This window comes from Phragmites australis, chromosome 12 (genome assembly GCF_958298935.1).
Source record: "Phragmites australis chromosome 12, lpPhrAust1.1, whole genome shotgun sequence".
NCBI lineage: Eukaryota > Viridiplantae > Streptophyta > Magnoliopsida > Poales > Poaceae > Phragmites > Phragmites australis.
Window position 1 is genome coordinate 2,941,621 of NC_084932.1, and position 64,615 is coordinate 3,006,235.

A 64,615-nucleotide genomic window follows, 5' to 3' on the forward strand; every position below is an offset into this window, starting at 1 on the left:
CCTTTTTCCGGAGAGAAAACTTCATTTTGATATTGGTGCTATCTTAAGACCAGTCTTTATTAACAAGGATATTAGTCTTTTTCTTCTTCGTCCAACACCATGAGGGAAGTGAAAAGCTCTGAAATGCAATCAAATTAATGGATTTGTTTTTCTGAAACTGTTGAGCGTTCCTATTTGTTATTTCTGAAGACCAGTTAGTTCTTACGTTTATGTTTCACAAACTTAGCTCACCTAATCTTTTGTCTAGGTATTGAAGGGTTGCTTTTCCATATTCATTGTGCTACGGTGATATGCAATTATCTCTTGTGGTCTAATGTTGATGAACTTCATTGCAGAGATTCTTTCCATCAGAGTTTGGTAATGATGTGGATCATGTGAACGCGGTCGAGCCTGCAAAATCAACGTTTGCTGTCAAAGCTCGTGTAAGGCGTGCCATTGAGGCTGAGGGGATCCCCTACACATATGTGTCCTCCAACTTCTTTGCTGGTCGTTTCTTGCCAAACCTTGCACAGGCCGGGGTTGCTGGCCTTCCAACTGATAAGGTTGTCATCTTAGGTGATGGAAATGTGAAAGGTAAACCTCATTACCATTAGTTGACTGTAATTTTTTTTTGGGTCTTACAGTCGAATCAATATATTCATTTAGGATTGTATAAAATGAAAGAGCAAATGTAAATTTAACTACACTTTGATTTCTATATTGAGTCGACATTAGGAATCTTTGTGGCGGAGGAGGATGTTGGCACCTACACGATTAAAGCAGTTGATGATCCAAGAACCCTGAACAAGATCCTGTATCTGAGACCACCAAGCAACATCTTGTCTCACAACGAGCTTGTCTCACTCTGGGAGAAGAAAGTCGGAAGGACATTTCAGAGGGTGTACATCCCAGAGGATGAGGTCCTGAAGAAGATTCAAGGTCAAAATAAGAGGATATACAAATTGCAGTTGCAGCCCGCATTTATCTGTATAGTTCGGTGCAATTTTTTTGTTATTTTGTACTGACTTTACTCTCCCTGATATGTTTCAGAGTCTCCAGTGCCACTAAATATAGTGCTGTCAATCAGCCATTCTGTCTGGGTGAAAGGGGATCACATGAACTTCGAGATCGAGCCTTCATTTGGAGTTGAAGCTACTGAGCTTTACCCTGATGTCAAGTACAGTACCGTCGATGAATACCTAAACAAGTTCCTTTGAACTCCTGGATTCTATCAGACTCTTCAGTTATGGAATAAATATAGGATGTTATGTATCGTATCCAAATAATACAAATATTGTTATATTTCTGAAGCAGGATGTGTATGCTGAAATGTTGGGAGTTTCCCATTTTGGATGTGTATGCTGAAATGTTTGGCTGTAAAGTTGGGAGTTTCTCGTTTAGGTATTTGGAAATTACAACGCACTATAAGAGGCTTAGAAATATTGATCGAAAATCTGTAGAGGACACTTTTGAGAGGAAACTTGGGGTATGAGAAGGTAAAAATCTTTCTAGTATGTACGAGGAACGATAAGAAGATGTAGATGCAAAGATGAAGTCAAGGAACTCTCAAGCATTTCGTGATTTTTTTTTCTTCAACTTTCAAGTCAAGGGCTCAACATGTACAACCGATCAAGGAAGGTTTCATTTATTAATATCGACTGTTTACTTTCGAGACACTACCAACAACAATCCGAGCGACATTTGCTGAACAATAGTAAAATCAGTGATATATCAACTAGCAGCTAGTAGCAGTAGGAACAGCTAGCAATGTATAGAGGGAGAAGGCAACAAGCCAACAATATTGGTACTAGTTTGGATCCTCTTCATCTACTCATTATCTCGTGCAACCATCATCACCAGAATATCCCAGATGAACCCTTTCTCTCTTTTTTTTTCTTTTTTTTTTTCAAAGGAAGGGATTATATTAGAAATGGAGCATATTGCATCCCCCAATTACAAACAGAAACCTGAAGAGTAAAGAAATTACAAGGAAAACACATCCAGATCCTTCTCTTCTTAGTCGCCTCCGGTCGTCTGCCCCGCTCCTCACGCCACGCCACCAGGGACGATCGAAGCAGCACAGGACGCCGAAGGCGGAGACCATTCCTTGAACCAGAACCGTGAAGCAACCACAGTCCTCGGAAAAGATACAAGATCCAACACTCGAGGCACAGATCCAAGGCACACTTTGAGGGCACATCGGCCGGAGTTGCCAAAACCGGTTGCGGCATAGGAAGCTCACAGAGTCCCAACCATCCCGTCGACGAGAAGCTTCAAACATAGGATCTGCCGCATCGTCCATCGCCTCTCGGTAGTCCTGCGGAGAAGAAACTGCAACCAAAGGATGCAAATCGGCCATCTTCTCACCGGCGAAGATAGGGGAAGAGAACTGGCGCCATCAGTCACTGCCATGAGCGGTGGCCCAGAGACAACATCCGACATGGGCCATCCGAAGAGGACCGATATAGAAAACACCCGCACAAAAAGAGGAATACAAAATCTTCCTCTCCATCTCCTGAAGTGAAGGCAGACGCATAACTTTGTGGAGAAAGTCACCGAAATATACAGTAATATAAGTCTGAGCGATTTTACTATTCATGAAGTTACTGTAAACACTGTTCATCGTCAGATACGATTCCCTCGAAGGCGCCCCCGCCACACGCCCTCCTCCTCCACCTGCTCCACCCAGGCGCAGCCACTTCCCGCGACGAGAACGGCGGCGGCCAGGACGTCGTGCACCCCCAACGCGGGCGCGGCGACAGAGGACAGGTCGGTGACGGCGAGCCGGCGGAACCGCACAGAGCGGAGCACCCTGGCCCAGAGCGCCGAAGCGGCGGCCTCCCCGCCGCACCGAGAGCACCGCCGACAGGCCCTGTGTCGGAATTATGCCGGAGTTAAGAACGCCGGTGAGCTCTCTCTCTCTCACGCGTGAACCGGAAGATGAGCAGTGAACACTCGGATTTTTTGGTGCTACCAGACTGGCATCGTTTTCTTGTTAGATTACGGAATATAAAGAAGCAATACATGGCCATGGTGGCCGAGATAAACGCGGCACGTTCGTGCTCACGAAGTGCCATCCCAAATCGCTGGGACGTGCCGCGAGAACAGGCGCATGGCGAGCGGCGGTGAGCGGCTGCGCTGATCATGCGCTCTAACTGAATGTCTGAAAATAGCAAAACGGAAAAACAGCTATCTACCCTGTCCATGATACGGCAACAGACTTATGCAGGCTAGCAAATCACCCCCTAAGCGCTGTTGCCGGCAGAGAGAAGTTTGGTGAGGCCGATCTTGCTTCGAAGTTCTTCATACTTCAGTCGGCCGAGAGCTTTGGTGAGAACGTCACCCAGCTGTTCCGCCGTTCTGATGAACTGAACGTCGATCAGACCTCAGTCTGTACACTCCCAGACGTAGTGGTACTTCACGTCAATATGCTTGGTCCGGTCGTGGTGCACTGGGTTCTTGATTAGAGAAATGGCAGACTTGTTGTCCACCCGTAGTGTCGGTGCGCTGGCCTCGACGTCGAGCAAGTCCGTGAGGAGGCGCGCCAACCAGACGCCCTGACAGGTCGCGGCCGCCGCCGCGATGTACTCGGCCTCACACGATGAGAGGGCCACAACCTTCTGCTTGCTTGATTGCCAAGAGATTGGCCCGTCATTGAGGAAGTAGATGACCCCGCTGGTGCTCTTGCGATCGTTGACATCGCCGGCAAGGTCGCTGTCGTTGTAGCCGTGTAGTCGCGGCAGCTCCTTCTTGTTCCCCGGCTTGAAGTGAATGCCCAGGCTCGCTGTCCCCGCCACGTAGCGCAGGATGCGCTTGACAGCAGCCTGGTGTTCCTCCATTGGCGCCTCCATGTACCGGCTCACATAGCCGACACTGAATGAAAGATCCGGACGCATATGGAGAAGATACCTGAGTCCGCCAATGATACTCCGGTAGGCGGTGGCGTCGACGCTCGGCGCAGTGCTCACGAAGTGCCATCCCAAATCGCTGGGACGTGCCGCGAGAACAGGCACATGGCGAGCGGCGGTGAGCGGTTGCGCTGATCATGCGCTCTAACTGAATGTCTGAAAATAGCAAAACAGAAAAACAGCTATCTACCCTGTCCATGATACGGCAACAGACTTATGCAGGCTAGCACCCTGCACAGCGAGGAGCGCCGCGAGCGTGAAGGCGCAGAGGTCACCGAACCGGCGCCATCGAAACGACGACGACGGCGGCAAAACCCGGGGAGAAGATCTTCAGCTCCTTGGTCCAGAGGGCGGCTACGGCGGTGAGAGCGCCGTTGAAGCCGCCGACGACGATGGAGAGGTGGCAGAGAGGAACTGCAGGACAGCAGGCTGGACGAGGCGGAGCGGGACACGGCCGACTACTCCGGCTACACAATGGGTGAGCTCCCAGCCGGCGCCGGAGAAGAACAAATCGCCACCGCGAAAGAAACAGCGAGGAACAGCAAAACCAAGTGAGAAACTCCAAACTAGACCTAAGGAAACCTAGATCTATACTACTGCTACCGTCGCTGGCCAGCCGTCCACCTTGTCCGACGTTGGGGAGGCCGTCGGAGGCGGGCCGGCTGGCCAGAACGATGCTCAGATCAGGATCTCTTTTTTCGCCGCTCTCAACTGTAGCAGATGGGAGAAGGGAAAGGCTCCCTTCGTTTCATCACCAGTAGGCAGTCAAATCACCCTAGTAGGTTGCCACCGTCATCAGCAGCAGCAGCCACGGACAGCTCTGGCGGCGGACTGTTGATAAGGAGTTAAACAATCTTCTAGGCGTCGTCCTTGCCTTTGATATCCATGTCGATGGCCAGCTTCTTGGGCCACTTGAACTTATTCTTAGGCTATCTCTAATCATATTCCCTTCATTTCGTTCCATTCTTGATTCCTTTCTCCATTCTCATTCCCTTTATTTCCTCTCATCTTCAACAGTTTTCCTTCGAGGAGAATCACGAAGGGAAAAGAGAGAGAATCGCGGCCTAGAGGGAATGACCCTGGGAATCCCTTCACAACAGGAATCGTGAAGGGAAACCGTTGGAGCGCTGAAGGGAACGAAAATTCCGTCGTGAAAAGATTTTGGCCCCTGAAGGGAAACCGTTGGACATAGTCTTACAGTTTTCATCCAAGCAGTGTGGACGATATAGCCTTGGTGGATTAACATCTTCAATCCATTTCTTGTTTCAAGCTTGATTAAGTAGGTTTGAACCGATATTTGTTAGGCATATGTCATACGTATACATCTCTCATTCATTTATCTGGTCTCTTTTCCTCGTTTACATGATCCAGGGTGTTCAGCCGTGAAAGTAGATCGGATGGCGAAGTGTTATTCAAGACATACATGATGAATTGAGGAAGATCAAGATCGTCCCTAACATTTTAAAACTCTAGAACATGATATAAGTGGAGGAAGATGATGACCTTTAATTAGTGGGTGGGTGGCGTGCATACCCTACTCTATTTAGGTTCTCTTCCAAATGCCTAGAGGAAAAAAAATCTATTTTTGTCCCTTCCCTATCATTACGGTTTAATTTTCGTTCTTCTCTACTACTTAAAATGTTTGCTAAATCCTTCCGTCATATGTGGTCTGTCGCTCTGCCTCCCGTCCCGCGCCTCCCGTGTGGGCCCTACAGCCTCCTGCGTGCTCTGCCGCGTTCATGCATCCGCGCATCCCGCGTGCTCCCGCATCCGTGCGTCCCATGGGTCCCGCGCTCTACCGTCTAACGTACAAAGCACGTCACCCACCTAGTCAACTCCAATACTAGAAATCCTTCATCCCCTAACATTTAAAGCCATCCAAAACTCGTTCCTCAACCTGTTTCAGAGTGGTTTTGCACACGTGACACTGCTGACTTGCATCCCGCATAGCCTGACCATGATGACTTAGCCTCTCCCATAGAATGACCCACCTGTCAGCATCTTCTTCTTCTCCCCTAAAGCCGCTTGGGTCTACGCCTCGGCCAAGATCGGCCGCCCACCTCCATCGCCGAATAAGAGGGCCAGAGCCCCTATTGCGCTGAGACCCTGGCCGCCAAGCTAGCCGCGCTGCCCTGCTAGTCAGAGCCCACCAAGGAGGCGACAATGGCTACCTTAACGGCTCAGTCCAACTACTTGTGCCGTATGTCCGAGCACGAAGGCATGGTCGTGTCACTACCGCCATGATCTGGTGGCACCAGCCGGTGTGACCCCTCGCCATGGTGCTGCTGCTATCGCTACCCGAGCCATCTCTACTGCCACCCGCCATAGCAGAGGGCCAGAGGCCCTTGCTACCCTGTTGATACCCATGGAGGAAGACGGAGGGGGGAGGCAGAAGACCGACTGCCGCTCAGGTCTGCACCCTGGCCAAGACTGGACTCCCGCCTTTATCGCCGAAGAAAAGGGCTAGAGCAGCAGAGCCCCTACTGCACCGAGGCCCTACCCGCCGAGCCGGCCTCGCCGCCCTGCTGGTCAGAGCCCTTGCCTTATGGCTGCGGCCTTGCTGGCCGCCCACTCTTGCCCCCGCCACTGCCTGCAGATGGGAAGAGATGGAAGAGGTGGGCAGAGCATTGCTGCTGCTGTCACCCATTGAGCTACAAGTTCGTCGGCAGATACAATTCACCGTGCTCGTGTCATTTGGCCAGCAAATGTCGTCAACGTCGTCGGTTAGTTCTTCATGCCCCCCCTCTCTCTCTCTCTCTCTCTCTCTCTCTCTCTCTCTCTCAGCCCGGATGTGCCGTCGTAGCCAGTGCTTTGGCCGTGACCTGGTGCTGTCTTTTCTTGCTCTATGTTGGGCCCGGCCTTCGTGTCGTTGCGCCGTGGAGGTTGTAGCTGTATCAGCCATTGCACCGTGATTCTATGATCTGTCATTGAGGTAGCCATTGCCGCCTCCCTGGTGGGCTCCGACCAGAAGGGTAGCGCTGTCGGCTCGACGGACAGGGCCTCGGCGCAGTAGGGGCTCTGGCCCTCTTCTTCGACGATGGAGGTGAGCGGCCGGTCTTAGCCAGAGCGCAGGCCCGAGCGGCGACGGGGGAGAAGAAGAGGAGGCTGACAGATGGGTCCTAATGTAGGAGAGGCTAAGTCAGCATAGTATGGCCACGCGAGATTTAAGTCAGCAGCGCCACGTGTGCAAAACCCCTTTGAAATAGGTCGAGGGACTAGTTCCATATGGTTTTAAATATTACGGGATGAAAGATTTCTAGTATTAGCGTTAAAGGATAAAAAATAAATAGTAGTGATAGGTGAGGGACGAAAAATTAACTTTTTCTATGCCTAGAAATGGCTCTCAGCCTCCATCAGAACATCCAAAGAAACTACTGGCATCAGAAGTAGCGGCCGACTATGGATAAGGAGATTCATGACATTCATGCCGTTGTCCTTGCCTTTGATCTGCATATCGATCAGCTTCTTTGGCCACATAAACCAAACTTAGCTTATCATCTTCCTCAAACCGGCAAGAAGTAGTGTCAAGAGAAGGATCCAAACCTTAGACTTTCTTGTCAACTGCATCCATGTATTCCACGTCCTCCTAATCTTTTCGTATGTCACATCTTCCATCATGCGTCTGTGGGGTTGTTGGGTGTGGCCTAAGTGGATTCTTATAGTATAGAACATGTCACTGCTTAAGAAATCAGTAAATGAGACATCACATTAGTAACGTCCGCTTAACATGTGTCACTAGTATCCTATTAGTGATGGGTTCAATAAGGACACATCACTAATGTGCATTCTAATCGGGACCAGATATAGACCTGTCAATAATAAGTGGTCATTAGTGACAGGTCGTAACATGACCCGTCACTGATGATAATAGTGACGGGTAAAGTTGTGACTTGTTACTAATGACTAGATTATCAGTGACGGGTCGTCCTAGCTAGTCATTAGATACGGGTCAAGTTGTAACTTGTTACTAATAATAAGGTCATCAGTGACGGGTCGTCCTAGGCTAGTCATTAGAGACAAGTCAAGTTGTGACCCGTCACTAATGATAAGGTCATCAGTAACGAATCGTTCTAAGCTAGTCATTAGTGACAGGTCAAGTTGTGACCATCACTAATGATAAGGTTATCAGTGACAGGTCGTTCTAAGCCAATCATTAATGACGGGTCAAATTATGACCCGTCACTAATGAATAGATCATCAATGACATGTCGTCCTAGGCTAGCCATCAGTGATAGTTCATCACAACTTGACCTGTCACTAATGATCCATTTATCAGTAACAAGTTATCCTATGCTAGTTATTAGTAACATATCAACTTGTAATTCGTCACTAATGACCAACTCCAGTCACTATTGATGGTATTTTTTTATTTTTTTTATTTTTCTCTTATTTTTCCTCACCTCAGCAGCACTAGAATAGCAACCATTGTATCTTTCTGCTCAAGTTTGATGTAAGGTGTAGCGGCTATGGATACAAACGCGCATTCTGAAAATAGTGTAGAAACTTCAGGGAGTGAGAACTCAATCTTCTAGGCCGAATTTGGCCTCGAAAAATTCATTGAAACCGACATGGTCAAACAGCAACGGATGTAACTTTTTCTGTAGATGTTCGTAGAGTAAAAAAAAGATCGAAATCGGAGTCTGCATGCAAAAGTTATGCCCGTTTTACCGAATGCACTTCGGATCACCTATCAAATTATAACCCTCGACAAAATTTGGCAAAAGTAGTCATTAGTGATGGATCATGGTTATGACACGTCATTAATGACCTTCGAAAAAGAAGGTTAAAATGATAAAATATCTGGTTTCTATCACAACTATATGATAGCAGAGATGGTAAGGTGGTTACATGCGCGAGGAGAAGATCGCAGATTCGATTCCCATGGAACGTAAACTTGAAAGTAGTGTGAAAAATAGCGTGGCTTGTGAGACATATGGGATGAGGCTGCATTGGGATGGATCGGGTAAATTTTTTTGATTTTTTTCGTGTCAAAAAATACAAAAAATGTTCATCGATCATCAGTGACAGGTCAAGATTACAACATGCCTCTCAAAGACCTTGCGCCTACAGGTTCACCTGCATCACGAGTGTCCACTCGTTGTAGTTTGTCCGTGTGAACATGGGGTAGACCACTGAGCCCGATGTGATGACACGCTGGACGACCACCTCGTGGCCATCGTCGTCACGGTGCCGTGGCCAACGCGGAGGAGGTGTCGGTGAGCTACGGTGGCCTCGGCGCGAGGAGTCCTCGACTGCTCACCCCCAGGAGCCCACGACGACATAGCTGCATCCAGGCTCTGATACCAAATATTAGAATCAAACCAGGACATGCGAAACACACTTGAACACAAGAGGATTTTTGTGTTGCGACACAAAACTTGCAACGTTTTCTGATTTTTATATTGCCAGAAGTAAAACACAATTACATGGGCTCTTAAGAGCTAATTACAAATAGTAATAGCCATGCAGAAATTAAGCACCTACTTTAACTCAGCCTAATGCAGAAAATAACCGACATGCACATGCAAATGAAACGGCCATGCAGTAATAAACTCTATGCACCTGCAGAAAAGAAACGGAAATGACACTAACTCTGCTCAGGATTAATCATGCAACAAAATTCAGTACTACTGCACTACTTTGAATAAACTATAGCTTGTTTCATAACTTACAGCATTTTAGTTTGACATATGTTGCTACTTGCTTTTTTTGAACTTTAGGTCAAATTTCCTTGGCACAAAGTTTGTAATATATGATAATCAGCCGCCATGCAATGCAACTAGTGCTACACATTCAGGGAAAACAAGCCAGAGGTTCTACTCCAAGAAGGGGTCGATGAAGGCTTCTGGCAACAGGTACAGCATAGCACAAGTCTCATATGAGCTGAATGTCTTGGGATCTCGAGGTCCAAGGCGGATGAACTGTGTAATGCACTCCATACCTGCCTCATGCTTTGAGGCTGGTGGCAGTGTTCCTTGCCAGCCAGATAGCATCCTTATCCACTCTCTTGGCGGATCCTTCAGCAGTGTCTCTTTCTCAAAGTCATCCACTATGGACCATTCTATGCATTTCAGCAGTGCCCGGTTCTCTGACGCCTCAACAGGAGGGGGCATAGGGATCGGAGGTCGGGCATTGAGCGATGATGAAGAATGCAAGGACAGGCCTTTGATTCTCCGCAACAAGGCTCCAAGAAGGCATGAGCAACTGCAGTGCTGGTGCCTCAACTTCCGGGGCCGGGTCACTGTTGCTTCGATCAAGAACTTCCAGCCAGTTGCTGCGACACAGCCTGCTGTGGGAGCCCCGACTCAATCGCAGCCAGCCCCACCACCTCCACCGGATCAAGACAAGGTCATCCTGCAGTTCGGGAAGGTCGCGTAGGACATGTTCACCATGGACTACCACTACCCACTGTCAGCCTTCCAGGCCTTCGCCATCTGCCTGAGCAGTTTCGACACCAAGTTGGCCTGCGAATAAATCTGCCGGTGTCGGCGCATCACCGGTTCTTGTCTGAGACTGATGGTCGGTGTGTTCATCCAAGAGGCTGGCTGTCCCCAAATTTAGCTGGGGACGCCATTCTTTTGCTGGTGCTGATGCCTTATTAACTCGGAAACAGCCCCCAAAATGGGGTTATTTCAGCAGCTTCCTTCTGATAATTTGTAGCTGCTGCTGCTGCTTTGATGTGTATTTTATTCCCACTTGTTTTGGTCAGTAGCATGCTCTGTAACAATAATTCTGTATTAGTACTGGATGCTTTTAGCACACTTCATTGGAGCGTTCATCAGGAATTCAGGATGTATCAAGGGAGATAGTTACAATTTTAATGGATTCCAGTATGGATAATTTTGGTCATATGATGAAAAAGTGTTGCTCGTATTGTGTGGTTCTTTGTTGTCCACTCCTGTCAGTATCAGAGATCAGGTTTTTGTTTGCTTCTAAGTGAGGTCTTCAGTTACGGCTTTTTTTCGCAAAGAGTAAAGCATGCAGATAACTACCACGAGGCAATAGCAAATCTTCTATGCTATGCATGTAAGCCTGCGTCAAAATCCAGAGAAAGATTCGAAAGATTCGAAAGGGACCTCGTCTTCTAGACGCAGAGCTCTCTCTTTCTAGCGTTTGGTGAGCTGAAAAGGACGGGGTACAACACTTGCTACTCTAGTTGCTTGCGGAAAAGGAGAAAAAAAAGTTATGGATAGATCCAAAATACATGTGTGAAGTATGTATCAGCTCAATGGGAGCCCCTTGTCTTTGAATCTTTTCATTTATCGCGCTGCATTTCTTGTGGTTTTAACCAGGGTTCAATAAATCTAAAGGCCATGTTTGGAACACAAGGTTTCTGTTTCTGTTTCAGTTTTAGTGTGAACTTAACTGTTTTTCTGTGAAACGCTATGCTCCAGACAGACAACATCATACTATTATTACAACAGATAAGCTTTCTGATGTGGGATTTGACTGAACCACCAATCTGATCTTGTTCTGATGCCATCTACCGCCCAGCAGCTTGTCAAGAATCCCTCGACTTTCCTGCTGCAATCTCTGTCTCTCTCATCTCATCCCAATTACTGGACTGAACCATCAATCCATCAGCTTTGCAAGAATCGATCGAATTTCCATGCAAGCTTGAAGGGTGAATGTCTTGAGTTCTTGATTCCCAAGCAAATCATCGATTCATGGTGGCCGTCAGTGTTAGGTAGAAATAGAATCAAGCTAGCTCCGGATTCACAGCTGCTGTGTCCGTTTTGCATAGCCTCAAGTCTTGCTGCTGTTGGGTCTGTGATCTGTATGCAAAGCCTGAAGTCTGAAATTTTGAACTCGACTAACAGACTTGTATTACCGGTCCAACTGAAATTTGACTGGTCAGCGCTTGTTTGGATAGAGAGTGAGTGGAGCCCATCTCATTAGTTTTTTTTTCTAGAAAAAAAAACTGATGCTAGAGAAATTAATTCATTTTCTGTTCCCATTCACCCACGTGGATTAAGGTATTATTCTCGCCGTATATATACTCCGGTACTTCCTTGTCTTAAATAGATGACGTTTAGAAATATGTACTGACAAACTTTAGAAACCTTGACTATATATATCTGCAAAAGTATTAAGATTTATGACATGAAAATAGTATTGATAGATTTGTCATGAAAAATATTTTCAAATGAGTACTTTTTCAATAATTTTAATAACAAATACTTAGAAAAAGTAACAGTCAAAGCATGTATTTAAGACTATGTCGATGTCAAAATATCCGGTAAAAAACAAACAACGAAGTTAAGGAGACAATCAACATATGCCGCCCTTTCGATGGCGACTGCTTGCCTTCCCCCACGTCACCAAAAATAGGATAAAAAATCGCTAACACGTACATTAACAGGGCACGACGTATTGCACTTCCGCTAACACGTGGAGCCACGTCAATGGATGTACAGTAACAGTACAGTAAATTAGAGGAGCCACGTTGGCTGTGAAATGTAGGATCACGGTGGCTCCTGAAATGTAGCATCACCTCCTAAATTTTCATTTGCGTGCTGACGTGGCCGCTGGTCGACCCATTGACCTGGGCCCACTTGAAGAGCACTCCAGTCCTGTTCACTAGCTCGTCTTCGACCGGGGGACGATCGATCTCTAGACTCAGTAACGAGTGATACCTCGACACGACTAGATCATCATATCGAAGCTGTCTGTCTTTCGGTTTTCTTGTCTGCTCGCATGACATGAGATCGAATATTTCTTTTCACTGTGAAAAGAAACGAAGAGCCGCGGAATTATGCCGAATTAGTCACGACTTGTTTTTTGAAACGAGGTTAGTCGTGACTTTTAGTCGAGGCCAGAGGAACAAAGATTGCGAAAAAACAAAATGCGGTACTTTATTAGTTACTCGGTCATTGCGCAGGCTGGAAGGTTGCTGGGCTGGGTCTCGGTTCTGCAAGGCGTGCGTGCCTGCCCAGCGACCGTCTCCGTCCATCTTACTACCACGGTTTCGGTTAAAATTTTGTTAAAATTTCAATAAAATTTTATAAATTTTGTTAATTCTAAAGAGGAACGAAATATCTCGTTTTAGAATTTTCTTTCACTGACACGTGAGACCTATGGAGCAAATGACGAAAAATAATTGAAATTTCGATAAAATTTTACGAATTTCAATCTCTTCACTGTAAAACGAAATCAAAATCCTGCGTGCGTGCCCCCGGGCCGGTCACCGGAGCCCGCCCGTGAAGTAAAATTCCGCGCCCGCGTGCGCGTGCGCGTCCGCGTCTGCGGCCACGCGGACCGCAGCGACGCCCGCGGCCACGCGGACCTCCCGCGGCGCCCGCGTCTCCTCCTCCTCCCGCGTCGCCCGCGGCCGGTCCGTCAGGCAGCTTCGCTTTGCTGGTGCGGTGCGGGTGCGCTCAACTCGTTTTGTTTTACTAATTACTAATCAGTCCATGTCGCCTGCTGCGGCTGCGTAGCACGAGCTGTTGTCCATTTTTGCAGATCCCGCCCCGTGGGTCCACGGATTTGGGCCTCCTTTTCTAACCTGCTGATGTGACTCATGCATGGACATGGAACACGGTCAATTTGGATAAATTCACCCATGCATCGAATAACTAACTCCTAATATACCGTCTATTATGGGATTAATATATAGAATATGAACTCACATATCATCAATAAAACGATGGTATATAAGAAATATGATAAGTTATTTAGTGATAAATTGTGAAATCTGGTTCGAGAGCAATTCAATTACAAAGCATCCAAAGGACCTGAACCAAAACAAACCAAAAAAATTCTAACGAAAAACCAGAAACATTCCACACCTAGAAGAACAAAATAAAGAAATATTCTCACGAGTAATATTATATTATATTACACCCAGCGGTCATGATTAGCTGAGACCCCTTCCTTCTTCCCTAAACCCCCAAAATCCATTAAATTACTAATCCACTCCCTAATGGCGCAACCCCCATACATATATACGCCCTCTCCTCCCCTCCCCATCGCCATTATCACCCTTCACCACCACCGCCTCTCCGGCGCAAGCAAACTCACAAAAACGTCTCCTTGATTCGGCCATGCGCCCGCTAACCTGCTAAGCCGAAGGCTCCCCTTGCATTCCTACTCCGGCGACCTCGCCGCCGACCATGCCGGCGATGGACTACCAAGGCTCCTCCTCGTCTTCCCACTCCACCCCGTTCTCCTCCTTTGGTCGCTCGATTATGTCTCTCCGCCGCGACAGCCCCGCCGCCGCGGGGTCTCCGGCCATGCCGTCCGGCGAGGAGGCCGACCTCGACGAGTTCCAGCGCCACGTGGCGGCGCACCTAGCGGAGCTGAGAGGCGGCGGCGGCGGGGAGGAGTTTCTGTCCATCGCGTGGATCCGGCGGCTGCTGGAGGCGTTCCTCGTGTGCCAGGAGGAGTTCCGGGTGGTGGTGGCGGAGGCGCGGCGCCGCGGGGCGCTCCCGCCGCCCGCGGAGAAGCTGGTGGCGGAGTTCGGCGAGCGCGCGGTGAAGGCGCTCGACGTCTGCAACACCGCGCGCGACGGGGTGGACCAGGCGCGCCGGTGGGAGCGCCTCGCGGGCATCGCGGCGTCCGTGCTGCTCGCGCCCGGGGAGATCCACGAGGGGCAGCTCCTCCGCGCGCGGAAGGCTCTCTCGGACCTGTCGGTCCTCCTCATCGACGACGCCGCGGCCGCCGCGGGGGGCGGGGGCGGCGTTGCGTCGTTCCTCGCCTCGCACCGCAACCGCTCCTTCGGCCGCGCGCGGGCGTCTCCCTCCCGCGCCGCGTCCCTCGCCTCCTCATCCTCCCAGTTCCGCTCGCTCTCGTGGAGCGTGTCCCGCACGTGGTCGGCGGCACGGCAGCTGCAGGCCATCGGCGCCGGCCTGGCCGCGCCACGCGCGCACGAGGCCTCGGGCCTCGCCGCGCCGGTCTACGCCATGGGCTGCCTGCTCCACCTCGCCGTGTGGGCGCTCGTCGCCGCCGTCCCGTGCCCGGACCGCGGTGGGGCGTTCCAGGCGCACCACCTCCCCGCAGCACCGCCGCGCGCGGCGTTCCCTTGGGCGCCGCCACTCCTCGCGCTCCAAGAACGCCTCACCGAGGAGGGGAAGCGCAAGGACCGGCGCAATTCTTGCGGCCTGCTCAAGGAAATCCACGCGCTGGAGAAGTGCGTGCAGAGGCTCGCAGAGGCAATCGACGCGGCCCCCATCCCGCTCACGGGTGAGCGGGATGCCGAGGTGCGGGAGGCTGCAGCCGAGCTGGCCGCCGTGTGCGCCGCCATGAGGGAGGGGCTCGAGCCGCTGGAGAGACAGGTCCGGGAGGTCTTCCACCGCATCGTGCGCAGCCGCATGGAAGGCCTCGACTCGCCAATGCTCAACGGTGATTGAGCCATCAAGATCTCACCTTTGCTCGCGCAATGTGGTGGTGATAGGTAGCTCTCCTGTTCTTGGTTTTTTCTTCGCTTGTGATCTAGTGATAGTAGATATTAGTAAGTATGAAATGTGTATCCTTCTGTAAAGGGTTACAGAAAGGGAAAAGGAAAGGTTCCATCTTTGTGTAAAGATGATTCCTTATTCCCATGTTTTGATACTACATTTGGTGTATATCATCGCGTTTTTGTTAGTCATGTACTTGTGTGTGGCTAATTCTTGAGTAACTTGTGTTCGGAAGATCTGTGAGGTCACTTTGGAAATGTGATGCTCATCTGAATGCTAACAGGAAAGGAGAAAACATCAGAAAGAATTTCAATTATAATTTAACTTTGTGGCGTTTTGGCTTTAGATTAGATTATTCACATTATGCTATTTCGATCTATGCCAATCCGGAGGCTCACTTAGGCCCTTGTTCTTGTTGCAGTAATGCTGTTATTTGTGGCTAGCCAGTTTTTTCAATGTTCTATATTGGTTCGTCGAATGCATAATTTGGTTGTGTCTCAATCTGGCAACATGTCTATGAGTGATATATAGTCGGTTGCTCATACGCATGATGAATTGGACTTGTGTACTATTGCTATATTTATGAGTTGCAAAGAGAATATTTGAAGGATAGGATTAGCTACATGTAGCTTTCACATCGGACAAATCTGAATGGAGTAACATATTTCAGAATAGAATGGTCAAATTTATCGGAATAGAAAACAAGTTGCAAGATATTTTGTAGGCAATAACAACGAAAAGGTCCTGATCAAGGAGATAAGGCAACATTTTCCGTACTTAATGAAATGGCAGTATTTGGGTTTAGAATCGGATAATGTCAAGCTCGTGCCATTTCTAGTCCGGCGGCAGTTCATGTGATCTTTCATCTCCTAGGTAGTGCTTCTAATTGTCAGATTCTACCAAGATCAGGCCAAAAGGAAGTGGCTATACCGAATTAGTATTTAATTTGGTTTGTCTGCTGCTTTTCTGTTAGAAAACCATTGACAGTACTTGCTGCATTCTGTAGTCTGATATCGGTTAGCTGTACTCCTGCACATTATGTCGACTTTGGTAACTGTACTTATTCCTACTACTCAACTGTTGAACCTTTTTTAAGGCTCTACTTGTCACTGACACCACAACACACGCCGAGTACAATTTGTATATACTTCGACAAATGTCACAGCTGGAAGCATTTCCTTAATCTTCTTTATGGTTTGGTTCTATGGCTTTTAAGTTAATTGGTTCTAAAAGGAGGGGGCTGAGGTTTCTACCTGCAAAATTCCACTAGTTGAAGAATCTTTCCATAGATGACTGCACCTGACAAGTGACAACAATGTGCAGAACAATGGAAACACAACGTTTGGAAAGATCTTATTATCTCATTGTTCTGTGCTGGTCTTGTCTCCTCCATAAAAACCATACCTTTTAGATGCTTCTCTCCTCTGAAAAATGCAGGAGAGTGAGCTTCCATCGCAATTTGATGCAGGAATGCAGCACTGTCATGTGTCCGTTTACCAGTAAGCATTATCATGGCTTGGTGTTGGTTCACCTGCCGCATGTCGTCGTGTGCTGCTGAGCTGCACCTCCTTTCTCGTTAGCCTGTTCACAAGATCCAATTGGAGGAGAAAAGTGATGGCTGGTTTCTGTTCTGCCTAGGCATCGTCATCATCGTTCTTCATCAGTATGTACAGGCCTTGTGAAGGAGAAAAGTGATGGCGATTGGCGGCTGTTGTGAGCTGTATCATTTGGAGGACTTTTTATGGGATTGTACTGCGGTGGCCTGATGGGAGCTGTGCTTCGTGTTGCTTCTGCTGCCTGTGGTCTCCAACTCTGCTCTCCATTGCTGAGCTTACTTTTCCAGCTGGTCCTGCTGCTGCGGAAGAAGAGGACAAGCCTCGTGATCAGTGCAGTTGAGATCGGCTGTAGGCTCACCTGCTGCTGCTGCTGCGGCGTGCGTGCGTGCGTGCGACCCATTGGTCCTGTTCCCACATTGTTGGGCGTCACCGGTGCGTCATGCTTGCGCCACTTGGCTGAGAGTTATGGGGTCCCCTCTGTCAGCCCCCTCTGGCAGTTTGGAATTTATGGATTAGTTATGGGCCGGCCAGTGCTTGGGCCAACTTGGGCCAGGACAACCTAAGCCTGTAGGGCCGATATTGGGCTCAATGAAATGGACCAGGCTAGGCCTTAGTCAGGGAGAGTACGGAATTTTTGAATAATATTATTTTATTAAAAAATTGTAAAAATAAAATTCAAAATTGAAAAATTGCACAACCTAAGCATGCCAGTTGGCACTATGATTGTCGAAAAGTGGCCATCAAAATACCGACATCCCATATGGTACAAACATGGCTGTGAAAAAGGGACCTGTTATCACTTGGAGTGCTGATATGACCTGCAAGCCAACAAGGGTGTCGACAGGTCTCGCTCTATGAGCAAACAGGTCTATGTGGCCACTTGTTGGCACTCGAAGTGTCGATGGGCAAATACATATGCAATTTTCTATTTTTGAATTTGAATTTTACAATTTTTCATTAAAATAATATTATTCAAAAAAATCGAGAGTACGTCTAGGGGTGGATACGGCTAGCTCGTTATGCTAACGAGCTAGCTTGACTCGGCTTGTTTTGGAACTGAGTTAAAAGATAGGCTCGGCTCGGTCCAGGTCGCGAGCCAGCTCATTAGGCTTGCGAGCCAGACATAGTCGCTGGCGTCGCAGCTGTCCAGCGGTCACCGGCACGGTTTTGCTTGACACAGTGAACTGCAGGGGCCCTTGGGGCGAGCTAGACTTTGATGTGTTGTGTTGCGATGTTGTGTACCGCACCAATAACATTTGTGAGCCCATCCACCTTCATCAGCTCTCTAATCTTCTTCAAAGTGGCAACTGCACCAACACCAATTGGATAGATACAAATTCAACACAGTGATCAAGAAATAAATGTGCAATTACCAACAACAATGTGACAGATGACACAATAAGATCATGAAACCTGATAATATGACAGATAGCACAATCAGATCCCACGCGACCATGTCACGTGTCAGGGGACAGGCGATGAGATGTCGAGGACTCTAGGTGGCACGACATGCCAATATCGAGGGGTCTAGGCAGTGCGTCGTTGAGGGCTAGAGGCGAGACAACTAGGAAAAAGGGCGTTGCCGATGCGTCGAGTGATTCGTGTGGAGCTATGGCGTGATCGTGTGGAGCTATGGCGTGATCATGTGGAGTAGTGCTTAGGCCTCAAGCCTTATGTGGGCTGGCTAATTGAGCTTGGCTGGCTAGGCTCGCGAGCTGACTCGAGCCAACTCATTAACAAAACGAGCTAAAATGTTAACTTAGCTCGTTACAAAATACAACAAGTCGAATTTTGATCGGTTACCGTTGATAAATTGAACCTTGGATCTCGTTCTACACCATCCCGTACAAGTACGAGCTCATACAGCAACCAAACGCATCCATAGAGAACAAACATAAGGATATCTTGATGGAATAATTCCTATTATACCACTGCAAGCTCTCCAAAACCATAATTGCCATCGCAAGACGATTTATCCCCTCTATGAATCAAAGTTGCAAAATATTTCCCTTACATGCCATTGTTGACTTGTCAACGCGTGACAGAGGCGTGAAAAGATGAAATTGCCCCTGCCTTCTTGGTCTTCCTTTCCTCGTTCCCATCTGCAGCTGCTGCCGACCCATTCGTTCGGAAGATCACCTGCTGCACGCCCGGTTCTTAACTTTTGTGATGGCATATCCAGGATTAGGAAGAATTGCAATGGCATATGAAGAATTTACCCCTTAATGGAACAATTTAGCCTGCTTATCCTCAGAAAATCATCAATCCCTTTGACGGCGTTGTACAAGATTGAGCAACCTCGAAAACGAGTAAGCACCCAATTCAACAAGGATTTAATGAGCTATTGTTTAGAAGAAAAAAAGAGCCAAGAGCCCAAGACCCAAGGTGGCAATTAAGCTAGTGTGTCACGGTCCATCAAATACAATCAGAATTTGTTTGGCAGAGCTTTTCAGAGCAGCTTCCTAGTTAAAATTAGGGGAGCTCTGTCAAACAGTAGCTTTCAGTTTTTAGCTCTCTGAAATCTGTAGAAGTAAATATCTGAAATGAACCATAAGCTAGGGAGCTGAAAAAAATAGCTTCATTCACTTTCTGCACAAAATTATTTTCTCCATATATTTTATTTTTAAAAATCACTTTCAGCCATATAATCACTTACTCTAAAGAATTACTTTTCACAAAAAATTTAAATCAGAGAGAGTACTATGAAACAGACACTCAATCTAAGCAGCATTGGTAGATGATTTTGCCTGATGTTGTGGGATATGGACTGCAACACACTGCAGTAGCGCCTACTTGTAGACAAGATACCATGACCACCGACCTACACTGGCCGGATAAACAACTTCGACGCCCTCAAGCGTAATTCCGACTCGCAAAGTCGAAGTAACAATCAAGCTTGCACAGCCCACAGGTACGGGAAAGCTTCAAGGTAGAAATGTATACTACAATCCACCAGGCAAGTTTGTTCTTGTCCTCTCGCGGCTTTAAGCCTTCAGAAAAACGCAACTTCGTGCGCGTGCCGGGACATTATCACAGCAGAAGCCTGCCACAAAAATAATAGGCTTACCTGGAACAAGCCCAACTAGAACAGACCCAGATTCCATTCACGTAACCCTCATGGGGAAAGAGCATAACACTGGAACAAATGTGTTCCATATGCTTTCAAAAACTAGAATGGTTTGAACAACACAAACACGATCACCGAATGTATGTATCCTTGCACCGAATGCTCAGTCCAAAGAAACCCACATGCTTGCAAAGCAAAATTGTTGCTTTTATTACAAGTACACGGAATCGAGGCACAGACAGTAGACAGTTTATGAGCTCAGCCGGTTTCCAAAGTGGACAAGGTTAGGGCAAATGAACAGGTCACTCGTCGAAACTGGTATCACGTCATCATTTGAGCTTCTTTAAGAGCTTTGGTGCTACCTGCAGATGCATGTTTCACACAAAAATGGTTATTCTCTAGCTCGGCAGTGCTTTTCTACAATAATCTTAATAAATATTAATCTGTAAGTTGAAAGCAAGTACTTACACATTTGTCGATGCATGACCAGTAATCAAAATATTGCCCAGTGCAGTGTTTGTGCCCAGTATCATCATTCTCAACTCTCTTGACGCATTTCTGAAAACAAACAGCCACCAGAAAGAATGAACAAATACTCATGTGTCATGTTATACATAGTAAAAGCGTTGAAATATTATCATCCTAGGGTAAAACGTAACTGTTATGAAGGCTAAAAAATTCAAATTCAGTTTACAGAATATTAGTATGGGTCTACAGCACCATAACCAAGAAATCACGATGAAAATTTATGTGACTATCAAGCTTACAGCTAAAGTTGTGCATTCGTGAAGCTAAGACTTAAGAATCCCATGGGAGTTAGGCATGTCCCTGATAATGTTATGCATGCTGAAAACAGGACCGCATAGGAAATCTATTATGGTTCAATCAACCTACAGGCTAAACATAACAATGGTTGGACAGCTAGTAAAACGTTAAGATTTGTGCAGCTCATTGCACTACTAGAAAAGGCATATCAATATCGGTTGAAAAACGGCTTCACTGCCGGTTTTTCAACCGCACTCTTTACTCAGCATTGATAGTATAAGATTTTATGCAGCTCATTGCACTACAACGAAAAGGCATATCAGTGCCGGTTGAAAAACGGCTTCACTGCCGGTTTTTCAACCGGACTCTTTACTCAGCACTGATAGTAGGATACTATCAGTACCGGTTGCTCACCCGACACTATTACTATTTCTAAAGAATTAAAAAAAAAGGAGAATTGACGGCGACGGGAGCGACATCCAAGCTGGCTTGGAATCGAGCAGGTTCGGATGCCACTCCTGCCGTCGCTCCCGCCGGGCACTGCCAGGCACACCTACAAACACGGCGGCTCGAAGGCCGCTGCCACAACACATGCAAAGAATAATGTGCTTAGATCCCGCTCGACCGCTGCTCACCCTGGATCCCTCCGCCACCTTGCTTGGATCCATCCGCCTGGATCCCTCCGCCACCACACCGTGCTACACCCTGGATCCATCCGAGGAGTGTGTGTGAGAGAGAGAGAGATAAGAGAGACAAGAGAGAGAGAGAGAGGGACTTAGTCGAGGGGGAGTTGGCCGACAGTGGGAGGGAGAAGGCCTATGGGGAGTCGCGAGGGGAGGAGGCCAGTGGGGAGGGGCGAGGGGAGTTGGCCGGCGGTGGGAGGGAGAAGGAGATGGCCGGCTATGGCGAGGATGGGAGAGGTTCATGGCCAGCTAGGGGGGGGGAGAGCGAGAGAGAGAATTGGAGAGAGAGAGAGAGAATGGAGAGAGCAAAGAGATAAGGGAGAGAGAGCCAGCGGACGCGAAATGAGCCAAAACAGCAAAGTAATGAAATTTCAGGTTCGGAAGTAGTATCATTGTCGGTTAGTATTAAAAACCGATACTGATACTACTTATCAGTGCCGGTTTTTATCTGAATGGATGAGTGGTTGCCTGGTTTTGCTACGAAGCGGTTCGGCCAGAACCGACACTGATGAACCGGCACTTATGACTAGTTTTGTAGTAGTGTTGTTTCATCACTTTTGACCTGATCAGAAAATGACTAGTTGGCATCATGGCATGACTGCAATTAAAAGATTCAGAGCACAACTCTGAATGGCATAATTGTGTTGCCAAGACAGGACAACAGGAAATATGAATATAAGAATATACATAAATATCAGACCATATACCACTTGATGGATAGTATTAGCTTCTGGTATTTGCCGCCAAGAATAAATCCAATACATGACAAATTCTTCAAAGTGCATTGTTTGTGAAGAAAGGTTTCATGACAAATTCTTCTACCCTTCAACTAACCCCAATGAGCTAATATTTGAACTTTCGTGAAGAAATAGAAATATTATCATATAGGAACCCTTGTACAAACTGAAGAATATGTTAAACAATAAATTAAAGATGTGTTAAATTTTGAGCTCCCATAGAAGAAAGAGAGTGCAGACCTCGTACTCATAAAGTGATTTTACACACTGTGGCTTGCACCGTTCCTCAAGGTACTTCTTTTGATCAACAAGTTCCTCATCCTCCCTGAGATAGAACAACATTAGAAAACCACAGAACTTGAGACAGAAAAAAGGGAGTGATTTATAGCAATCTAGTAACAGCCCAATAAATGGGCCGCTGCGGTATGAATAGCACTTCGGCCTTTGCAATGTGGGAACATAATAAGTTAGCTGATTAACATTGAGAAACCCAGGATATCCACGGAGTAATATTGTCAGCAAAGAGGACGCCTACGACACTCTCCTATAGCTTGAAAATGAAGCCACAAGCCAAACAAATCTCAGTTCTCAACTTAACATCAAGGACAGAGTTGTATTTTGGAGTCAGGTGGACAAGAAAACACTATACTGATACCCCACTTGTCCTCACAAGATCATCTATCCCTCAGGTGGCATTGTACAAGATCTGAACAACCTCCAAAGAGTAAACACCCAAGAAGAATTCAGTGTGCTGTTGTTTAGAAGAAAAAGGAGCAAGACCCCCAAGCATAAGCTCATGTGCCATAGTCCTCCAGCTAGATCAAACAGGAGCCTGAGCTCGGGGTGTGCACTGCAATGCACTACAGTAAACCCTACTTGTGGACAAGATCCCCCTTTGGCCCGATAATCAGACTTCCACGGCGCGCCCTCAAGCATAACGAAGCTAGAAATCAAGCTGCCACAGCCCACAAGCACGCCAAAACGAAGCTAGAGATCTAGCTACGCGCCATTCTACTCTAATCCACCAGGCAAGCTTGTCCTTGCGCTCTAGCAACTTGAGCCGCAACCAATCAGACCGTACCCCAGCTCGATGGATTTCTCGGCGCTCGGCGCGGAGATGCATCCGCAGCTAGCTCGATCCAGCTCCAATCGAAAGACACCGGACACGCGCACTTGGGTCGGTCGCGAGAACCAGGACGGCAAGATTTCGAAACTACTGAAGAACAGGTTGCAAAGAATCAGAAAGGCGCAGAGAAAAAAAATAAAGTTCTCACATGGCGACTGTGGGATCTGGACGAACTGATCTTGCTCCGGCAGGAGAAGAGGGGATCTGATCCGAGAGGATTAGGGCTGGGTTGGGAGTGGCAAAGGGGGAAGTGGATTGTGGTCGGTGGAACAGAGAATAGACGAGTTGACGCGACGCGATTCCACGCCGTATCTGATTGTGCTGGAGTTGGGCGGTCCATGCTTCATATTCGCGCGCAATTCGCGAACAAATCCGCAAGTGCAACAGCGCAATGCGATTACTGTCACGCTTGCAGCGCTCTGATCTAGTTGCAAAATGAGGATCTCCTCCAGAAAAAAAAATATAGTCGCGATATAAAGAATGAACGAATTCTCTGTTCGTCTACCACCACTTTCCATCACCTTAATGATGCTCGAGTCTTGTTGCAAAAGCATCATCTCTCTCACATGGGAAAGGAGGAGGAAAAAAAAGGTGCAATTGGAGGAGGACACACGACGAGTTCTCTGTCCAGCATTGTTTTCCATGACATTTTGCTCACCACGTACGGTCTGTCATTCCATTCCAACGCTTTCTCAGGATACAGACTCTGTTTTTTTTTTCCTGAATACTTCGCAGATTTTTTAAAACAAAATGGCATGTACAAATTTTCAAAATTCTTTAAAGAACATCAGATATATATAAGAGGATGATCCATGTAGAAATACTTTTGAATGTTACTAGTTAGTTTTGCACAACATGCCCTCTGCTTGCTGTGCAGTTGCAGAAAGTAAGGATCCTCACACACACACACACACACACAAAAATATAGTTGCAATAGCAGGAATGCATGATTTCTCTGTTCCTCCATCGTTCTTCCCTCACCATCATCATCCGCATCTAATAAACTACTCTGGTCAGCGATTCAGTGCCAGCCCTTTTTCAGGTTGCCAACATGCTGCCATGATTGAAACAGTTGGGAGAGGAATTAATAAAGCAATCGATCAAACGAGGAAAGAACAGCACCCACCATTTTTTAGGCCACACGGGTACACACCGTACTGAAAAGAAGAGCCCAAGATCGCATCAGATCAGAGAGATCAACTGATCATGCAGGCATGCAGTCTGGCAGTGACAGCGCGGGCAGCAGCTGTTCTTCGCTGGTGCCGTGCCCCTGCCCCTGCCCTGATGATCCTTGTCCTGGTGACCATTTGATTAGCGCACAATCGCTGCATTAATCCGTATCATCACGTACACCATTAATCGCTCAACAGATTCTGCTTTTAAAACTGATTAACATCTCAAAGGTATGGTCTCATCTGTTGTAGTACTACTAGAATATTTAGTAGTGTTTTTTTTAAGGTGCAGACGAAGGATTCTCAAGAGATTTTATTGAATACTCCCTTTTCCCTTTAATTGTAAATATATAAGGCGCAGAACATTGACATAGTCTCCAATATAAGCTGTATAGATAATGTGTTAAAATGCTGATCCAAGTTATAACTGCTGCTCTCAATGAAAAATCGCATTGAAATTGTTGCTATTGTATTGCAAGCTGGATTAAAAAAAGAAAGAATGAGAGAAAAGGACTCCGTGAGATCCACCGGTTAGAAAGGCCCATGCTCAAATCGGATCCAGCGAGGAACGGGTTGGGCTGGTGGGCGCACCACGCCACCCATAGACGGGCCCGCCATCCAGGGTTTCAAAATGCGTGGTAACCGCTTGATATTCACGGTTACCGATTAATTCGCTGCAGTTCGCATTCAGAAATCGATCGGTTTTCGGTTAAATTCAAATTCAAAATTCAAAATTCAAAAAAATTAAAAATTTGATGAAATTCAACCGATTTCTACATAATTCCATCAAATTACTATCAAAATTCGCGAATATCGAAGAAATCACCAGGGCTCGGTATTCGGTCTTGAATCAAATTTTGAAACCTTGCCGCCATCTTGAAAATTCGGACGGCTCAGTATCTCCCACGCGGTTCATCAGAAGGCCAATAGTGTACATGCATCACCAGCTCATTGAAGCCCTTGGCTTTTCCAGTTTTTTATTCTTTGGTGATTGACAATTGGTTCATGCTGCCCAGTTTCTTTTTCTCCGTTTTTTTCTCAAACTCACCGTGGACCACTAGTTGCTTTAGTTGAAGGCATGAACTGGTTGTGCAGTACGCCTATGGCATTTGTGGGTTATGAATTGTTTGTTGTTGCACACATTTGAAAAAGAAAAAAGAAATTGGTGTTGCACATTTATCGATAGGCCCTTGTGTGTGTGTTTGATATGCGAATCGGTATAGATAGAAGTAAAACTACAAGATTTCTCACAAAAGGGAGCCAAATAGTAATGTATGAATCGTTCGAGAGGAATGGTACGCTTGTAATTCACATTGAGTTCATAGCTAAATAGTACGTAAGATTGGTGGCATGAAGGATTGGCAATCCATTTGACCGAGCACCGAGAACGCGGATGGTGCTAGCGGCCTACGTATTGGACGTGGTCGGACACGAAGCAACACTTGTGGCAGCTCTCAGATCCGCTAGTCCATGTGGACTCCATGTTGGCACGTCAAATCGGCGTGGAGAGCCCTTTGAAATGATATGGGCCTGCAACGCACAACTTAAAAAGATTAAGGACTCAAAACTGCAGTTTTAAAGTTCGTGAACCTTAACGATTTATCCCGACAAGTTGAAGGATCGTCAGTGCATTTTACTCTAATTAATTCTATATTTCTCATAACTAAGCTTAGATCATAGGGGCTTCGTTGCTATTTTGCTATCTGTCTGGACTCGGGAGAAGTTTTCTTTTCTACTTCGTATTTATTTATTTTTCTCCCCAACCTGATGTGCGTATAAAACCAAGCGCAAGGCGAACCCGAATCCCTGGCTCTCCGCACTCCGCCACCACAGCCATTTCTTCACTGCTTCCCCCTCGTCTCCTCTCGTCTCCGTGGGAGGAAGGACTTGCGGCAGGCGGCGGCGGCGGCAGCAGGCTCCCCTAGATCTCCTGGTAAGAGATGAAGGAAAAGGATATAAGAAATTACCTGCGTCGTTCGTTTCGTTTCGTTTCTGCACTGCGACTTGGGGTGCTGGATTTGGTCCTTTAGTCTCCTAAGCGCCGCCGTCCATAGATCCAAGGATGCGGGCCTGTAGAATTCCGATTCCATGCCCGATTTCCCAAAGTTGTGGTTCCGATGAACTGTTGAGTTCCTTGCATTTTCGCTTATGCTGGGTTCCAGCGTGCACCAAGCGGTCAAGAACCATAGATTTATTCATTCATTGTGCACTCTATAAATTTACTTGAAAAAAGAAACCATGATTAAGTTTAGTCTGATTTATGTGTCATCATATCTCATATGGCTCATGAGCAGAGATAGAAAGAAGCGGAACAATCGGTTATGTTGTTTCAGAAAGATATACGGCCATTAGTTTATTCTTGAAGAATGGGGTTTTGTTACTTGATCATGCATACTAGATGGTTATCGAATAATAACTGCTCGAAAACGTCTAAATTGGAGATGCCGTCCTGCTTCAGTCGATCAAGCAGAATCGTACTGCGACAAATGTTCTAGATTGGTTTAAAATAAAGCAAATGTTCTAGATTCTATGGCTATTAGTGGATACATGGCTTGTTTATTCTGTTTCTATGATGAAATCTTCTCTTCTAGAAAGGGAGTTAACTAGTTAGCACCGAGCTTTTGGGTGTTTCCATATGCTCCTTTTTTTTTTCTCTCGAAACGATTACTATTTTGCAATGTTTTAACCGTTGTCTGTTCATTCTATTTTGCACTAGAATCTGTAGGAAATGGCTGACGGCGAGGACATCCAGCCCCTTGTATGTGATAATGGAACTGGAATGGTCAAGGTTTGTAGCGCTCATTCATATTACTCATAACCAGCAACCTTGTTCTTGTGATTTAATCACACACATCCCTGAAATATGTTGGCAGGCTGGTTTTGCTGGGGATGATGCTCCAAGAGCTGTTTTCCCAAGTATTGTTGGGCGCCCCCGTCACACTGGTGTGATGGTTGGCATGGGGCAGAAAGATGCATATGTTGGTGATGAGGCACAGTCCAAGAGGGGTATCCTCACCTTGAAGTACCCGATCGAGCACGGCATTGTTAGCAACTGGGATGATATGGAGAAGATCTGGCACCACACGTTCTACAATGAACTCCGTGTTGCGCCTGAAGAGCACCCTGTGCTGCTGACTGAAGCCCCGCTCAACCCCAAGGCTAACAGGGAGAAGATGACCCAAATCATGTTCGAGACCTTCAATGTTCCTGCCATGTATGTCGCCATCCAGGCTGTGCTTTCCCTGTATGCCAGTGGACGTACAACTGGTAATAATCTGCTCACATGATGGTCAAATTTGATTTAGAGTTTCACTTTTTTCCATCTTAGTTATGGAATGCTGTTCTTCTTTCAGGTATTGTATTGGACTCGGGTGATGGTGTCAGCCACACTGTGCCAATCTATGAAGGTTATGCCCTTCCACATGCCATCCTCCGTCTTGACCTTGCTGGGCGTGACCTGACTGACAGCCTGATGAAGATCCTCACCGAGAGAGGTTACTCCTTCACCACCACTGCTGAACGGGAAATTGTAAGGGACATCAAGGAAAAGCTTGCATATGTGGCTCTTGACTACGAGCAGGAGCTGGAGAATGCCAAGACCAGCTCATCTGTGGAGAAGAGCTATGAGCTGCCTGATGGGCAGGTGATCACCATCGGGGCTGAGAGATTCAGATGCCCAGAGGTCCTCTTCCAGCCTTCTTTCATTGGTATGGAAGCTCCTGGAATTCATGAGACCACCTACAACTCCATCATGAAGTGTGACGTGGATATCAGGAAGGACTTGTATGGTAACATTGTCCTCAGTGGTGGCTCAACCATGTTCCCTGGTATAGCTGACCGTATGAGCAAGGAGATCACTGCCCTTGCGCCGAGCAGCATGAAAATCAAGGTGGTGGCACCACCTGAGAGGAAATACAGTGTTTGGATAGGAGGGTCCATCCTTGCCTCTCTTAGCACCTTCCAACAGGTGAAACTTGCACTTTTGACTTTTCAGTAGCTCATGAAGCAAAAAATGGCAATCCTGCAGTACTTTCAGTATGTGTATTTCCACTTAATGCTAACATTATACTCTGATATTTATGCAACAGATGTGGATCTCAAAGGGCGAGTACGATGAGTCGGGACCAGCAATTGTTCACCGGAAGTGCTTCTAAGTCTTGGAGCTTCTTCGGCTTTATTCTCTGTATCTGTTCCTTTCTTAAAGTCCTTTTTTGTGTAAGCTACTATGTTTGAGACTGTTAGCCTTTGAGCAGGCAGTGTTGTTGGATATACTTTGTGGCTCACTACTATGCAACTCCTGAACTCTTCATATGTAACATATCCAGTGGCTGTTGCTGCGGCTGACCAGCATGCATTGCTCCAGCTCCTTTCCATGCCAAGTTGGTTGCTAGTGGTGAAACCCCCAGAAAAGGGAAAATTGGAAGTTATCAAACTACCTAGGTTCATCTATTGTTAGAGTACTTGTGTCAGTCACACTATGGGTTCTCTTTGTACATTCATCTTTGAGATCTGCAACTCGTTTGATTCCTATTTCTGTTTATGATTTCTGAGACTGGTTATAACTTTCAAGTTCATGTATGGGGTGCTTCTCTGGGCTTTACCTTACGGATAGTCCCATCGATACTGAGCCGTTAAGCGCTAGTACGGAAATTTTTTATCGGTGGATATATCTTGAGCAGATGCCTGATCACTATAACAATTCTGTTGTTGGCTGCATTGTGTTATCACTCTTTGGGGGTATTTGTTGCTATAATCAATGCCATAATTGCTGAAATTCCTGTGCTGGTTTTGGTCCCTGTGGTACTGTAAAAGGTGCCATAGTGGTGCTACTTAGTGAGTGCATGAATTCAGGAACATGGGCTGTTCCCCTGTCTTGTGCCTAACATGGGCTGCTGCTGCTGCTTTGCCAGGACCATTGCTGGTTCCAACTTTCAGTACCCACAAAGTGATTATGCTGTCCATGCCCTTTTAATTGGTACTTTGTTTAACTGTTTAGCTGTAGCTTTTTGGTTAGATGTGAGATGTGTGCGGCTCTTGCTCTTGCTGCTGCTCCCAACTGCCTTGCATATTTGTAGCATGTGGAGTGGTAAGCATATTACATGTTCAAAATTCTGGCCTGGCCTTGGGTGTGTCACAAATCATCCGCACTCGCAGAATGTAGAGGTGGTAGCTGACTGAGAGCATCGACATCTACAATGCTCAATGGTGCAATGCATTAAAGAAACTAAAAGAGGGGAAATTCGAAGAAAAGAGCGACCCTACTTTAGGTCATCAGATTTGAAATAGAGCCATGATTCATGAAAGTTACAAAGTGGTGAGAGTTAGTTGATCGAGAGCATCCAAAGGGAACACGGGCCCACTTGTCAGAGTCGGTAGATTTCGCACGGAAGGCGTATTCGTGCTTCCCACGAAGGCGTAAAGCTGAAAACTCTGTAGCATCCCATCCATCATTCCATGGTAACTTGGACGTGGTGCGGCCATCTAAACACCATTTGGGCCATGCCCAGCACACTATTGGGCCTACGATGGCAACCGACAAGCCCAGACAGTCCAACCCAGCCCAGTCGCATGGAGGGAGAGAGGTTGATGATTAGAGGTGAGCCACTGGAAAGAAATTCTATGGGAATTTTTATTGAAAGATCTGTAAGACCATTTTTAGCTATGAATTCTGACAATATTTCTAGGTCTACCTACACATACATTGGGAAATTGAGGTACTGAGTAAACTATAACCTTGTTTAGGAACTTACAGCATTTTTATTTGACATATGTTGCTACTTGCATTTTTGAACTTTAGGTCAAATTTCCTTGGCACAAAGTTTGTAATATTAGCCTCCGTACAATGCAACTAATATTACGAAGTCTGGGAAAACGAGCCAAAGATTCTACTCCAAGAAGGGGTCGACGAAGGTTTCTTGCAGCAGGTACAGCATAGCACAAGTCTCATATGAGCTGAATGTCTTGGGAACTCGAGGTCCAAGACGGATGAACTGTGTAATGCACTCCATACCTGCCTCATGCCTTGAGGCTGGTGGCAGTGTCCCTTGCCAGCCAGATAGCATCCTTGCCCACTCCCTCAACGAATCCTTCAGCAGTGGCTCCTTCTCGAAGTCATCCGTTAAGGACCATTTCATGCATTTCAGCAGTGCCCGGTTCTCCGATGTCTCAACAGGTGGTGGCCTGGGGATCGGAGGTCGGTCACTACGCGATGATGATTAGTGCAAGGACAGGCCTTTGATTCTCCGCAACAAGGCTCCAAGATGGCATGAGCAGCTACAGTGCCGGTGCCTCAACTTCCGGGGCCGGGTGACTGTCACTTGGGTCAAGAACTTCCAGCTAGTTGCTGCGACACAGCGTGCTGCGGGAGCCCCAACTCCATCGCAGCCAGCCTCACCACCTCTACCGGATCAAGATGAGGTCATACTGCAATTCGGGAAGGTCGCAAAGGACATGTTCGCCATGGATTACCGCTACCCACTATCAGCCTTCCAGGCCTTTGCCATCTGCCTGACCAGTTTCGACACCAAGTTGGCCTGCGAATAAATCTTCCAGTGTGTGAGCATCACTGGCGCTTATTTGAGACACTGACTGTCGATGTGCTCATCCAAGAAGCCGACTGTCCCCAAGTTTAGCTGGGGACGCTATTCTGTTGCAGGTGCTGATGCCTTATTAGCTCAGAAACAGCCCCCCCAAAATGGGGTTATTTCTGTAGCTTCCTTCTGATAATTTGTAGCTGCTGCTTTGGTGTTGTATTTGTACTGTATTGCCATTTGTTTTGGTCTGTAGCATGCTATGTAACAATAATCCTGTATGGCTTTTGGATGCCTTTAGTGTTCTTTATTGGATTGTTCATCGGTGATGTTCATGTATTAACAGAGACAGTTATAATTCAAATGTATTCCAGCCTGGATAATTTTGGTAATATGGTGAGAGTGTTGCTGGTGTTGGGTTTCTTTGTTGTCCGCTCCTGTCACCATCTGAGATCAGGTTTTTGTTTGCTTCTAAGTGAGGTCTTCTATGGCTTTTGCAAAGAGTAAAGTATGCAGATAACTACATCAGGCACTAGCAAATCTTCTATGCATGCATGTAAGCCTGCATCAACATCCAGAGAAAGATTCGAAAGGGACCTCGTATTCTAGACGGCCATCTCTTTCTAGCGTTTGGTGAGCTGAAAGGGACAGGGTACGTACAGCATTTGTTACTCGTGTTGCTTGCAGAAAAGGAAATAGAATGCATTGATGGAGACCCAAAATATATCTGTGAAGTATGGATCAGCTCAATGGGAACCCCTTGCGTCTGAATCAAGGTAAGTTTTTCATTATTGGGCGGCGGTGATTCTTGCGTTTCGGGGTTCATCAAGAAATATAAAAAAGCCATGTCTGGAACATGAGACATATTAAAAAAATGGCAGAAATTGAATTGTTGTTTTGTAAAATATGTGTGTCCAGAGCAGACATCAAATCGTACCATAGCAGATTTGTTTTTCTGATCGGGGAACATGACTGAACCATCAACCCGATCTTATCCCGATGCCATATACCATATCCAATTATCTATCAGCTTTTGCAAGAACCGATCGAATTTCCTGCTGCGCAAGAAACGAAGAGTGCAGGGGGCCAACGGCAACAGCCAATTTATGCCTGATCATGGCAGCCCGGCCCACTAAGCCCAATCCGACCTAGTCCGAAAGAGCGTGACTTGACCTGGCCTGATCAGTGCATAGGCCAGGCTCAGGCTTAACTTTCCAGCCCATAGATTTTTTAGGCCGAGCTTGGGCTTCAAAAATATATCTAAAATCCAAAAAAGCTCAAGTTTAGTCCGAAAAAACCCGTTGTCGGGCTAGTCTCAGGCCAAAAACCCCGCCTAGCATCGTGGTTTTCCCGCTGGACTTTTGAAAGCCCGGCCCGGCCCAACCTTTGAACAGCTATAAGCCATTTGCATCGGTGATCGCTACAAGCAACCACTCTCTCTCACCTCATCTGGATCACTCTGAGCCAGGCGCCCACTTGAAAGAGAGAATGAAGGGAGAGCAAGTCTAGTAGTAGTATTCCGTGCAAGCATGTAGTGTATGTATGCCATGAATTCTTGATTCCCAAGCAAATCACCAGTTCATGGTGGTCGCCAGTGTCAAGTAGAATCTAGCTTAGCAAGTGCTCCAGATTCACTGTTGTCGTGTCCATTTGAAGAGCCTAAAGGTTGTTTGTTGTTATGGAATAGTTATGAGGCTCTCGTGACCTGCCTGGCGACAACGCGCCCGCTGAGAAATCTCCCCCAAAACGCCAAATCAAACCACAAAATCCCACCAATGAGCATTGTTCCTCGCCTTTCCCCAACCCAGATTCCCCAATCCCAGAGCTCCCACCCCCGCTGGACGCATCAACCCAGTTTCAAGATCCAGATCTAGGTGCTTTTTCAGATCGGCGCTCAGATTAGCATCTAGAAGTAAAGAAGCAAGTCTAGTAGTAGTATTTCCGTTTGTAGCTAGTAATTTCCGCCAATAATTACTGAATACCCACAACTAATTCCAGCCTCCCAGGCCAAGTCGCCAACCATCGGTCCAACATATCTCCTGATCTAATCGGCCCAAGCCCAAGACCATGGCTCCTGATTCGGAAATTCCTGAGTGGCTGAGTCCCAAGCCCAACGCCGTCTTAGCTCCTGACTCGTGACTCATGAGTCCTGCGGCTCCTGCCCTCATCCTCATCCAAACTCCAACGTCGCCGTGTTTTTCTCCGGGTTCCTGGCGCGCAGCCGTTGCGTGTCCCTCCGGGCTCCTACACCGCTGGCACATCAGTGGGCACCAGATCTGCCTGGTTGCTCAATGCCACGAGCCGACGACACGACGTGTCGACGCCACACCAGAGCGAGGCAGCGACACAATGAGCTGACGACGCGACGCACTGACGCCACACCACAGCGAGCCAACGATGCCACACCACACCGCAGCGAGTCCACATCCATGCCATGATACCACGCCACGACCTGATGACGCCACGCAGCAGTGAGCCAGCGACACCACCATCCACTGACGCCGCCTCCATGCAACAATGCCGCCTGTAGGAGAAGCACAAGCACCTGCATCGTCCCGACGCAAGCTCATGGAACCGCCAACCCAGCATCGTGAGGCCACCCCTCAGAGCTCACCGACTGCAACCAGTCCACCATGTCATGGTAGGCATGCCACATTGCCACTTGTTTATTTAGCACTTGGACAATTTGGTAGTTAGTAATCTACTACTCTTCTTGCAAATGTAGTAAACAATGAACATCAGACCTTAGTTAGACTAGGAGTAGGATACATGGTAATCGAAGTCATAAGCAATTGGTGAACAGAAGACTGAACATTAGCATTTCTTGAATGACTAAACTAGACTAGTAAGCTATTGCATTAGCATTTCTTGAATGACTGAAGATTGAAAATTTTTCATTCTCATTTTGTTTTATAGGAAATCAGAAGCAATTGGTGGTTGTGCCAGCTACAAGTGAAAGTGGCAATATGAGTCTTGGGGTGTGTGCATCATCTGCAACACCTACTACAGCAGCATCTTCTTCAGCTAAGACTAAGAGGCAGTTAGAACCAAGTGATGCTAATGTAGTCCCAACAATTGGCACTGGTGGAAGTGGCACTTTGGAGGCAAATGCAGATGATGCAATAGATGTGGACCTGGAAAATGATGGACAACCTCTTGCCAAACAGCAGAAGAAGTGCACATCGGATGTATGGCAATATTTCAACAAGTATACTATAATAGTGGAGGAGAATGGCAAGCAGGTTGAGCAGTTATGGGCACAATGCAAGTTCAAAGATTGCAATAACAAGACCAACAAGGCTAGAGCTGAGAGCAACCGAGGAACCATGGGGTTTTGGACTCATTTGAAGCACTATCATAGTATTGTTAAAGGCCAGCAGCAACTGAAATCAGAAAGTGATCCTGAGAAAGGCATTACTGTTGTTGAACCATACAAGTATGATCAAGAAGTAAGTTTGAGGAAGTTCTACACTGTAATTATCATACATGAGTATCCATTCAACATAGTTGATCATGAGTATCTTGTTGATTGGATAAAATCTATGCGTCCTAGCTTTCCTATCAAGTCTCGTGTCATAGTTAGAAAAGAACTTATGGACATCTATTTGAAAGGAAAGGAAAATTTGTATGCATATTTCAAAACCCTTCCATGCCGCTTGAGTGCAACTATGGATATGTGGACCTCAAATCAGAACAAGGGGTATATGTGTGTCACTGTGCATTGGGTAGATGAGGATTGGCGTATACAGAAGAGAATTGTGAATTTCTTACATGTCCCAGGTCAACATACTGGTGAGAATATGTGTCATACCCTTAGTTCATGCATGTTGAAGTGGTACATCGAAAAGAAGATGTTTTCTTTGACTCTAGACAATGCTGCTACTAATGAAGTTGCTATTAAAGATGTTATTAAAGACCTCAAGAAGCATAGCCCATTAATCTGTGATGGGCAGTTCTTTCATGTGAGATGTGCCAATCACATCCTCAATTTGGTTGCTAAGGATGGTATGAGTGTCATTGCATCTTCTATTCAGAATATTAGGGCATTTGTACTAGCTGTGAAGGGATCTCCATTGCAATGGGAGGATTTCTTAAAGCGTGCTACTAAGTGTGGATTGTAGACAAAGATGGGCTTGTCTCTTGATGTTTCCACAAGGTGGAATTCAACTTACACCATGTTGAGGGATGCCCTATACTATAGGGTTGCTTTTGAGAGGCTCATGTCCTATGAACACCGCAGATATGAGAAGATTGCTCCATCCCCTGTTGAGAATGGGACAAGGCAAGAATTCTTTTACCATGCTTGAAAAAGTTCTTTGATCTCACTGAGCTATTTCCTGGTACATTATATCCAACTCCAAACTTGTTTCAAAGGTTTTTGTGAGATAAAGTTGCTGCTTAGTGATTGGTGCAATCATAATGATCACACTATTAGTAACATGGCAATTTCTATGAGTGTTAAGTTTGACAAATATTGGAAGAAGTCCAATGTTGCCCTTGCTGTGGCAAGTGTTCTTGATCCTAGGTATAAGATGAGAATTCTAGAATTCTACTTGAAAAAGTTCTACAGAAATTCCTTTGAAGCTGAACTTGAAAAATTTAATTATGTCTTGAAGAAGATGTATCAATGCTATGCTTCTAGTTCTACTAAATCATCATGTTCAAAGAGCAATGCAGCTACTACTTCATCTGCTGTAGATCAATTTATGGAGAGTATTGGTGATGAACTTGATGACTTCCTATATGACACACATAGCCCTAATGATGATGTTGCAAATGACTTGGAGAAATACTTGGAAGAACCACCATTAAGGCTTAATAAAGCCAATCAGAATACATTTGATGTTCTATCATGGTGGAAGCTCCAAAAGGATGAATATCCTATTTTGTGCCTACTTGCTCGTGATGTGTTGGCTATGCAAGTTTCAGCTGTAGCTTCAGAATCTGCTTATAGTACTGGTGGTCGTGTTGTTGATCCCTATCATAGCAGTCTTGATCTGGAAATGGTACAAGCACTGATTTGCACCAAAGATTGAATAGCTGCAGCAAGAAAAGGTAAAAATCAGAATAGGTTCTTAGTTCTATTTGTGCAAGAAGTCATTACCAATTTGCTAATGTAGATGCCTTTTCATTACAGATTCTCCTAAAGTTTCTTTATTGCTCGCTGAAATTGAGGCTCTTGAAGATGGTGTTGAAAATCTACAGGTTGAGGTACAACTTCTATTCTTTTCACCTTGTTTCTTGATCTGAATGTGCAAAGTATTGCTGGACAACTAGCTGCTAGTTTTCACTTCTATGTTTCCTTCTTACTTATGCGAACTCTTGCTAGACAGCTAGTTGCCTAGCTGCCAGTTCTCACATATATATTTTTCTTCATACTAATGTAAAAAGATATGATGCCATACTAAAAATTAATTGAATTATTGCTTAACAAAACTGCAGGATGAAGAGGAAGACTTAGCAGGTGATAATGATGATGATGAGCCAGAGTTTCAGCTATAGGCCGGTATAGGCAATGAAGAAAAAAAGAAAGAAAGATGGCTATCTTTTGCTTCAGACTTGTGTCATTTTAGTTGCTGCTATGTCAACTATCATTCTGTGAAACTATGTCTATGTTTATGTGTCCTTTTGGTTTAGCTGTTTAAACTTCATGTGTGACCATGAATCATGTTATTTTGGTTTAGACTTCATTCTGTGTCTGTGTCTATGGGTATGTCCGTATGACGTATGTGCCTTGTCACTTGTGGGTTGTGAGATGTGAACTATGAACTTATGTTTAACATTAGAACTTGTACTCGTATATTCGTATGTATCATGAATTTATGTTTATCATATTAAATGTGTCTTGTCCTTTATACATTAATATGAGATATGTTTTAACTTGTATGACTAGTATCCAGATCAGATTCAGCTGCTTTGCCTTGGTTGACATGATGGATGACTCCCTACTGACTACAGCTGGAACTAAGGCGGTGCTCTGACCCCATATAAGGTGGGGACCCAGACCCCCGGAGGCGAAAAGAATCCACGCATATGCAACTCAATGAAAGCGACATAAAGACCCTAGCAACTGGAGATACTCGACAAATTCAACCCTAGATTAGTTTAGATCTAATTATCCCCATTGTAATAGGTCTAGCCATATTGCTTGTACTCGAGACAATCAATATATTACTCCAATCGAGGGCCCGAACCTGTATACATTGTGTGTCTTGGTTCCTATTTGAACGCTGATCTCGCAAGGTACGCTACTTGATTACAAATAGTATTATTGGTAATTAACCTTTGACACATTCATAAAGAAGAGATGCATTCACGACAATTTTTTGTATGTACAAAATGTCGTGAGAGAGCTACACAAGGCAAAGTGCCTGGCCCTTTTCATCAAACACGACATCTCAAAGGCATTCGACTATGTTAACTGGCCTTATCTACTTGAGGTGCTCACGACGCTTGGTTTTGGCAAAAAATGAAGGGATTGATCTCCATCCTACTTGCACTCTTAAATGGAACCCCATGCGCCTCCTTTCGTCACGGTCGAGGACTAAGTCAAGGCGACCCATTGTCTCTCATGCTTTTCCTCTTTGTCATTGATCCTCTTCAAAGGCTTATATCCCTCGCTACACAAGGTGAGCTCCTCAAGGCGACCCTTCCAAGGGCAACAAGCCTATGGTTGCTTGCTTTATGCGGATGATGCGGCAATCTTCGCGAACCCCAACCCGAAAGAATTGCATGCCATTTACAGGATACTACAAGCATTTGGAAAATGCTCGGGCCTCGTCACCAACCTCGGCAAAATGGAGATCTTCCCAATTCGATGCCAAGAAATGAACATGGATGAGATTCTACAAGAATTCCCAGGTAAGATAAGTGAGTTCCCATGCAAATACTTGGGACCACCACTCCACTTTCACAAACTGAGGTGTGTCGACATCCAACCAATTCTTGACAAGTTAGGGGGCACAATTCCAGGATGGAAAGGGAAATTCCTTAATCCTGCTGGACGAGAAACTTTGGTTAAGTCAGTTATGCCATCGCAACCCACGTATCACTTGACAATTTTCCCGCTACAAAAATGGCTCGCTAAAAAATTTGATCAGTTGCGCAGGAGATTCCTATGGAAAGGAGAAGAGCTAGAGAAAGTTAGCGGGGGTCACACGATATGTCGACCGAAAGCCTTGGGAGGCCTTGGTATCTCAGACCTTCAAAAATTCGCTTGGGCGCTACGAGTATGATGGTTATGGTACAAGTGGAAGGATGATGACCGGCCATGGGGAGACCTTCCACTACCCTATGATTAATCAGACTTAGACCTCTTTAATGCATCTACCATTGTCACACTAGGAGATGCACAAAGGCCTCCTCCTGGTGCTCCAACTGGGTGGATGAGACGGCACCAAGGAACATCGCTCAGTTGCTCTACAACAAGGCCGGAGGAAAAACTGCTTAGTGAAGCAAGCATCACCATACCATAAGTGGTTAAGATCATTAGGGAAAATATCAACGAGGGAGGAGCTAGACCAACTCGTCAAGCTATGGGAAAGCCTACATGGTAAATCAATAACACCCTCGACCCGACACAATTCGATGGAAGTGGACAACTAACGGAGAGTACTCAACACAGAGTGCATACAAAGTGCAATTTATAGGTGCGACCGTCCGATATAATATGAAGCATATTTGGAAAGTGAAGACAGAGCCCAAGTGCAAGTTTTTCGCTTGGTTGCTTATGCAAAACAACATCCTTACGATGGGTAATTTAAACAAGAGGGGTTGGCCTCGTGACCTGATTTGCAAATTATGTGACAAGGAGGTGGAAACACCTCTACACTTATGCATGGACTACGAGTACACGACTGCAGTCTGGACCCTTGCTGCACTTGGTTCGGGATTCAAAGCACCCCGACGTTCAGCCAGCACCATAGCGTCGTTGATTGGTGGCATGTGGCCTCGAAGATAATAGACAAATATAACCGACAGGAATCTAACAAAATTGTCATTTATTTTTAGTGGAACATCTTGAAAAAAAAACATGAGACTTTTTCAAGGAGAGCATCTTGACGCACTCCAATCTCCTGTAGTCGTTTGGAAAAAAAAAAGGTTTGCTGTTGCGTCTGAAGCCTCAAGTCTGAAACTCTGAACTTGACTAACGACAACTGCAGTATATTGCCGGCCCAGTGGAAACTTGACTGGTCGGCGCCTGTTTGGACAGTAAAACAGAACCCATAAGATTTTCTTCTAAAAAAAAAACCAAAGTGATCTTACTAGATTAGCAGGGAAATCAGTTCATTTTCCGATCCCATTCGCGGTGGATTGGGCTGGAATTCTCTCCGCAAAACTCAATACAATTAGAGAGCAAAATTGGAGCTTATGCTGTGTATATATATTGGCTGTTATTAGCACTGCTGTTTTGTCAGCTCCTTGGCAAGCATGATCCGAGCTATCGATATCACCGGCCATAGCCCACACTGCATGGAGACAAGCAACGAGTCGCCCCTTCGATGGCGACCGCCTGCCTTCCCCCACAAGTCATAAAACTAGGCGCTAAAAATGGCCAACACTCCACCGAGCCGCCAATCGCCACACGTACACGTGGCCCCTGAAATGCAGGGTCGCCTCTTCATTATCATTCGTCTGCTGACGTTGCAAATTTTCATATCATTAAGCTGTCCGAACAGCTAAACGAGTTTGGTTTTTTAAGTAATTTTCATAAATCTATAACTATTTATACCTTTATAACGTAAAACTATAAATTTTAATATTTATTTTACAAAACTATAACTAATTATACCCTTAGTAACGTAAAACTATAAAAATTTTTTGACATGCTTCGACTCATCAGTCACACATTATAAGTTTTTTCTATTATACTGAAAATATATAGCCGATGGGTGGGACTAGATAAAAAATTATAGTTTTGCGTTACTAAGAACGTAAATGGTTGTATTTTTGTTAAATGGGTTTTAAAAATTATAGTTTTACGTTATAAAAATATAAATAGTTGTAAGTTTGTGAAATTTATTTATTTTTTGATCGGGAGCTGAACGAGTTTTTGGTTTGCACGATATGGGGAGTTGGGGAGACACCTCCAAGAAGACCCAGTGCTGGATAACTTTCTAGCGTACCGTGTTTCTGTTAAGCTTTCGAGTCACGTCGAGATCCGACGTGTTACGCTGCCACAAACGTGTGAAACACTTGCTATTGGTGCCCTGTATTTTAACAAAAGTCACTCTGATCATGTTCAAGAATTGAACAGTTCAAGAATTGAACACACCATCGATCGTTAGGCACAGGCGGTTTAATTTCACACATGGATCTCCATTGTGACCACTTGCGCTGAGCTAGAGTGAGTGTTCCATGGAAAGGAAGAGATCATGCTGGCTTGAATTGTACAAGCGGCGACAAAACAAGTCAAGGTCAGTGGAACAAATTAAAAGACCAGAAAACATGAGCCAAAAAAAGAAACACAAGTGAATACACACCATGTCATGCAGTCGATCAATATGAGTCAAACTTTGGCATTCAAGGTATGATTGCTGCATGTTTTGGAAAGACAAAATGGATTAGTAAACGGTATATGAATCCACGTCTAACAATGAACAAACTTGAGTCTAAGCCTGAGTTCGATCGAGTATCAAATTAAGCCTTGCTTGGTTCCAGCTCGAGCAGCTTTTTTTTTAAACAATATATTTTTAAGATAATCGCAAAAATAGGATCCCTACAAATTTGTTGCAAATTTAGGTGCCTATAGGCCATCCACTACCGATAGGGACCTATCGGCTGTGGGTTTGCCAATAGGATCCTGTCGGCAGTCGATAGGCCTTGCTAACTACGCACGAAACCAGGCTTCGGGATCTATGGGTAATCCGCTTATCAATATTAAAAAATATAAATTTTTTCATATAATTTTGAATAAAGATAAATTTTATATAAAAATTGTATCTTTTGATGATATCTATAACTTTATAGTTATACACTTTTTTTATTTAATGCTGTTTAAATGCCTAAAATTTGCTAAAACGTTCGGATCTAGTTTTTCCGGATCTAAAATTGTACCAACTTTTAGGTATCTAAACGGTATCAAATAAAAAAGTGTATAAATATAAAGTTGTAGATTTGATTAAGAGCTGTCATTTTCATATAAAATTCATCTTCATCCGAAATCATATGAAAAAATTATCATTTTTTATTTGAATACTGGTCGTGGAACATATCGGCAATTCGGCTGCCGATAGGTCCGAGGCCTCCCTCTTGGCACAAGGAGTGCCACATTGGAGCTAGCAGGACTAGTCAGTAGCCTGAATGCCGATAAGTCCCCTGTCGACTATCCACTGCCGAGAGACATCTAAATTTGTAACAAACTTATGAGGATTTTTTTTTACGATTATCTTTAAAAAATGTATTATTTAAAAAAAATCCCAGCTCGTGTGTTCCAAAGGTTCTTCTTCTTCAGCTCAGGAAGCTTGACTTGGTCCGTACGGCGACGGCACGTGCCACCGGCTCGGTCTTGGTCCAGCACGGCGACCGTCTCCTTCCGTCTGAACTCACTGCCGCCGCGGACCCACCTCCCCCAGCTGCGCCCTCGCCTGCTCGCCAGGCCCCACCGAGTACCCCGTCGTATCCTATACGCGTGGCCCGTGTCTCGCGGCCCCGCGGCTGCGGCCGCGTGCGCCAGGTTCCCGAAACTGCCCCCGGTTGGTCGCCGACGCGCCAGCATCCCTGAGGGGGCAGCCCTGTAAAGTGACTCGCGCGCGTGGCTACGCGGACCGGCCCGTGTCTCCCCTCCCGCGTCGCCCGCGGTCAGGCAGAGGCAGCTTTGCCGGTGTGGTGTCTCACTAAGCTTCAGCTTCACTCGTTTTGGTTTACTAATCCTCGTCACTGGCACTCGCCGGCCTTGTCAAAAAAGAAAAGAAAAGAAAAAAAAATCAGTTCACAACGGTGTCTTTATCGTGACGAATTGCGGTTACGATTGCCTGGAGCATGTTCTTATACTGGCCAGCCAACTGCGTTCGGTTCTGCTGTTAAAGTGTCAATTCTCTCTTTGTTCGATTATCCACTACACTTTGTGTGTTATGCCATATCCGTCTCTGTCGACATTTGCTTGGGTTTCTTTTTTCTAGGTCGCAAAGGGCACTAGAAGGGAAAATAATTTACATTTCGGTTGAGTTTTGACTCGAAATATATATTTTCCGATAGGAGGCTCCAAAGATGTATGCATGCACAAATCCATTGCATTGGTAGCGAACCGAACAGTACTGCACGACTATAAAAGGTTTAAGGATTCCTATTGACCTTGCCATCTCCACTCCTCCATACGTAAATGGAGAGGTACATAAGCCGAATCAAGCCACCACCATCATCAAGGACTCGGGAGCAATTACAAGACCATTCAAGGGACCTGCTACCAAGATAAAAAAAAAATGCAAAGAAAACCAGAAACATTCTGGAACCATAAGACTATTGGTCGCACTAAGTATCAGTCGACTGATTTTTAAGTTAATCTCAGTCGACAAATGAGCATTGTACCATATGCATTCGACGGGCGCATGTGTTTCTTCTTCCTCCAGCCTGTCAGCTTCTCCAATACGTGTCGATGCTTCCTGTCAGATTCTCATCCCTATCTTTCGCCGCTCACAACCGGTAGCATCCCCGCCACCTCACCACCCTACCCCTACCACTACCGTTGTGCCGACCTGCCGCCCAAACCCTCCCTCTAGGCCCGCGACGATGAAATCCAGAACCCTAAAGCCCCTGCCCCTAAAACTCATACAAACTCAGTGTAGATCGAAATCAACCTCGATTTCAGTTGATTGCACAGTAATAAATGCTTAAGAATATTTGCATCCACAAAATAAAGCAATATCTCACGACTAAACTAATCCAGCAGTCATGATTAGCTGGACCGCTTCTTCCCAAACCCCAAAACCGATAAACTAATCCACTCCTAAGCCACGCAATCCTGCATACTACAAATACCACCCCCTCCCCCACCTCCATATCACAAACCCCACCGCTCGACAAATGCCGGCCCGCGCCTGCTAACCCGCTAAGCGCGCCCCCCGCATTCCAAGATCCGTCTCCTCCTCCGGCGACCTCGCCGACGACCATGCCGGCGACGGACTACCAGGGCACGCCCTCCCACTCCCACTCGCACCCCTCCCCGTTCTCCTCCTTCGGCCGCTCGCTCTTCTCACTCCGCCGCGACAGCCCGGCCTCGGCGGCGGCGGCGTCCCCGGCCATGCTGTCCGGCGAGGACGCCGACCTCGAGGCCTTCCAGCGGCATGTGGCCGTGCACCTCGCGGAGTTGAGGGGTGGTGGCGGCGAGGAGTTTCTGTCTATCGCGTGGATCCGGCGGCTGCTGGAGGCGTTCCTCATGTGCCAGGAAGAATTCCGGGTGGTGGTGGCCCAAGCGCGGCGCCGCGGGGCGCTCTCGGCGGCTGCGGAGAAGCTGGTGGCGGAGTTCGGCGACCGCGCGGTGAAGGCGCTCGACGTCTGCAACGCGGCCCGCGACGGGGTGGACCAGGTGAGGCGGTGGGAGCGGCTGGCAGGCATCGCGGCGTCCGTGCTGCTCGCGCCCGGGGAGATCCACGGGGGCCAGCTCCGCCGCGCGCGGAAGGCGCTCTCGGACCTGTCCTTCCTCCTCATCGAGGACGCCGCGGCAGCCGCGGGGGGCGGGGGCGGGGTCGCATCGTTCCTCGCCTCCCACCGCAACCGCTCCTTCGGCCGCGCGCGGGCATCTCCGTCCCGCGCCGCGCTCCTCGCCTCCTCCTCCCACTTCCGCTCGCTCTCGTGGAGCGTGTCCCGCACGTGGTCGGCGGCGCGGCAGCTGCAGGCCATCGGGGCCGGCCTGACCGCGCCGCGCGCGCACGAGGCCTCGGGCCTCGCCGCTCCGGTCTACGCCATGGGCTGCCTGCTCCACCTCGCCGCGTGGGCGCTCGTCGCCTCCGTCCCATGCCCGGACCGCGGCGGCGCGCTCCAGGCGCACCACCTCCCTGCCGCACCGCCGCGCGCAGCGTTCCCCTGGGCGCCGCCTCTCGTCGCGCTCCAAGAACGCCTCACCGAGGAGGGGAAGCGCAAGGACCGGCGCAATTCGTGCGGCCTGCTCAAGGAAATCCACTCGCTGGAGAAGTGCGCGCAGAGGCTCGCCGAGGCCATCGACTCGGCCCCCGTCCCGCTCGCCGGCGAGCGGGAGGCCGAGGTGCGAGAAGCTGCGGCCGAGCTGGCCGCCGTGTGCGCCGCCATGAGGGACGGGCTCGAGCCGCTGGAGAGACAGGTCCGGGAGGTCTTCCACCGCATCGTGCGCAGCCGCATGGAGGGTCTCGACTCGCCGATGCTCAACGGCGATTGAGCCATCAAGATTTTGCCTTGATCGCGCAATGTGGTGGTGATAGGTAGCTGTCCTGTTCTTGGTTTTTTTCCGCACTTGTGATCGGTGGTGGTAGTGATTAGTAAGTATAAAATGTGTATCCTTCTGTAAAGGATTGCAGAAAGGGAAAAGGAAAGGTGCCATCTTCGTGTAAAGATGATCCCTTATTCCCATGTTTTGGTACTGCATTTGGTGTATATCTTCGCGTTTTTGTTAGTCATCTACTTGTGTGGAGCTTCTTGAGTAGCTTGTGCTCTGAAGATCTGTGAGGTCACTTTGGAAATGTGACGTTCATATGAATGCTGACATAAAGGATAAAAAAGATTTTTTTTTTCAAATTATAATTTAACTTCGTGGCGGTCTTGACTCTTATCTTAAAGACTATTCACATTATGCTATTTTGATCAATGTCGATCCAGATGTTTGCTTAGGGCCTTGTCCTTGGTATACCATATGTCCGAAGGAGTGCGGCGATCGATAGCTGTTGCAGAAATGTGATGATTTGTGACAAAATGCCTGATTTTTCAGTGTTCTATATTGGTTCGTGGAATGCATGATAGTGGATTGCTCGTATGCATGATGAATTGATTGACCTATGTGCTATTTCTATATTTTCGAGTTGCAAAGGGAATATCTGAAGGAAAGGATCAACTAGATGTAGCTTTAACATTAAATAAATTAGTCTGAATGAAAAGACATATTTTATAATAGAAACCGCGGTTTTTTCGAGAAAAAGAAAACAAGCTGCAAGATATTTTGTAGGCAATAATAACGAAAAGGTCCTGATGAAGGAGATAAGGCATCATTTTCCATACTTAATGAAATGACAGTATTTGGGTTCAGAATTGGATAATGTAAAACTCATGCCATTTCCAGTCCGGCAGTTCATGTGATCTTTCTTCTGCTGCATAGTGCTTCTAGTTGTCAGATTCTACCAAGATCAGGCCAAAAGAAAGTGGCTACACCGAATTAGTATTTAATTATCTTAGAAAACTATTGGCAGTACCTGGTGCATTCTGAATGTTCTGTTGCGTGTGCGCCTGCACATTATGTCGACTTTGGCAACTGTACTTATTCCTAATCCTCAACTGTTGATCCTTTTTTAAGGTTGTAGTAGTCACTGACACCAGAACACCAGCTGAGTACAAATTGTATATCCTCTGATAAATGTCAGAACTGAAAGCATTTCCTCAATCTTCTTCACGGTTTGTTTCTTTGGCTTCTCTGTATGGTTAATTGGTCCTAAAAAGATAGCGCCTCGGCTTTCTACCTGCAAAATTCCACTAGTTGAAGAAACTTTCCACAATTATAACTGCGCCTGACAAAGTGACAACAATGTGCAGAACAAAGGAAACAAAAAGTTTGGAAGGATCTTATGATCTAGTGGTTTTGTGCTGGCCTTGTCCTGCTTCATAAACGCCACACCTTTTAGATGCATCTCTCTGAAAAATGCAGATGAGCGAGAGCTTCCATCATCATTAGACGCAGCAGTGCAGCGGCACTGTCATGCACCCTCTGTAACCTCTAACCTCTTCTTTTAGCAGTAAGCATTATCATGGCTTGCTGTTGGTTCACCTGCCACATGTCATCTGCTGAAGCTGCCTCCTTTCTCGTGAGCCTGTTCACAAGAGCAGTGAGGAGACTCTGGTTTATGATCTACCATGGCATCATCGTCATCATTTTCCATCAGTATGTACAGTTCTTGTGAAGGAGAAAAGTAATGGTGGCTGTTGTGAGCTGCATCATTCGGAGGCCTTTTCATGGGATTCCATCTTGTAGTGTCGAAGATTAATTCTCGATAATATGTTCGTAATTAATTATGGTATTTTCAAGATCAGGGATTGAACACGAAGTAAGATACACGATGTAGACAGGTTCAGACCTTCGGTTGGAGTAATACTCTATGTTCTGTATGGATGGTGATGTATATGTATTCTCTTGAGTACAAGCAATATGTCTAAATCTATTACAGCGAGCAAATTGGATCTAAGCTAAACTAAGGATGATGTCGCCAAGTATCTCCTATGGTCTTAGTGCTTACGTCGAGTTGTAGATGCGTTAGTTTTCTTAGTTGTCCTCCTCCGGGGGTCGGGGTCTCCGCTTTATATAGGACTGATATGCCGCCTCCTATCCAGCCGTAGTCGATATGGAGTCCTTCATCTTATTTACCAAGACAAAGCAGATGAATCCAACTGGGATACTAGTTGTTCTCGAGTTGGGCAATCAATCGAGACCTTCCTAGTATATGTCTTCTAGATTTTCGAGTGTATCAGGTACCGTAGATTCGGTTCTATAGTATCCGGAGTTGTTATACATGTACACGGTATACCATGTCTATATACAGTGTACTCCTTATGCGTATATATCTCATAGTTAGATATTCGACAGTAACCCCCTAACTGTGGATGTATAAGGTTTCCACAAGTGCCCAATCGAGTAATGCCAAGTCTAAGCCTAGTCGAGTAAGGTGGATCAGGTTTGCAGTCGAAAGAATCGAGCAAAAACAGATCATGTTCTGGGTATCGAGTGGAAACGTAATTGGGTCGAGCACCCTGCTGTTAATCGCACTCGAGACTCGAAAAAGAACTAAAAACTCGATTGATCGACACCCAACTCTGAGTAGAGTTAAAAAAACATTTGAAACTTGAACCGTTGGGTATAAGTGAATTTAATGCATTCAGATGGGTGTACAGAGATTCGCACAACACCATCATCTCGCCTTTCACGCCGATCGAGGCACCATAGAGACGGGAGTGGTTACAAAAAAGGTGATAAATTTTGGGCTATTTATCTGTACAAACCTGGACTGTAGCAATTCTTCCTCGCTCTCGCCGCCAGCCTTCCTCCAAAAGCTCTCGCCTTCCCTCACTCAAGCACGCGCCGCCGCAAAGAAAATCCTAGCTCCATGGCCTCAAGCCCTTCCGCTGATACCGCCGCCCCTGCTTTGCTGGAGAAGTTCGATGCGAAAATTATCGGTGCCTCTCCCAAGCAGCTGGACGAGATGAGGCTCCTGACTGATACCTGGATGATCTCGTCAATGCAAGAAACAAGGCTAAAGGAACTTGAAGCTGAAGGGATAGTGCCTCATCACGATCTGGTCGACTGGAGGCCTACATCTGGTGAGGAATTCCCATGTTGCCGATTTGAATATGAGATCGTGGTTTTTGAATCTTTCTTCCGATATGGATTCAATGTTCCCTCTTTTAAGTTTCTTCTCAACGTACTCGACTGGTACCAAATCGAACTCCACCACTTAATTCCAAACTCAATCACTATGCTTAGTGTCTTTGTTCATTTTTGCGAAGCTTTCCTCGGCATCGAGCCAAGTTTGAATCTTTTTCAATACTTTTATCAGCTGAACAGGAACAATGATAACAAGTGTGTTGGAGGTTGTGGCTTTCGACTAAGGATTGGAATGAAAAAATCCTATATCCCAGTTGCTTTAATCTCCTCATGGCAAAAGGATTGGAAAAAACACTGATTTTATATCTCCAACCCCGACCTAGTCCACTCCCACTTAGTCTATAGAGGCCTCTTTCCCCTACAAAATCCATCCTGGACGAAGAAGCACCGCGAATCCAACCACACCGCCTACTACGTCACAAAGATTGGTGAACTTAAGTAAAGTGGCATAATCGGGTGGCACGTGGCCAAAGACTTCATTAGTCGGAGGTCAAGTCCTTTGAAAGCGCGGGATCACTTTGCCTGGGAGTATTCTAGAGACAAGGATAGCTCCAAAGACGTGGTCGGAGGTAAGATTTATATAGCAATTTGCTGCTTCTGTTATCGTAGTTAAGCTCTTTCGAGTGACTTTTTCTTTCTTTTTATAGCTCTGTCTCCTCCAGGTATTGCTGCTTGATTGAGCAAACTCTTCTTTGAAGAAGCACAAGAATGCTCTGTGTAGCCCTACTCCCTCGCAAATCCTTGACCAGATGTGGGGATTTCTCAAGTAAGAGAGCAATGCTAATTACTACTTATTCAACCTGATTCGACTTTTCAATTTCTGGTCCCAGTCTTTCATCAAGAGCACATCCTTACGACTGAGGTCCTTGACCTTGATGACACTTCCTCTTCTGGCACTGGCGACAAGGGGAAAACGCCAGTTGATCGAGGGGCTGAAGGGTCTCATCGATCCAAGAGATCGTCTCCGCTATATGATCTGGTGCCCCTCAAGCACTCGTGGAAAAGAAGCCAGCTGGTACTAACATCAAGTTATCAGGTGATTATTTAGTCATTAGTCTGGCTATCGAGCACTTGCACACTAACGCTTGGTCTGTATGGGTGGCCTTTCTACATGAGATAGCCGGAGCCACTCCTCGATCACCTCCTTGAGTAACCGACACATCTGATGACTTGGTAAGAAAGGTAACCTTTATCGAGTTGCCCCCCCCCCACATTCGTCATTCTTCTGAGCATTGGCTTGGTGAGTCCAGAATGATGATAAATCATTGCGGACTGGTCTCTTGCAGGCAATGATGGCTTAGGTTTCATCTGACCCCCAGATGGCCCCTTCAACATAATCGATACCAGCTGTCGGTATGATGAAGAAAAAAGTTACCATCAAAAGGCAAAAGTCGAGTGTTTTTGCCCGCATCCCAATCGACACAAGGTTAGATCTGGTTATTTGTCTTGGTTTGTGGTCTTCCTTCCTGTTTCTTAGCACATCAATGGCAGGTTGCCATGCCCAGAGAAGTCAAAGGAGAAGGAAACAAGTGACCCAGCTAGCCAGCCAATTCCAGCTTCTTCTGACGCGCCACTTCCACCTCTTCAAGTAGAGCAAACTTCTACAAATGCGCCCAAGGGAAGCTAGGAACCTACTGTGACTACAACCCTTGGTCCAACTGTTGATCCTTGGGTAGTGATAGAGGCTCACATAGCATTTGCCAAGGCTCAATATATGGCGATCGACCATGTTGTTCATTAAAGAGCCTTCGAGGAGAAAGATAAGGAGCTAGTCGTTTACCATGAGAGGATTAAATGTCAGTTTTACCTGCAGATCACTAGTATGTGATTCGAGAATCGTGTAACTAATGATAATTGCCATGATTTACTTTCTCAGAGCTAGAAGCTAACCTAAAGATTCAACTCCAAGCTATTGCTGAGTCAATAAAGTCCACAGGAAGGATGCTGATCAATGAGAAGAACTCATGGGTGCCTTGAAGAAAAGCATAAGCTGATAGGGATGCAAAGGCCGATGCTCTAAAGAAGGCAGAAAGTGGTTGGGATGCCATGGCTGCTGAGCGGGATGCTGTGGTTTCAGCGCATAAAAAACTGAGAGAGCATACCCTTGACCATATGAACCAGTCGGCCTCTATAAGTGCCGAGGCAATGCTTGGTCTCCTCAAGGGCTACAACCCCAGCCTTGACACCTTAGTAGTGATGGAGGGGTTCATGTGCTCAGTAGAGGAAGCAGCAGACATCATTCAGAGTATCAAGTCTCAGATCCCTGCTGTCGGTGTATCAGGAACCAGGGGTCCCCGAATCCCGAGGCCAGGCCAGCCATCTGCCACATGGCGCCATCCCGCGAGGTCTCTCTTATGGGATGAGGAAAGGCCAAGTCCCGGGAGAAGGTGCTCGGGGCCACGGTCGGTGGCCCCCGAGTACCCCAGTACCCCGATGATCCACGGAATCCGAGTACCGGGAAGAAAGTGCTCGGGGAGGTGCCCGGTCACCCCCGAGCACCCTAGTCCCCTGACGATCAGAAGAGCTAAGTTCCGGGAGAGAGTGCTCAGGGCTGCGTGCGGCAGCTCCCGAGCGCTCGGTTCCCCGAAGATCCGTACAAGAGTGCTCGGGAGAGAGTTCTCGGGGCTACATGTGGCAGCCCCCAAGCACTCGGTTCCCCGAGGGTTCGTGCAAGAGTGCTCGGGGAGGTGAATAGTATCTCCGAGCACTCGGCACCCCGAGGACAAGGATGGGCATTCTCGGGAGAGAGTGCTCGGGGATGTGAACAGTACCCCCGAGCACTCGGTATCCCAACAACTCAGAAAGGCCCCCGAGGGGCTTGCCGATGAGGTGTCAACCAGCCAGAGGTCCGAGGTCGCATTTAATGAGCGTGCGTGGCCTGACACCTCCAACTGCTCCCGCCGCGCTCAGCGTCAGTTCCTGCCACGTTTTGGCAGAGAGGCGTGGGGTCATTAATTGCACAGGTCCCGTCCTGTGCCATCTGGCTTGTCTCGGGATAACGTCGTGAGGATCAAGACGTTCCGTCTGCCGCACTACTGTTGTAGGGGAACAAGACAAGGCGAGCACGCTGGGTTGCTCTGCGGCTGCCCGGTGGGCCCTCTCCACGGCGCCCGTTGCCAGGGCATTTATGGTGATGGGCGACCGGGTGTGCGACGCATTTTCCACCCCGGTCACTTCACCCAGAAGAAATGATGACGCCCTTTCCATTTATGGCATCTCAGAACTCGAGCCCCCTCCATTCCGTTCGGGGCATGTCGTGGCCGGCGAGTACTTAAAATAGCTGGTAACACAGAAGGGAGAACAACGAGAGACAACACCAACAACGGCGAAAGAACCCCAACCCCACAAAGAACACAGCGCAAGAGAGACACTGTGAGCAAGGTTGAGCATAGTTTTAGCCGAAGAACAAGGAGCCTCAAGCTCTTAGTCAGGCCAAAATTCTTATAACCAGCAACATCCTTGAGGGACTTCCTCAGGACAGTTATAGCATCCATACAGGAGTAGGGTATTACGCCCCCGTGCGGCCCGAACCTGTCTAAATTCCGGTGCATTTACTTCTTCTTGCACTAGGTCGTCACCCCCACCACCGGCCGTTGCATTCATTCCCATTTATTTCTCCGACGAACTTATTCAGGATCATCCCCCGGTCGAATCTCTAAAAAGGGGTCTCTCGGGATCTCTGCGACAGGAGTTAATCCTCCGACACCTGCCTTCGTTGAGTCTTTAGCACTTAGCTTGCCTGACGACGAGAGCGAGGGTAGCCCTTCTAACTAACTTGACTCGAAACATTTGAAACTTGTTCCATGACTTGGGGATGTTTGTAAATATTACTAATATTTTGCCTATCTATTATGCTACTGCCTGCTATTTCCTTATCGATGAAATAGAGTTAGCATAAGTAGATGCAAATACTGAGTTAGTAAATGTTGTAACCATCCTCACGTTTAGTTGATCAAATATCCATTAACACCTGAAAGCTCAACTAAACATATTTTTAAATGCATGGTTCTTGAGTAATCACTCAAGATTACCACGAGAAAAAAAGAAAGACTAGTACGAAACTAGAAAAAGGAAAATAACATGATGATTTTTGCAAACTTTTACCGACTTGCAGATTTAACCAACATACGAACATGGACTCAGTAGAGAGCACATATGGGACCGACTAGAACTTCAAAACCTTATGGGTCGTTAGGCGTGACATGTCTGACAATCTCTTATGCCATTATACCTTATGAGGTGTAGTTGTCCGTCATTGAGCCAACACATGCATATGTTGGTCTTATCCAATGTGGTCGAAGCATAGCCAGATAAATTTTTGCAATATATATATATATATATGTGTGTGTGTGTGTGTGTGTGTGTGTGTGTGTGTGTGTGTGTGTGTGTGTGTGTGTGTATGAAATATGGTATTATTATGTAGCCCTCGACTCTCTGGTCAAGGAAGAGATTTCTTGATTGGAGAGTAAGAAAGAACATACTTGTTCCATCGAAAATGCATAATATAGCCCCCGGACTTTCTGCTCAATGACTAAACCAAATGGAGAATAAAGCCATAGCATCGAAAGTATACGATGTAGCCCCCGACTCTCTGTTTGATGTGATAATCAAGATAGATAGTTGAGTTGTAGCATCAGAGATATACTTGACGTGGCCCCTGACCCATTACTCAATGACTAAATCGAGTGGAAAGTGGAGCATAAGCACTCATATTATGAAATGTAGACTCCGGTTCTCGGATTCACATGATAATCAAAACAAATAGTGAAGCAAAAGCATCAAAAATACATGATGTAGCCCCCGACTCTTTGCTTGATGACCGGATCAAGCAGAGAGTAGAACATAAGCATCGACTCATTCATCTTGACCACATGCTCGAGGGTATAAGCCCCCAGGCTTACAACAGTTATTGTGTTATTGTCATCGAGTGAAAATCGAACAGCCGGGTAGGTGAGCATTAAAAACGCACTCCCGCTCATGCTCGTTTTCACCGCAACCTTTGATTTTAACGTGTCATAATGACACCACACCTGTCGGAGGATTAACTCCTGTTGCAGGGATCCCGAGAGACCTCTTTTTAGAGATTCGGCCGGGGGGATGATCCTGAATAAGTTCGTCGGAGGAATAAATGGGAGTGAATGCCGCCATAAACGCCCTGGCAACGGGCGCCGTAGGGAGGGCCCACCGGGCAGCCGCAGAGCAACCCGGCGTGCCCGCCCTGTCTTGTTCCTCTGCCACAACAGGGCGGCAGACGGAACGCCTTGATCCTGGCGATGTTATCCCGAGACACACCGGATGATACGGGACGGGACCCGTGCAATTAATGGCCCCACGCCTCTCTGCCAAAACATGGCAGGAACTGACACTGCGACGGGAGCAGTTGGGGATGTCAGGCCACGCACGCTCATTGAATACGGCCTCGGACCTCTGACTGACTGACACCCCATCGGCGGGTGCCTCGGGGGTCTTTCTGAGTCGTCGGGGCACCGAGTGCTCGAGGGTACTGTTCCCCGAGCACTCTCTCCCGAGAATGCCTATCCTTGTCCTCGGGGTACCGGGTGCTCGGGGGTACTGTTCACCTCCCCGAGCACTCTCTTCCGAGCACTCTTGCACGAACCTTCGGGGAACCGAGTGCTCGGGGGCTGCCACGTGCAACCCCGAGCACTCTCTCCCGAGCACTTTGCTCTTCTGATCGTCGGGGGACTAGAGTGCTCGGGGGTGACCGGGCACTTCCCCGAGCACTTTATTCCCGGAACTTAGACTTTACGGATCATCGGGGAACTGGGATGCTCGGGAACCAGGGACTGTGGCCCCGAGCACCTTCTCCCGGGACTTGAACTTCCCTCACCCCGTAGGAGGGACCTCGCGGGATGGCGACACATGGCGGATGGCTAGCCTGGCCTCGGGCCTCAGGGACCCTCGGTTCCCGATACACCGACAACACCCCTCTTTGCGGAGATTAGACAAGTCATAATGCCTCAGCGACGCCTTGACTTCCAGACCGTGCGATCGAGGCGACCTTGTCATCACGCCCGGCGCTATTGGATCTTGACAGCATCGTTTCCGCAGTATGATCCGTTTCCACAGCTATAAATAGGTACATCCAGGGCTATCTATTTTCCCCCTGTCTCCTTCCATTTGTTCTTGTGCATTGCTTAATAGAGCTCGTAGATCCTAAGACCATGGCCTCCATTTCACCATCGTCTGCCGAACAAAGCCAAGAAATCGAAGAAGAAATACCTTCCTCCCCAGAGCCTCTCGTCGCTGTTCTGTTTGGAACCATCATCATCTCCTCCGACGAGGAAGAGTCAAGTGAAGAGTATGAGGGAGAAAGGAATGAGGATGGGTCTGAAGATGGTGGTGATCCTGACGAGATCATCGACCAAGTCACCGATGATCTTCGGCAATGAAGCCCCTGAGTCCCTGATGATGAAGAAAACTCGGTCACCATCTCTGCCAACAACCGCCACATCGCCTCCACATCCTGCAGAAGGTCCTTCGACATTGCTGGCGTTGATCAGCAGCTCCAGTGGGAGCATGGTCTTCTCCGCTACCTCTCTCCCTGGTTCTTACGCTGGTCGGCGGCCAATCCCCAAGGCAATTAGCTGCCGCCCCAAGGAGGAACATAAGAAGTTCCTTGACTCGTTCGAGGGAAAGTAGTCCCTTCCCTATTTGCAAGAGCTAGGCAGATCCTTTCTATCAACTTTGCACTAGCCACGCAGGTCAGATGGAAAAGAAAAAAATATGTAATTGAGTAGTTAATCAACTCAAATGTAATTGACCTACCTTCGAGTTACCTTGTTTATGAATGAAACTGTTGGAGTTCATCGATATGCCACGAGTTCTCGAGTATCTCACCATTTGGAGTAGATAGTCGTACTAATCCAGGTCGAGTTACTTCGACTGATATATAGGGCCCTTCACACTTAGGTGATAACTTATGTCGTTGAGCCTGTTTCTGCACCTTTCATAAAACAAGGTCCCCAACAGCGAGTTTCCTGGGCTGGACTTTCTGACTGTGATATCTACGCAACGCTTGTTGATACTTAGCCGCTCAAATAGATGCTCGATGACCATACTCCTCGAGTAGATTGATATCGTATGCTCGTAATTGCTCTTGCCGTTCTTCCGAGTAGCCTTCCACTCGAGGTGACCCAAACTGCAGCTCAGTCGAGAGTACTGCTTCTTCTCCGTAGACTAAGAAGAAAGGAGTTTCACCGGTAGCCCTGTTAGTCAAGGTGCGAATGGCCCATAGTACCAAGGGAAGATTTTTCATCCATCGTTTCGAGTAGGCTTTTAACCTGTTGAAAACCAGAGTTTTGATACCTTGCAAGACTATACCATTAGCGCGCTCAACCTGACTGTTACTTTCAGGGTGAAGTAAACAAGTTTTGATGTCAAATTCTTCACATAACGCGATAAAGGTCCCACTTTTGAACTGGCTACCGTTGTCTATAATTATCTGATGCGGAATTCTGAATCAAGTAATTATGCTCCTCATGAACTTCTTAGCAGCTTCTGCAGTTATCTTCCACACGTGTTCGGCCTCGATCCACTTAGTGAACGTGTCGATAGCCATGAATAGAAACTTATAACCACCTTGGGCCCTTAGGAATGGTCCCAGGATATCCAAGCCCTAGATGGAGAAAGGCCAAGAAAGAGGAATTTTTTGCAGAGCTTGGGCTGGTCGGGTGGTCTAGCTTCCAAAAAATTGGCAGCTTTCGCACTTTTTGACTAGCTTGGAAGCATCCTGGAGGGCAATCGGCCAATAGAATCCTTGACAGAAAGCTTTTTCGACCATGATACGGTAAGATGCATGATTACCACACATACCTCCATGGATATCAAGCAATATTTTATTGCCCTCTTTCTGAGTGATGCACTTGATCAAGATTCTATTACTCACCTTTCGGTAGAGCTTGCCGTCAACCAAAGCGTATAGCTTGGACTTACGAATAATTTTCTTTGTAGACGCATCATCATCAGGGACCTCTTGACCTTCGAGAATGGCTCGGAATGGGGTCATCCAAGTCAGCTCGCGTTCGAGTAGTGCAGCTACCATGTCTACAAGTTCTGCCTCGCTTACTTGACCAGACTGCAGGTCAAGTTGGGCATCATCCATTCGCCAAACTATCATGATAGATGGTTTGTGGTGTTTCTCAATGAAGACTCCCACGGGTACCGGTGCTCGAGAAGAAGCAAGTCTAGCAAGTTCATCCACACCAGAGTTACCACTCCTTCTGATGTGTGTTACTTCTAGCCATTCAAACTTTTCTTTGAGCTTTCGAACCTTGTTCAAATAAGCCGTCATGTTGTTGTCTGAGCACTGGTACTCATTTTGCATCTGGTTTACGACTAGCTGTGAGTCCCCTTTCACGAGAAGTCACCTGATTCCAGGTGATGAAGCTATGCAGAGCCCGTTTACCAGTCCTTCGTATTCTGCAACATTGTTGGAAGCTTTAAAATTTAATTGAACAACATACCTGAGTTCGTTGCCCGTTAGCGATTTGAGTACAATGCCAGCCCCCAAGCCCTGAAGCGTGAGGGATCCATCAAAGAAGAGCGTCCAATAGTCCTCGACCATAATTGGCCTTGTTTCTTCAACGCTTGTCCATTCAGCGATGAATTCCACTAGTACCCCTAACTTAACGCTTGTTCGCGGTGGTGTACGTCAAACTCATTGAGCTCGACCACCCATTATGCGATTCATCCAGTAGCCTCCCTACTGTGTATGACAATTTGTAGCGGATACGTCATCACGACATTGACCTTGTGCGCCTGAAAATAGTATCGTAGCTTCCGGAAAGACATCAAGACTGCATATGTCAAATTCTGCACTTGCGAGTACTGTAGCTTAGCATCGTGTAGGACTTCGCTTACGTGGTAAACAGGTTTTTGGACCTTGGCCTTTTCCTTGGGGCATTTCCGCTCGACCACTAGGACCGTGCTTACAACTTGTAGTGTTGCTGCAATGTACAAAAATAACTCATATTTTTGTTAGGCGGTGTTATAATTAGCGGAGACGATAAATACCTTTTTAAATCCTGGAAGGCGTTGTCCGCTTCTTCTGTCCACTTGAATCGGTCGTGTTTCTTCAGCAGCTTGAAGAAAGGCATCCCTTGCACACCCATCCTGGAGATGAATCGACTAAGGGCCGTTATGCATCCTATTAATTTTTGAACCTCGTTTAGTGTTCGAGGTGACTGCATTTGGTCGAGTGCCTCGATTTTACGTGGATTGGCCTCGATGCCTCGACTTGACAGTAGGAAGCCGAGAAGCTTGCCAGACGGAATGCCGAACGAGCACTTCTCGGGATTAAGCATCATACAATACTTCCTGAGGTTGTCGAATATCTCCTTGAGGTCGTTAATCAATGCGTCTTCGGTTCTAGACTTGACTACAATATCATCGACATAAGCTGCAACATTGTGTCTGATCTAGGGTTGTAAGCAGTTTTGAATACACCGTTGGTAAGTAGCACCAACATTCTTTAAGCCGAAATGCATTTTTACGTAACAAAATGCACCGAAAGGAGTAACAAAAATAGTTTTCTCCTCATCCTTTACCCCACGCTAATTTGGTGATACCCCGAATAGGCATCTAGAAAACACAGCAAGGCACAACCCGTCATAGAGTCGACGATCTGGTCGACGCGAGGAATAGGAAAATGATCCTTGGGATAGACTTTGTTGAGGTAAGTAAAGTTGACACACATTCTCCACGTGCTATTGGGTTTCTTCACGAGGATGGGATTTGCGAGCTATGTAGGATGACGAACCTCTCGAATTAAACCCACCATTAGGAGTTTGCCGACCTCATCCTGGATAGCTTGCTTCCTATCCTCTACAAACCTTCACTGTTTTTGCACCATGGGTTTGGCGTCGGGTTTCATAGCTAGTCGATGCTCAATCACCTCCCTAGGGACCCTGAGCATATCGGACGGTTGCCATACAAACACATCTTGGTTTACCCAGAGGAAAGTGATGAGCTCGAGTTCCTAGTTGGAGTTAAGGTCAACCCCTATATTGACTATCTTGGCTGATTCAGACAGGTCGAGGGGTATTGCCTTGGCACCAACATCAATCTTCTTGTCCTCAACGCCATCGCGGGCCTCACCCTTGGTGGCGTCGTCGGACCTAGAAGAATCAACAAGGATTACGAGCTTTGAGCTCTCGACACTGTCCTTACCTTTGGCGGTAGATTGATGCTTTTAACGCTTGCACTCCGCACCTTTTGAAGTAGTTGCCCTCTGGCAGAAGTGCTCGACCATATGCAAGCTCTGCTTATCGCATTTTACCGCTGCATGTTGATCCTCTTTGATAGTTATGACCCCTTTGGGGCTTAGGATCTTGAGTGTTTGATACGTGTAGTGCACTATGACCATGAACTTGCCCAGCATTGGGCGGCCTAGAATCACATTGTAACCATCTCAAAGTCTGCGACATGAAAGGTTAACTTCTTTGTGCGGAAGTTGTCAGGCTCTCCGAACGTGACTGGTAGCTCGATCTAGCCAAGGGGTATATTGGTTGAATTTAGGGTTATACCATGAAAAGGCTCAGCTCTTACCTTGAGCTCCTACCTTGAAATTCCCATCTTGTCTAACATCATGGCAAATATGAGATTAAGCGAACTACCCTCGGCAACCAATGTTCGATGTATCTTGATGTTAAGGATAGTAGGTTGGACCAGAACCAGGTATCGACTAGGGTATGGAACCGCAGCTAGGTGGACAGCTTGGTTGAAGGTGATCGGGACCTCTGACCACTTGAGGTATCGAGTAGGCCCTGTCAGAGCCAGGTTTACCTCTCTCTCGACTGCTTTGTACTATCTCTTGGACTTGTATGCGGTGGATCCTCTGAAGATGTGTGTCAAGCTCTGATCGCCCCGCAAAATTCAGGTTCGTCGCCTTTAGCATCTTGTTTGGCATGTTTGCTATGATACTCGGCAACAGTGGCCTTGAGCTTATTATCAACCTTCTTTTTAATGGCGTGGCATTCATTGAAGTCGTGTTAGTTGGTCCGATGGATGGGACACCACTTTTCACCACCTTGGCTTAGACCTTTGTTATCCCCGGTGTTGCGCGACTTACTCCTATCGACCACAGCTACAGTCGTGTCTGGACCTTTGCACTTGTCACCAGGTTTATTCTTCTTCCCCCTGTTCTTCGAGGACTCGGGATTGTGCTTGCTAGGCTGAGGGTTTTTGGCCTGTGCCTGAGCTTCAGCACGCTTCGCAGACTTGTCAGCCAACTCGAAGAGCTCTTTGACTGTTTGAATCTTTCTAGTAGCTAACTTGCCAACCAGATCTGTGTCCTTGACGCCTTGTTTAAAGGCGATGATGACTGACTCATCGGAGATGTCCAGGATTATGTTATGCCTATTGCTGAACCTCTGGATGAAGTCTCGAAGAGATTCATCTTTGCCTTGGTTCAGCTGATGAAGATCGTTCTCCACTCCTGGGTGCTCGAACGTGCCTTGGAAGTTGGCGATGAACTGAGCCTTCAACTCGGTCCACGATAAGATCAAGTTGGGAGGCCAGTTCAACAACCAGGACCGTGCTGGTCCATCCAACGCGGTCAGCATATAGTTGGCCATCACCTTGTTGTCACCGCCTGCTGCTCGAATAACAGTGGTATAGATCTGTAACCACTCATTGGGATTGAACTTTCCGTCGTATTTTTGGATCGAACCCACTTTGAATTTCTCGGGCCATCGTATCGACCAGAGCTTAGGTGCGAAGGCTTTGCAACCCCATCAAACTCTTCAGGAGGAGGAGGAGGAGGAGGAGGAGGAGGACTGTCACGCATGTTCCTTCGAACAGAGGAGTCATGTCGATCGTCCCGTCCTGGAGATCTGCGCTCATTATAGCGTCGGTCATCATCACGACGTTCCTCACGACGGTTGTCTATCACTCTCTGTAGATCATGCCGATCATGAGGGATGTGATTTCTTAGGTCTTCCTGGCTCTTACACCTATGAATAGGGCAGTTACAGCCTGGCCCGCAGGACTACGCTCAACCCCGACTACCCGAGCTTTCCATCTGTGATTCCTCGACTTGGTAATGTCCTTGTCTGTGGCTCCTCGAACTGGCGCCTTACCGACTCGGTTACCTGGAGCTGCCAGGGTTGTTTACTCAAGTAGCCTAGATCTGAGCCGCATCAAGTATAGTCTTCACTTGACGAGCATCAGTGTTAAAGGATTCGTCAGATCCAACTCGGGGAAGGGTCTTAGAATCATATGAGCGCTCAGGACATTAGCCTATGGAGTACTAAAGACACCATTGCCGAGGCTTGGTTGCGGCTGAGTCGATGAAGCCTCGTTGTCTTGAGAGTATTCGTTCTTCAATCTCGGGACCAATGCTAGTGGAGGGGTACCCTTAGGAAGTTGTCGTTGAAGACTAGAGGGCACCTGACCTCCTGCAGCCCGTCGATGATCAATAGTATTAGAAGCAAACTGGGCTCTAGCCACAGACGTTCCTGGCGATATATCTCCAGCGACATCGGTACCGTGGGCGGCAACTGCCGTTGCTGGGTCCGCGGGAATCCAGGCGCTATTGTTCTTTACGGCATTTTGATCTATCGCTATCGGGTCATCGGGTGGGGTTCTGACTCCTCAAGCCATGAACACGAATCTATCTGTTCGGCTGCTCTGGCTGTCGACCGAGTTGTCGTCACCACTCTTCTATTCCTCGCACTCACTGTCGGTGTCTATGCACTGTAGAACGTTAGGCTCCTTAAGATCCCAGTCGAGATGTCCCACCTCATGGTATGCGTCCAATGGGCTGGACTCGAGAATACCAATGTGGATCAGTCCACCTTGCTTGCCCTAGCGAAAAACCATAGCTTCGAAGAGGATCTCAGATCCGGCAGGAGGCAATGAGTAGATGGCTGGCGCCGACTCGAAGTGGTCGTAGAAACTGTCGTCAGAGAAATCGACGCGGATATGAACCCGAGACATGATCAATCCTGAAAAGCAGAAGAAGACCTCTACATGGCACACCAACTATCAAAGATTAGTTCCTGATAATATGTCCGTAATCGACTGGGGTACCTTCGAGATTAGAGATTGAACACGAAGCGAGACACGCGATGTAGACAAATTCAGACCCTCGATTGGAGTAATACCCTACATCATGTATTGATGGTGATATATATGTATTCTCTCGAGTACAAGTAATGTGTCTAGACCTATTACAGGGAGTATATCGGATCCAAACTAAACTGAAGATGATGTCGTCGGGTATCTCCTATGTTCTTGGTGTTTGCGTTGAGTTGCAGATGCGTGAGTTTCCTCAGTTGTCCTCCTCCGGGTGTTTGGATTCCCACTTTATATAGGGCTGATATGTCGGCTCCTATTTAGCTGTAGTTGATAGGGAGTTATTCATCTTATCTATCAAGACAAAACAGATGAATCCGATTTGGATATTAGCTGTTCTCAAATTGGGCAACTAATTGAGACCTTCTTTATATAGTCTTCTAGATTTCTGAGTGTATTAGGTACTGTAGATTCGGTTTTATAGTATCCAATATTATTATACATACAAACGGTATATTTTATTTATATATAATATATTTCTTATATATATATATCTTATAGTCAGATATTTGACACATCTCAGATGGCCTAATGCCAGAGCTGTTCTTCTTCGTGGTGCTTCTGCTGCCTGTGGGTCTCCATTGCTGAGCTTGCTTTTCCAGCTGGTGCTTCTGCTGCGGAAGAAGAGGACAAGCCTCGTGTGATGTAGTGCAGGTGAGGGCGGCTGCAGGCTCACCTGCTGCTGCAGCGTGCGTGCGCGCGACCCATTGGTCCCGCTCCCACATTGTTGGGCGTCACCCGTTCGTCATGCTTGCGCCACTTCGCTGTCAAATATGGGTCCCTTCTGTCAGCCCCTGTGGCGGTTCAAGGGTGGGCTAGTGCATGGGCCAATTTCGGCCCTGACAACTAAAGCCCGTAGGAACGAGATTGGATTGGGCTCAATGAAACGGACCAGCCAAGGCCTTAGGCAGGGAATACGTCCAAGGCCCACCTTTCCCAGAAAGGAAGAAAGAGAAGAAACAAATGGACTGCTGCCCGCAGCTCCGTCTCTTTCCGCTTCAGTTAGGATTCTGTTTGATTTGCTACCGCATTTTACCTGATTTTTTTGGCGGTTGTTTGATTTGTTGTTATAGTTTTAGTGTATCATAGTTTTTCAACCTTTAATCTCACTTATTATAAACTAATTTATTTACTAAATTTTGTCAAACTTTATCTAATATGTGGCAAACAAATTACTCGTCTTAGACATGATTTTTAGTAAAGATGTAGTAATCTATGCAAGTGAACCAAACACGTCCTATAAAACGGCTTCTCGAGAGAGACTCACGATGGCGGGCGCCACCGGTTACGACGCCCCCCACCGAGGAGCAGGTGCGCGAGTACGCCGACTACGGGAGGAGAATCTGACGGAGGCTTTCGCCGTCCGCGTCCTCGCCGCAGCCGAACTGATTCCATTGGCTCGACAGGTACTTGCGGTGCCGCTACAGATGCCCCTGTCAATTGAGCTGGTCCTGCACTGCTATTCTGGTTGAGACTGAGAGGTGCCCTTGAGTTTCATCCTGGGCGCGACGGTCAACACGTGAATGTCTTGTTGGCATGAGCGGCGCTGAAATCGAAGTGACGATCACATGGTCAGAGTACCCTTGGTAGTGTTCATCACTCATTCATCATTGTCCTGGCTTAAATTGTTGCTGCTTACATTACGATGGTCCAGAAAAAGTCGATAGTTATGGACTGTTCTCTTGAGGCTTATGCCGGAAACAGTGTAAATGTAGACTTGCAGTGAGGCTGTTGTCAACGACTTCTCATGTGCCTGTAGCTGTAGCCTTGTATCCGTACCATTACACGAGACTTGATTTGTTTGCTGCAGAAGCCGAGGAGGAAGAATGCTGACCTGCAGGGTGCCTTTAGTACAACCGAGAAACCAAATTGAAATAAATCTTAGTTTTATATGTGATAAGTGATTGATAAGATTATTAATTTGGTTTGATGATTTTTGGTATTGTATAAGTGTGGTTGTGCTTGTCTATGTTTAAGACTAAAAGTTCGAGAGAAAAATTGAATTGGAGTTTTCTGTCTCCGTGCCAGGAAAAAATGCACTCACCGGATAGTTTGGTGTGAGGAAAGTTAACCTCATCGGATCGTTTGATGTTTAGATAGAGTTCACACCAGAGCATTTCAATTCAAATGCGAAAATTGATGTATTCATCGGATAGTTCGGTGTTTAAGTAAGTATATACCAGACTATTTTACAGGAGAAGTACAATCTTCAGAAAAATAAGTTTGAACTCGTCGGATGGTCCGGTGATGAACACCGGAGGGTTCGTCGGACTGTTTTCCATACATTTTTTAAAAGGGTGAAGATGCATGCACACCAGATGGTCCGGTGTTTGAGGATATGCACACCGAAGGCATCGCCGTAGTGTTTTCCAGGAGAGGTTGCAAAATGGCTTGTCTGGTGTAGTTGTACATACCGGATAGTTTGGTGATTGATGGTGTGAACACCGGAGGTTTCACCAGATCTTTTTTTCAGATGGATTTCAGAGGAGACATGACTTGTACACACTGGGTCATCTTGTGTTTATGTTTTCTGTGTGATAAGCTTTTCAACAAAGATTTATGAGTTTGACTAATTAGAGATGGAATTGGAGAAATATGTGTGCTTGTCTTATGATGTGCATGTGATGGATGCAACTTGACAGTCGACGCCGGGATGATCAGGGCTAAGTGAGGTACTTGGTGTCGGACGATCAAGGAGGTCGGGCGGAGTCAAAGGTGATCCTAGCTGTACATGTAGAAATCAAACAAATTGTGAAAATGTGGATGAAGACGGTATGTTGATAAAGTCAAGCGAAAGGGATGCCGGTGCAAGTGACAATGTAGCTCGAAGGATTGGGAGCGACAAAGATTTACTGGCGGTCAAGATCGCAAGACGGAGTACATGTGTCAACATCAGATTGCTTGCTTAAGGTGTAAGCAAGTGTTAGTGAGTCACGATTTGAGAAGCGTGTAAGACGGTTTCATAGTTTGGCCGTAAAACCGTGCAAGGTTGGGAGTACACGTGGCATCATTGCGAAACTTACGTTGAGATAAAGCTAAGTCGTGAAGGCGCTATGATCGTTCGATGGACAAAGAAAAAAGATTAGATAAAAAATACCCTCATGGGTAGGTAGAAGTGTATTAGTAGAGGGGGAAAGAAAGAAACAAGGAAATTTAAGCGGTAAGAAAGCTCCTAAGGCCTATAAATAGATGAAGGGGGTTGTGCTAGCCTCTTGAGCCATCCATTTGAAGTTGTGTGCTAGGGTTTAGAAGTGAGAGAGATGAGTGCTTAGCCTATGTATTAGGTGAGAGCTTTTGCATATGAAAATACTTCGTAATCTGCCAAAATTAGGGTATTTGTAGCGAAAATGGCTATATTAGGCCATGATTTTGATTTTAGTGATTAATGACAATATAGTCAATGGGATTAATATATTTGTCAAGAATATATGTTAGTAGGTCTCATGGATGCAATACATGAAGAAGCCACCGTAGTCGAGACAAAGTTTGGTCGAATTGAAGAAGTCCCAGGAAGATTTACCTCACCGGATGGTCTGGTGCTCTGAGTGTTGAGCTCACCAGAGCATATTTGACAAAGGGGGAGAGATACCCGAAGACCTCACTGGAAGATCCGGTGATCAGCAAGTGTGCTCACTAGAGCAATTTTTCCAGAGAAGGGTATCGTGCTGAAGAATAAAGGCTAAGCCTCACCGGATAGTTCAGTGATTAAAGCATGGCAACATCGGAGCGCTCCTGTCCAGAAGGCTGAATGGAATAACCCACCAGAAGTACGGCAGAGGAATATACACACCGGAGTATTTCGACCAAAGAAGGTTGCAGTCGTGGAAGATTGAAGATCAACACGCCGGAACGCCCGGTGATGAAGCAAGGCTACACCGGGCAATACACTAGATAATGAACAGTGCAAAGAGGCAGAACAAAGTTCAAGGTATCGCATAGTCTGGTGATAAAGTGATGTGCACCGGATGCTCTCACCGGAGCAATTTATACAGAGAAGATGCAGTTGGCTTAGATTGCTCAGGATAACTCACCGGATAGTCTGATGATGGAGA

At 46.8% G+C, this 64,615-nt stretch overlaps 6 protein-coding genes and 1 pseudogene across 6 annotated transcripts in view; 6 read left to right on the top strand and 1 right to left on the bottom strand.

Moving 5' to 3' along the window:
• The window catches only part of LOC133886146 (phenylcoumaran benzylic ether reductase Pyrc5-like), a 2,547-nt gene extending 1,209 nt beyond the window's left edge, over positions 1 to 1,338 (top strand). The window contains exons 3-5 of the mRNA XM_062325884.1: positions 336 to 573; positions 715 to 918; positions 1,030 to 1,338. Coding sequence (XP_062181868.1) covers positions 336 to 573; positions 715 to 918; positions 1,030 to 1,196 — 609 coding nt within the window. The 3' untranslated portion in view covers positions 1,197 to 1,338. The remainder of the gene's footprint in view (positions 1 to 335; positions 574 to 714; positions 919 to 1,029) is intronic.
• An 8,412-nt stretch (positions 1,339 to 9,750) lies between these two features.
• Positions 9,751 to 10,715, top strand: LOC133887083 (tubby-like F-box protein 13). The gene has a single exon (XM_062326997.1). The coding sequence runs from the start codon at positions 9,804 to 9,806 to the stop codon at positions 10,263 to 10,265; it is 462 nt and encodes a 153-aa protein (XP_062182981.1). The 5' UTR covers positions 9,751 to 9,803; the 3' UTR covers positions 10,266 to 10,715.
• Positions 10,716 to 13,832: 3,117 nt separating this feature from the next.
• On the top strand, positions 13,833 to 15,474 carry LOC133886741 (protein BYPASS1-LIKE-like). The gene has a single exon (XM_062326549.1). The coding sequence runs from the start codon at positions 14,000 to 14,002 to the stop codon at positions 15,233 to 15,235; it is 1,236 nt and encodes a 411-aa protein (XP_062182533.1). The 5' UTR covers positions 13,833 to 13,999; the 3' UTR covers positions 15,236 to 15,474.
• A 4,448-nt stretch (positions 15,475 to 19,922) lies between these two features.
• On the bottom strand, positions 19,923 to 26,479 carry LOC133887286 (uncharacterized). Its single transcript, XM_062327224.1, has 5 exons — positions 26,357 to 26,479; positions 23,366 to 23,718; positions 22,332 to 22,416; positions 20,375 to 20,464; positions 19,923 to 20,268 (listed from the first exon to the last, which is right to left on the bottom strand). Exons 1-5 carry the CDS (start codon positions 26,477 to 26,479, stop codon positions 20,236 to 20,238), a joined length of 684 nt encoding a protein of 227 aa, XP_062183208.1. The 3' UTR covers positions 19,923 to 20,235.
• LOC133886145 (actin-7-like) lies at positions 26,162 to 28,929 on the top strand. Its single transcript, XM_062325883.1, has 5 exons — positions 26,162 to 26,322; positions 27,106 to 27,177; positions 27,263 to 27,656; positions 27,743 to 28,356; positions 28,478 to 28,929. The coding sequence occupies exons 2-5, from the start codon at positions 27,118 to 27,120 to the stop codon at positions 28,541 to 28,543; spliced, it is 1,134 nt and encodes a 377-aa protein (XP_062181867.1). The 5' UTR covers positions 26,162 to 26,322; positions 27,106 to 27,117; the 3' UTR covers positions 28,544 to 28,929.
• Positions 28,930 to 30,050: 1,121 nt separating this feature from the next.
• On the top strand, positions 30,051 to 30,932 carry LOC133887252 (tubby-like F-box protein 14; annotated as a pseudogene).
• An 11,965-nt stretch (positions 30,933 to 42,897) lies between these two features.
• Positions 42,898 to 44,657, top strand: LOC133887120 (protein BYPASS1-LIKE-like). The gene has a single exon (XM_062327045.1). The coding sequence runs from the start codon at positions 43,026 to 43,028 to the stop codon at positions 44,265 to 44,267; it is 1,242 nt and encodes a 413-aa protein (XP_062183029.1). The 5' UTR covers positions 42,898 to 43,025; the 3' UTR covers positions 44,268 to 44,657.
• Positions 44,658 to 64,615: the final 19,958 nt, after the last annotated feature.

Excerpts from the sequence above, each read along its gene's own strand:
- LOC133887083 (XM_062326997.1), top strand. The coding sequence starts at position 9,804 with ATGAACTGTGTAATGCACTCCATACCTGCCTCATGCTTTGAGGCTGGT.
- LOC133886741 (XM_062326549.1), top strand. The coding sequence starts at position 14,000 with ATGCCGGCGATGGACTACCAAGGCTCCTCCTCGTCTTCCCACTCCACC.
- LOC133887286 (XM_062327224.1), bottom strand. The coding sequence starts at position 26,479 with ATGGAATCGGAATTCTACAGGCCCGCATCCTTGGATCTATGGACGGCG. Across the intron at positions 23,719-26,356 it reads AAACGAAACGAACGACGCAG|ACGAACAGAGAATTCGTTCA; the intron begins GTAATTTCTTAT and ends AAGTGGTGGTAG. Across the intron at positions 20,465-22,331 it reads AATCACTTTATGAGTACGAG|AAATGCGTCAAGAGAGTTGA; the intron begins GTCTGCACTCTC and ends GTTTGTTTTCAG.
- LOC133886145 (XM_062325883.1), top strand. The coding sequence starts at position 27,118 with ATGGCTGACGGCGAGGACATCCAGCCCCTTGTATGTGATAATGGAACT. Across the intron at positions 27,178-27,262 it reads ATGGAACTGGAATGGTCAAG|GCTGGTTTTGCTGGGGATGA; the intron begins GTTTGTAGCGCT and ends ATATGTTGGCAG. Across the intron at positions 28,357-28,477 it reads CTCTTAGCACCTTCCAACAG|ATGTGGATCTCAAAGGGCGA; the intron begins GTGAAACTTGCA and ends TTTATGCAACAG.
- LOC133887120 (XM_062327045.1), top strand. The coding sequence starts at position 43,026 with ATGCCGGCGACGGACTACCAGGGCACGCCCTCCCACTCCCACTCGCAC.